The sequence below is a fragment of the Camelus bactrianus genome, chromosome 10 (genome assembly GCF_048773025.1).
Source record: "Camelus bactrianus isolate YW-2024 breed Bactrian camel chromosome 10, ASM4877302v1, whole genome shotgun sequence".
In the NCBI taxonomy this organism is placed as follows: Eukaryota; Metazoa; Chordata; class Mammalia; order Artiodactyla; family Camelidae; genus Camelus; species Camelus bactrianus.
The window spans coordinates 4,796,516-4,857,463 of NC_133548.1; the positions used below are offsets into that span (position 1 = coordinate 4,796,516).

At 42.8% G+C, this 60,948-nt stretch overlaps 1 protein-coding gene across 5 annotated transcripts; it reads left to right on the top strand.

Annotated features, from left to right (window-relative positions):
- Positions 1 to 1,797: 1,797 nt before the first annotated feature.
- KMT5B (lysine methyltransferase 5B) lies at positions 1,798 to 53,592 on the top strand. 5 transcript variants are annotated; one of them, XM_074371609.1, is made up of 11 exons: positions 1,799 to 2,095; positions 19,423 to 19,658; positions 25,752 to 25,899; positions 29,540 to 29,608; positions 34,095 to 34,260; positions 34,653 to 34,762; positions 36,127 to 36,293; positions 36,571 to 36,590; positions 36,672 to 36,808; positions 42,275 to 42,471; positions 49,283 to 53,592. In XM_074371609.1, the coding sequence occupies exons 2-11, from the start codon at positions 19,499 to 19,501 to the stop codon at positions 50,758 to 50,760; spliced, it is 2,652 nt and encodes an 883-aa protein (XP_074227710.1). In that variant the 5' UTR covers positions 1,799 to 2,095; positions 19,423 to 19,498; the 3' UTR covers positions 50,761 to 53,592. The 5 variants fall into 5 exon arrangements, with proteins under 5 accessions (XP_074227711.1, XP_074227710.1, XP_074227708.1 ...); XM_074371607.1 differs by having other exon boundaries at positions 1,800 to 2,203; XM_074371608.1 differs by lacking the exon at positions 1,799 to 2,095 and adding an exon at positions 2,283 to 2,481.
- The last annotated feature ends 7,356 nt before the right edge of the window (positions 53,593 to 60,948 follow it).

Sequence of the window (60,948 nt, forward strand, 5' to 3'; positions counted from 1 at the left end):
TGAAAAGCTTGGAGTGGGAGGACATTGACTTGTGGCCCAGGTGCTAAGACCCAGGAGGATTCACCCATGTCTGTGGTACCCACTGTGCTTGCCTCCCTTGGGCACCTAGTGAGGAAACTGGGAGGCAAAGGCAGTCTCAATGGGATGCAATTTGAGTGTCTGGAGCCAAGCACTATGAAAATCCTGGAAAGACAGCTCAGCGATAAGTCAGAAACTTAATAAAACCAAAGCCATCATTCGTTAGTTGTGCTCGTAAAGAGGAACACGGCAAGGCAACTTCTGACGTCACAGGTGACCCTGCGGCTCTTAGAGTGAAAGAGCAGACGGTGCGAGGCAAAATGCCTGGGTGTGTTTTACCTGAGGGTGGGGAGGCTCTGCACACAAGCCACCCCCCACCACCAAGTGGGCTTCCCCAGGAGGCAAGGTGACAGCAGTGGGAGAAGCCCTGGTTTTTAAAATCTAGACCCGCATCCACCTGTTAAGATACATGCCCTCAACAAATCACTGTTTCAGTTTCCCATCTGTGGAAGCAGATAATAAGCATCATGCCTGCCACCCAAGATCAAGGAGGAGGGAACATGAAGCAAGCACCTGTGTTGGTGTTCCCTGGACTACAGTCCGTATGGACATCCACAGTCTCCGCTGAGTCTCCTACTCTCTGCCAGGCCCTGGGGATGCAGCGGAATCCAGGGCAGACGTGGGGCTCTTCCAGGAACAGGTGTACCTGCCTGCCCTGCCTGCTTCCTCTCTGCGGGACCCACACTGGGCTCCCCTAAAGCCGCAGCCTCTTTACCTCCCCCATCCCTGCTCCAGGGCCTTTGCATTATTGGTCTCATTTTTTCCTAACCACTCCCTTTTCCTGACATAATTCACTCTTCGGGTCAGGGAAGACCTTCAGGCACTACCTCCGGGCATCTCCCACCAGTGGCAACTTCAACTTCTTGACGATTCAACACTATTCACCAGAGTACTGGATAAAGGATCTGGTCAAGCTCTCATCAGCTGTCTTAGAGGTCACCCAAACTCTCTGTGCCTCAGTTTCCCTACGTATGAACTCCACCTGGGGGTCGTTGTAAGGAATCAGTGAGATAGGGCACCAAAGCTTCAGAACGGTGCCTGGTACCCAGTAAAAGCTGCACACACGTTACTCCCGTTGTTATTTTGTAGTCAGTATTATCAATGGTAGGACCCAAACGGCGGGGCTTCGCACCACCCTCCCTGCAGCGCCGCACCTGGCGCGTGTAAGTCTCCCAGCAACTTCCCAACCATCCTAAGCTCCTTAAGGAGCTGCATCCTTGGTGCCGACACGGCCCAACTAGGAAAACCCGGCACACAGTAGGTGCTCAAGAAACGGCCAGGTGACACCAGGAAGCCAGTGGCCCAATTAATGCACGCTCACTCCCTCCTCCCTCCCACACTAGGCGGTGGAACGCTCAGGCTGCCCACATGGTCTTTAAGGGTGTATCTGCCTCCAACGACACCCATTCCCACAACAAAGAGGCTCGCCTCCGTGGAGCCGCCTCCCCTCGGCGCAACTGGGAGGCGCAGTGGGCGAGGAGCCTGCCCACTCCCCACGGCTGCCCCGTTCCCGACTCGGGAGCTGTTCTGGGTGGGTGCAGTTGTTTCAAAGACCCACGGTGGAGAGCAAGCCCGCGGGGCCCCGGGGTGCGCGATAAGCCCCAACCAGGGTGGCGCCCGAGGGGCGCACAGCGACGCCGCCTCCAGCCGCGATTTAAAGGGCAGCGAGGGGCGGAGGGATCTCTGCCGACTGCTCAACAAGGATCCCTCCGCCGCGAGCGAAGGCAAGCGAAGCAACGAGCTCACTCGTTCTTTTAAAATTCGCTTTTTGTTCCTCCGCCGCGGAGCACCCGGCGGGGGACTCATTTCTTCCTTGGGTTTCTCCGCCTCCCCCACACCCCCAGTCCCGTAAAAGCAACAGAGGAGACCGGGGCGGCGCGAGCCAGCGTGGTGTCCCTCCGCCCGGCCGAGGGCACTCCTTTTCGTGTCCTTCCACCGTTCCCGGACGGCGTCCGAGCGGCTCACCGGGGGCGGCGACGCGTCTGCGGCGCGGGCGGCGAGGCTCCGGGGCTATGAGGTGAGGGCGCTCAGGCACCGGAGGCGGCACGCGGGGCGCCAGGACCCAGGACGCGGAGCCTGCAGGCCAGCGGCTACCTTTGGGACCCCGAGGCCGCGCGAGAGGGAGGTGAGGCCCGGGGCGCGGGGGCGCTGTGGCGTGGAGCGGTGGGGGCGGGGGGCTCCGGCCGCGGCTGGGACTCATTTCCCGACAGCGGATGGAGCGGGCGGTGCTGCGGCAGGGGCCGCCATCTTGGATTTTACTCTCCATTTTTCTGGGGAATTATTTTTGGTGATTAATTTTCTTGGGGGACGGGGAAGTGTCACCGGGCAGCGCGGGCCCCCTAGCGCAGCGGCCGGCCAGCGGGGCCCCGACGCGCCCCGAGGAGGAGCGGGCAGCGCCCGGCGGTGAGCGGGGCCGGGCGCCGGCGCGGGCGTGCGGGGGGAGCCGGGGCGGCGGGCGCGGGCGGCGGGCGGCGGGCTGGGGGCGGGTCGGCGGGAGCGGGGGCGCCGGGCCGGGGCCGGGGCCCAGGCCGCGGCCGCGGGGGGGCGGCGGCCGGGTGAGGGGAGCGGCGCCGGCGGCGGCGGCGGCCGCGGGGCGCCGGCCCTGCAGTGGGCGCCGCCGCCGGAAGGGAGCGGTAGCGGCCGCCGGGCAGCTCCGGCCCGGCCCGCGGCCGCACGAGGGGAGCAGCCCTGCCGCTCGCGATTGGGGGACTCTGTTTTCCCTCTGCTCCAATGGGCAGCCGTGAACGGTCTCGCCCAATCTGCTACCTCTGCCGCGCTCAACTTTGGGTTGTTTTTGTTTGGGCTCGAGCCTCTTTTCAGATCTTCTCCCGGGCCGGTCCTCCACCCCACTCCGCCCCTCCTTGTAGCGCGGCTCCGGCGTCTGTCCCGGGCTTGCCTCCCTTGTCCCCGTCCCCTCTGCGCTTCAGCCCGTTCCCCCTCAGTCTGCCGGCGCCTCGGGTCCCGAGAAAACGCGTTGGTCCTCCCAGAGTGACTCGGTTCCTTCCACACATCCAAAGATGATGTACGAGCGTCACTCCTATTTATATGAGAGGGGGGAATGCAAGTTTCCAAGATGACAGCTCGACCCAACTTGCTGGCATGGCATAGAAGCACGTTGGACCCAGAGAAATTCCCTCCCTATTTGGGTTCATTTGACCCCGTTTGGGAACTTTTTCCTCCGAGCCATTGAGTGGGGGAAACTTTTGAGAATGCTGTGGAGGTGAACGTGTATTTGTTGAAGTTAATTTTTAAGAGCTTGCCAAATGAAATTCACTCTGGGGGAAAATTTTTATTTAGAATAGTAGGCAGAAGAATTGATTGGCTGTGATTCTTTTCTTCAGAATTTAAACTATTTTGATATAAAGTATAATTAAACATGGCTTTATGGGCCTTGAAGACTGCTATGGGATCATCAGAGGAAGCAGTTGCCAACTTGAAGGTTCTTCAGTCTTTCATACCAAGAACACGCCTTAACTTTTGATGTAGTAGTAAAAGCATACATATTTTGAAAAAGGAGGGTGAAACCATTTTTGCCTGAGATTATCACAGGTAATTTGTACCTACTGAAAAACTTAAAGAGTTACAGGTTGTTGGATACAAGTTTACTTTGTAGTCGAATGTTTAGCGCCTTCAGCCAGAGGTGTGGCCCTGTCTCTGTGGGGCTCCCTCCGTTCCAAGATTAAAGTCCACAAACGCTTTAATCCCAGCATGTGTGGAACCTCTTACACACACGAGTGCAGGGGCTGACCCATTCAGGAGAATGAACACTTCCTCTGTGTCCCCTGAGCAATGGTTACGTGTATTATATTTGGTCGTTTACCTGCCCACCCCCTCAGCTTTCTTCTGAGTTTGTGGATTATTATGTACCTCCTCTGCCCAGAGCAGGACCGTGTAGGTGCGCAGCAGACATTTGATGAAAACTGTTAATTTATTAATCTGTAAATTATGGAGCTTAATGATTTATATTTAGTTTTTCAGAACATGTTTGATCTGTTATTAAAAAAAATTGTTGTCGTTAACAAAACAACTTAGTTGGAGAGTGAAAGGAATAATATGGATGCTTATTTTTCAAGAGGCCTAATTTTTTACCCATAAACTTTGAAACCAGACTCAAAGTCACTTCCAAGTGATCTCTTGCCTGTGTTTTCATTTGTCTTCTGGTACACATTGAAGTGCTCATGCTTTGAACTCTGTGCCTAAATGAAATCCCAGTGGGCAGCATTGGGGTGGGGGCTCGGGGGTGGCGAATATGCCTGTGACGGAAATGGTAGCAGGTTGTTTGTGGGTCTTTGAGCTTAGAATTTTGTGGTGGGGCATGTTGGTTTATAAATTTTCCCTTGGGTCATTTATATTGGATTGACTCTGACTTCTCTTTACATGAGTATTAATTTGTGGGTTTATAGGAAATGAGTGTAGGGCCTGGTTATGTTGCATAGTCGTTTGTGTAGCATCTAAACAGCTCCCTGTCCACAGGAATGCCCTTCCCATGGCTTCTGAGAGCACATTCTTTCAGATAAATGTGTCAATTCCATTATTTTGTATTCTGGCCTGCCATACGTGAGCTTTATTTTCTCTCCACTCACAGAATCCTCCTCCTTTACAGCCAAGAGTTACAGGGCTGTGTCAGCCCTAGAATATTCTAATTGTTGAGTTTTCCACACAGTATTAAAGACAGGGACCTTGTGTCTTTGCTCCAACATGACACACTGTTGGTTCCATAGATACACTAAGTAAATGCAGGTAGAGAGCACGGGCAGTTGTATCTCAGACACAGCTGTATTCAGTAGAAGTAAGTTTTATGTGTAAGACATAACTTTTTTTTTTTTTAGTCTGTTGTTAACTTTTTATGTTAGACAGCAAACAAGCAAAACCCAGAAATGTATTTTACTGACATGTTTTGGTGTAGGAAATGGTTTTAATTGTAATAAAAAGGACAAGTTTAAATTTATTACAGGAGAAAACTAGCCAATGCACTTTAAAGTGCAAGCATTAGGGAATTCTAACCATTAGAACAGTGATTTGAAAAGTACTTTCTTTCTTGGATAAACTGTCAACTTTGAAATCGTAGCACATACTCTGTTTGAAGCTCTCAAGTGTGAAATGTGAATTGAACTCTGCAGTTTTAATGACTTAAACTCCATTGAGTGAGCTGTACAAGGAACAGTCCTGGTGAACAAATGGAGGACCCTGGGCTTAGGAAGCTTCACAGCTTTCTTTAAATTCTGTCCGCTCTGTGTTCTGCCCCCAACCCACAAGTCTGTTTTTCACTTTAATGCTTACTATAATCCCTTTTCTTCCCCATAATTTAGTGTTTCCTGGAAAATTTCAAGTGTTGGCTGAGAGAAGAGGTCTTACCTAACCAGTATCTGGCCCTGTGTTATCAGTCACTGGGTCCTAGTCAGGTTTTCACTTACAGATGTATCTGGTTTTGTTCAGTAGACATGTCCCCAGACTTTAGTCATGCACATTGCATTTTACATGCACTAGAGGATTTTAACTACTTTAAAGGTGTGGTGTAGAGAATTCATCTGTACGGGAGACACTCATCACTTTATTTTTGTAAATCCACATTAATGTCTAGCTTAAAAAAAAACAAATTTTCTTTTTATTCCCATGTCCCAATAACTTAAAGTGGACATATTATCTTTATATAGTTGGTGGTGGAACCAGAAACATTTGCATTAATGCTGAAATATTCTGACAAAAGGAAATAAAAGTCACTGATTTCCACAGTCATTGATGCTCTAAATTATGTTTTGCTTCATGACTTTCCTTCCATCCAGCTAAAGGGTTCCTAGGACACTGGACCACTTTGGTCACTCACTGCCTCTGGCTGTCACGTCTGCCAGCCAGAGCTGGGGCTGGCTGGTATCTGTGTGAGACAGACTCAAACACTGCACAGTCTAGCAGGGTTGTATATAATTATGGTTGCATGCACATGTAATTCTGGGGCTGGGTGAAGGATCGTTGGAGTAAGAATCAATACCTGTGTTCCGTCTGCTGCATCTTATGTAACACATCAATGGGGCCAAGCCTCAGTTTCTTCATCTGTAAAATAACTAAACACTGAGATTACTTCCAATTCAAGTTATACTTTATCTTCTACACTTAATTGCCACACTATTTTCTCACTTCTAAGAACTAATTTAAGCATTTTGACATCTCCAGCTGGTTTACGTAGTTCCTGTGTATATTCTGTGTAGTTGTGCCTCCTCTTTTTTTTCTTGAGATGTTCTTAAATTGACGTGTAGGTTACAATCAGTTGGGTTTTAGAATTTGGAGGCTGGGGTCCCAAAAGCTTGATTCTTAAGGTCTGTGTGGTTCCTATGTCACTGTGGCTCCTTGCTTTTCAGTTGTGTTTTTGCAAGATGTCTTATTTTCTGTATTATAAAGGTACATACACAGAGGAAAGAGTAAATAGAGCTAGGGTGCATTCCCTAGTTAGTGATAAACCTCTTTGTTTCTGGGTGATGCATATGTGGCTCAAGTATTGGAGTAAACCCCAGACTTTGATCTTAACGCTAGATTTAGGCCCAGCGTTGCTACTTGAAGCAGTTTGACTTCAGGAAGGCAACTTCATTTCTGAGCTTTAGCCGTCTCATTTGTAGTGACAATACCTGTCTCACCTGCCTCATAGGATTGCCAAGCCGGTGAATCCTCAGTCATGTGTGTTAGGGTGAATCAAACACCTGTACTCTAACTTGCACATCTTTATAGGAACACCGGGTCAGCAGGCCTCTGATGGCACTATGATTGCCTGTCAGGTCTTAGGCAAGAGATCCCTTTGGTGAAGGTCATTCTGCTTCCTGTTCTGTACCCTTTTGCTCTGTTCATCAGATACCTGGTTTTCTCATGTGTTCCTTTGGTTTTTCAAGGTCCTCCACTCCTTAGTAGCCCTGTGCAGATTTCCCTGAAAGCTGAAGCTCTCATGCTCCCTCTAGTGTTCCTGGACACAACCGATATTCCAGCACCACGAACAGTGCTCGGTGGCCCCCAGCAGGTTCTTGATAAATGTTGATTGAGTTGATTCTAGGTCTGCAGATTCATTTTGTCTGTCTGATCTTTATAACAGGGTTGAAATATCTGATACAGTTGGATGATCTCTGAGGAGTATCTTTATTTTCAGGGAAGTCCTTATGTTGCATGACGTGTAGGGATGTATATTTTTGGCGAGAAAACCAACCTACTGTTAGGAAGATGGATCCCACCCAGCTGAGAAGTAAAGGGGCCCTGATCCTTCAGCCAGTGAGTCAGTAGAACCTGGGGCTAGAGAGGCCCTAAGAAACCGGCTTCACCCTCCACCTTAAAAAAGAAAGAAAAGCAGACCTAACTTAGAGGAGGATTTAGACAAAGCCAGTTGCCGTAGAAAATATTTGTTTGTTGGATGTAAATAGGTGCCAGGAGTGTTTTTGACCCGCCCCCCCCCAAAAGCGATTGTTTCTATATTCATGCTTTTGATTTATTTTCCTTGATCATTCAATCGAAAGTTTGTTCATTATTCCCTCTCCTAACATCTTATTTTCTCTGTAGCTCTCACCAGAATTTACTGTTTCATACTTACTGGGTTGTCTCTCTTCCCATACTATATACTCTGAGCTCCTTGAAATCAGGAACCATGTCTATTTTGTCTATTTTGGGTCTTACTCTTCAAGTATGGGAGAAAGTATGTTTTAAAATGTATTTGAGTCAAGATTGTATTGCTTTCTCGTATGGTGTCGAGCATGTACAGTCTTTCACCCTGGCCTTGGCTAATTTTTTTTCTAATTCTCTAAGGCTTCCTCTCATTTGTAAAAAGGGGAGTGGTAATAATAGTATTGTATATGTTATTGTATATATTTAATGTTTTTATTATATAAGTTATATGTTGTATAATTTTTCACTATATGTTAATGAATATTTTAATAAATTGTATACATTAAAGGACTGTGATGTGGGTGACTGGTATGGTCTCTGTGAAGTTATCAGCACAGTTCTTGGATCATAATAAGAGCAATAGTGTGAAATGGTGCCCAGAAAACTAGCCCTAAGAGGTGTCCCTCTGTCAAGCCCAGGACTGCATATCACCCCTGCAGCACTCAGTTCTTCACCCACATCTCAAGCAGACATTTATTTAGCTGAGTGTTGGACACTGCTAGGCACTGAACAGCATGTATCCCCAACACATAAGTTGGGGTGCTCTTTTGCAAGACCTGTCTCTCAGAGGCCCAGTGTGTCTCTTGCCTATTTCTTTCTGCCTCCCCTTTTTTTTTCATTTAACTGCCCATGATAAAGCTCAAAAAAAGTTTTTTAGTTTCATTTATCGGTTGCACATGATCTTGTCAGAAGAAGTGAATTACTGTTGGCAAGTAATACGTCTCCCTGAGCCTGTTTCTTTTAATCTGAGACTTTTTGTGCCACAGTTCTGTGATTCTTTGAATTAAGATACTGTTGAAATGCTTGGTGAACTCTGAAGACCTCTGTTCATGTTTCTCTCTTCACAGTCCCCACTTCTCTCCTGAGTTTAAAGTCTTAGGACAGCTTCCCCTGGGTAGTGCTGCTCTCCTCAGATGTAGCACACCAAACTCCTGTCATCTTTCCTGCAAACGTGTTCCTTCTGTAGTCTCTGACTCAGTTAGTGGCAATCTTCTAGTCTCCACAACTGAAACTTCTGTCCCAACTAGAGATTTCTGGCTCATCTTGAAGTCCTTCCTGTCTCTCACCTGTATCTGATTTGTTACTAAGTCTTGCCAAGCTTGTATTTGAAATATCACACTTTTCCTCTCTCTTCTCATCTGCTGCTACTGTTTGTCAAATTTTATTTTCTAACCAGTCTCTCTGCCTCGAATCGCATGCTTTTCCATTAGTGGAATCCTTTTTAGAGTACAGTTGAGCAAATTTTCCAATCTTTCATCTGTATAAGTAGGCGGGAAAGTGCCTACTTTACAGGGCATGAGAATTAGATGATAAAGTGAATATAGGAAGCGCTAAATGAATGGAGGGGCTATTATTGTTCTTAAAAATGGAGTTACAATAAGAAAAAAGAATGTTTTATGAGATACCCAACAAAGTATATTCCACTGTAACAAAATCTGTAGTCCCTCTGAGTATTGACATGTGAGGTGTAGTTTGCTATGGTTGTTAATTATATATTGTTGCCAGAAGTCACATCCTTTTCTTCAGGAGCAGTAGGAAAAGCCAAGCTGATCTCAACTCTGTAGCATTAATTAGCACCCCTGGTCCTTTTTTATTCTCTTGAAAAATTGTACTCTTGTAATGGAAGAGGTGATGGGATTTTTTTCTTGGGGAAGTTATGGGTAGGATGAGGAATGAGGGGAAACTTCTACTTGATTGTTTATAAAGTTTTGCGAGTAATGCATCAACATGTCTGGCCTGTTTCCGCCTAAGCTACATGAAAAGAGGAGGTACTCGGAGACCTTTATTGTATTAGCAGTTTCTGCTCATTTATCTTTGTGCTGAACCTTTTTTCATTTTACTCATGAGGCATTAGCGGGGTTAAATGACTTGTCCACAGTCACGCTGCTGGAGAGCAGTGAATGGAGCCAGAGTGGCACCAGAACACTGACTATCCCGTGCCTCACCCCGAACTACGGTGTGCGCTGCCCCCTGCAGTTTATCACCTGGCAGACCCAGGCTGGGCTGCCTAAGACCCAGCCCAAGAATCACCTTTTGAAAGTTTTTTCTCACACTTGTCTTTTTGCCCAGTAAGAATTGATGTTTCTTTGTTCTAACTTACCTCACAGCTTCTGAGGAACCGTGGGCTGAACTTACAGACCCTTGACACTAGGTGGCATCTGTTTATAGAAAAGTAAGATGCTGTTTGGGTCTCAGAGAAAATGGTAACAGGAAGCATTCTTGATTTTAATTTATAGGCACTGCTAGGTAAGCAGATGGGTCACGTACGGAGAGATGGGGAAGCATGTTTTTTGGGGGGACTGGGAGGCAGAATTTCTCTCATCAGTTAAAGCCTTTATTTAGAAATACCTACTGAGACGATTGGAGACACGATTCTTATATAAAACCCTTTGTTGTGATATATATTGGCATACATATGGTGTACATAAATAAAGAACTATAAAGCAGTATTTTCTGCAGTGGGGAGCATTACATGCCCAACTGAAGATCAGGGGCTGAATAAGTGTAAGTGTTGTAAACATCTGATCGTAGACTGAGCAGTGGTGGATATTCTGCTGTTTAAAATGGTCTGCTAAGTGAAAATTTTTCATCTTTTATTGTAAATTTTTATATAAAAATGTTCAATGTAGTAATTCTAAAGAAGGCCTTGGTTAACTGGGCTTAAGCTCAGTGTATGAGTAATTAGGTATGTAACTGAGACTCCAGCTTTATCTTCAAAATCCTTATAGCTCTCTATGCAGCCGTGTTTCCTACATGCAGATGAAGAGGGGATGACTTTAAAAGTGTATGTGAAACAGCTTAAAATCTTTTTTCCTGTGACACGTTGGAATTTTATGTATTTCTGGAGTCAATCTAGAAAGCAATGTCACTTGGTTTACTTTTCATGGTCTCTGTGTTAGTTTCCTGTGAGTACCGTAAAAGTCATCACAAACTTGGTGGGTTAAGACAACAGATGTGTATTTTATCACAGTTCTAGAGGCCAGAAGAAACAGAAACTCAACAAGAGTTTCACCGGGCCGAAGTCAAGGTATGGGCGGGCTCCCTCTGGAGGCTGTAGGAGAAAAATCTCTTTGCCTTTTCCAGCTTCTGGTGACTGTGACATTCCTTTGCTTGTGGCCGCATCACTACAGTCTTTTTCTCTCCTTCTCAAGTGTGTATGGTGTCAAATCTCCCTCTTTTAAAAGGACACTTTAATGACAGGGCCCACCTGGATAATCTCTTTCATCTCAAAATCCATAATTTAACCGCATCTCCAAAGACCTTTTTCCTTATAAACTAACATTCACAGGTTCCAGATGAAGACCTACTATCTTTGGGGGCCATTTTGCAGCCTCCCACAGCCTCCTTTAGAGAAGTTACCGCAGCCAGTTTAGCATGATTAGTGATGCTGTGTCTCCCATCATTTTATCCTGAAAGGGATTGAGTGGAACATTGTTATGATTGGCGGGAAACTGCTTGCATCAGGCTCCAATCTCTTGCTAGTAGCTTTGCCACCTGATGCTGCTTGAAAAAACTGTTAAATTAGCTGAAGCAAAATGCAGGAGTTTGACTCTGCAAACGCTGGAAAAGGAAAGCAGAAATGATACTTTTAGTAAGAGCATGTCATTAGTAATTATTTTACAAGTGTAAATACCTATTCTTTGCTCTGGAGTTTGGTGCTATATAAAAGATTATCATTGAACTTGCAAGACAACGTCAGTCTTAAAGCAATAGTTCTGCCTTGGGTAAAGGCTTAATGGTGAATCCAGACAAACAAAAAACCCCAAGACTTTTCTTTCATAGCACTAGCTCTGATAGGTCATCTAAATTCTCAAAAGAGATTTATTTCTGACAGTATTTATAGGAGCCATGTTTAAGGTTACAGGTGTATCATAAATTCATGGTAATTTTCTAACAAATTGGCAACTAAGCAGTTACCCTGTCAGACTGTTAAGAGTATTACAGGTGCTCCCGATAGCTTTGCCGGCTTCTTCATTTGGCCTGATTGTGTGATTATCACTGTAGGTTCCACGGAACCTTGGGTGTATATTGGTTGCAGATGAATTTGGAATAGCCATTGATAAAGACTGACATGAAATTCTTTGGTATGTATATTTTAGAGTCCTTTTGTAATTTTAGGTTTGAATGGAAGAACTAATAACCACTTGGGCTTATATGTAGCAGTTAGATTTGAGACTAGAAAGGGGGATGTGATGTGAATGGACCTGTAGTATGTTCGACTTCGTGCTAGGTTCCCGTGATATGAAAGTGCACCTTAGCTAGTTGATTCTGCAGTGGGGAGGGCAAGAGCCATCAAGTAATTACATGAAGAAGTGAACGCAGTTGTAATAAGCACCATGAAGAAGAAACAGTAAAGCATATGTCAAGGCAGTCTACAGAATGGAGGACTGGAAGGTAGGGGACTGGTGGGCAGATTGGCAGTATTCTAAGTGCAAAGGCCCAGTAGTGGGAAGATGCCAAGCACACTGGAGGGATGTAAGCTAGGCTGTGTCTGGGTGTTAGCTGGAGCAAGGGGGGACACAGGCAGGGCTGGATCATGCAGAGCCTGGCATGGTGAGGTAAATTCTGGTAATCGAAGTTCTTAATAGTTCCAAAATACTTATATTTTTGCTATTGCATGTACTTTTCACTTGTGAGATAGGCTGCACATATGAGGCCCTAGAATGGGAGATTGGTTTTTCACTTAATTAGTGGGGTGTTGGAACTGACAGCAGTCCCAGTAGTCTCACTGCTGGTCTGCCCCGGGCTCTTTTGTCCTTTTGGGATGTGTGTGTTTGCTGTTTCCTCTTTGGACAGTACTTTCTCCCATTTCTATGCTTTCTATTTGTGTTTGTCTTCCTTGCGCTTATTTAAAATATAAAGCTCCTGGGAGTCTGAAATTGTGACACTTGAGTATCACAGAGTCCACCGCTAAAGGCATAGAGAACTTGTGGAAGTTTTCAGTGACGTTTTTCACTTTCCATCACCTTAGAAGTCTGATTTGTGAATTGCTGTGCTTAGGTTTAGAAGTTGACTTTAACTTACGTACGTATGGATGAGTCAGGGTTTTTGTGAAATGTTTTGTTTTCTTTTTTTTCTATATATCTTTGAAGTTTCTTAATTACAAAAGTAATATATGCTCATTTTGAAAAGCTGAACCTTTCGAAGACTATTATCATGTAATGGTGTAAACATTGCTTGTAATCTCTTTCTCCAGAGAAGATAGTTAACCATTTGGTGTGTTGAATTGTTTTATTAGCAACTGTAGCTGAATCACTTGAAAAATGTTTGTTCTGCTTTTTCTCCATAAAGATTTTCAAAAGTTGTCTAGCAAGCTAGAGCTTGCTTTTTTAAAATGTGTTAACATTTTCCTTTTCAACCACTTGGGGATTGTTTCCTTGCCACTGGATAATTTCTCTGAGATAAACTATCTGTGGACAAGTTCAATTTATGAACTGATTAGAAACTTCTTGGTAATATCACAGGAATTATGTTAAAATTCTTGATAGTCTTTCAGAATCAATATTTTCATTTTTATGACAGATTTTTTAAAATCCTGGTTTGGTTTAGGGTATTCAACAAAAACTCCTACAAAAGCTTCAAGTAAAAAAGGATTGAAACCAGAGTTCTCAATTAAGCAGCTGAACTCAAAAGCCGCTAGGCAGTTTATGATCCACATGTGTGCCCATAAAGGGACAGTGAGAGGCTGGAAGGGTGTTGACACTTGTTGAGGGTCCATCACTGGGAATAGAATGGGCACTTTACATAAACCAATCACCTTTTCTATGACACAACTCTGTGCTTTCTTTAGAAAATTTTTCAAGTATGGAAGGTTTTTGTTTTCCAATGATAAATAAATAGGCTCACTGTAAACATTTTGGAAAAGGACTGTTTATGATGTTAATCCCATTCCCCCAAAGATAGCCATTGCTGTTGGTGATTTGGAATGTATAGTGGGGTGTGTGTGCTTTACCTTAGGTATTAAAATGTGATTAGAAGTTTCCTCTTTAAATACAACTCTGAAGAATTCTTCAAATACTTTCCTCTTTAAGTGCAACTCTTATTTTGGCAGTTGTATCAGTATTATCATAAATTATGCATGCTTTTATTTACCTTTGATACTAGAAACTGAAGTACATGCTTCCTTCCCCACTTGTTGGTCCAGTGAAACCTTTCCTGTTGATTTCAGTGTCAGGTAAACTGCGGGGTGCGGGTGGGGCGGGGCTCCCATCTCGGAGCATAGTCACAGCTGCATTTCCTCAGAGCCTGGTTGCCTCATTTTGTGAACACTCATAAAACTAGAGGGAGCAAAGCCTTACACAGAGCCCTCAGGAATTCCGTCCGTCACCATACTCAGGTGATCTTTATTACTCTAGTCCAGAGAACTGATTAATCTGTATGAAGCCTTTTTTTTAAAACAAAGATTCCTATAAACTCTCTCTAGGCACACTGTTCTCAAATTAACTTGTTCCCACCGTCTCCCGCCCTCTGAATTTAATTTTTCATATATCTTTTCTGAAACATGAAATTTCGACTCTTTTCTATAGAAACAAATGACAAGAATTTAGTACTATTTATTTGTTATTCTTATAGTCCCTTCTGCCATCTAATTCTCTTCTCCCCAAACCCACGTTTGGAGACATTATGTCCATTTCTGAAGTTCTCTGTTGTTTCTGAGGGAGGCTTGCAGATTGATGTTGTCTCATCTGTCCCTGAGTTTTGACTCTCACAGGTTGGCCTTATGAGGACTGTAGCCGGTGCCCAGGTTGGTCACGCCTTCCTCTTTTTTTTTTTTTTTTTTTTTTAATTTAAGTATAGTTGGTTTACAGTGTTGTGTTAATTTCTGGTGTAGCATAGTGATTCATTTTAATATATACATTCCTTTTCATATTCTTTTTCATTATAAGCTATTACAAGGTATTGCATATAGTTCTCTGTGCTGTATAGTAGGACCTCTGTTTATCCTTTTTTTCTTTTTGTCACTTCTTCCTGAAGCGCTCGTCCCTGATTTGCTCTTCCTTCGCCTCCTTCCTCACTAGTTGCTCCTTTCAGTATCCTTAGCTGCTGTTCCCTCATCTTGATCTCTAAATATTTGGGTGTCCCTTCAATCCTTAGATTTCCTTCAGCTATACTCACTCCCTAGGTAACTTCATCTTGTCCCATGGCTTGAAATCCATGGAGTTAGTACCCTGACTCCAGATTTATGTATCCAGCCTGGACTTATGCCCCAGGCCCTTGTATCCAGCACCTGAACATCTCTGCTTGGTCTCTAATGGGCACCTCAGACATGAGCAAAACCAAACTCCTGCACTGGGATTTCTGCCAAAACCTGACCTTCCTGTAGTCTTTGTCTCCTGCATAACTAAACAAAAATTCCATTTTCCATTTGGAAGCATATTTGAGTCCTCTTCCTTTCACACAGTCTGTTAGCAAATCCCGTCTATCAGCAAAACCTTCGGAAAGGATCCCCAAACCAACCACTTCTGCCCACCTCTGCTGCTGCAGGCCCCCAGCATCTCTCCTCTTATTGCTGTGGTCTCTTTTTTTTTAATGGAGGTACTGGGGGTTGAACCCAGGACCTCGTGCATGCTAAGCACATGCTCTACCACCTAGCTGTTACACACCTACCCACCCCCTGCCATGATCTCTTACCTGTGCTTTTTCTCTCATCCCCCCCAAATTGTTAGTCGCTTTACTAGGACTGCTTTTTCAAAAAAGCATTCACTTGTGAACTCTCCTCACATAGCAAGCAGCTGGCTGGATCTTTAACGTTGTATAACTTGAATCTGTCACTCCTGAGCTTTCCATCTCACTGAGAGTCAGCAGGGGCTTGGAGGCCCTCTATTAATGTTGTTTCTTCTAGCAGCCTCTCTGGCCCCTCTTACCCCCTTACTCTGCTCCAGCCACATGGGGCTCTGTACTGGTCCTCAGACACACCGCCTGCTCCTCTCCCTCAGCTGTGGCCCTTTGCCTGGTGCACTGTCCCCAGTGCTGCCTGGCTTTTCCCCATCATGCCCCCCTCCTCCACCTGAAACACTCCCTGCCACTAGAAACTGCTTTATTTTCTCCAGGGTGCTGGCATTTATTTAATTTGGTTTTCCCCCCAGAGCTCTTCACTAGAATATAAGCACACATGAGGGCAGAAACTTTGTTCTTTGCTGTATCCTCAGTGCCTGGAAGAGTGTCTGGAATATAGCAATTGTCTAATGATTTTCGTATTTTTATACTGGGAAATAAGAAAAGAGACAGATTTGTAGTTACCATGCCATTTAAGGAGTAGCCAGCACATCTTTCTTGAAATTTTTTTCTACCAATTTTGGGATAAATTTGAGGTAATTTTAACCTCTAAATATAGTCAGTGGCCAGTTAGCTCTGATACTGTCAGCCAAGCCAAACCATGGTGTATGTCCATGTGAGCCAGCTGGGTTCCAGGCCAGAGAGACTGCACTGAGCTCAGTTGGGAGGAGGACCTCTGTGGGAGTCATCCAATGTCTTCAACTCCTATTTCTCCACAGCCTACTAAATATCCACTTTGGTTAGGTTTTGAAATTCCATCTCCACCTTTAATATGTAAATATTCTTCCAGCTCATAGTCTTATGGGAATGATCATGCTAACAAGACAGATTCTGCACTTAAGAAGGTAGAACAAATGATGACCTGATAATTAGCAGTTTATATTGATTTTGAGCTAAAAATTTATAAACAGCCCCCAAATTTCTGATAGCTTTATTAGAACTGCTTCTGCAAAATATTAATTTGTGAGCTTAAGTCTTTTGCCTTAATGATAGCTGCTGTTATCTGGACAAGTGGGGAGTATTGGAGCCTCTGCTAGTGTGTTCATGCAAGTGAAATTCAGCCAGTCTGTGATTGACAGGGTGCTTATTGCACTAAGGTACCTTAAGTACAAACAAAATAATATCACTAACTGCAATATATCTGAGACCCGTGGTTATGAATTTGTTCCAATATGGGTCATTAACCCACATTTAATTGAAATTATGTATAAGAGTGGATCTCAGTCTGTGTTCCATGAATTGAGCTGAAGTGTACTACTAAAGTGTTTACTGGTGAACTTTTCCTAATTCTCAGAAAAAAATAGGTTGATAGGTATAATTTCCTCAAATTAAAAAGTTTTAGTCTGTAATTTTCCCTAGAATTTTGACATCTGTTCTTTGCCCTAATAGGTGATCAAATGAATGATCATTCTTACACTTATTCATTTGGTCATCTTTAGGGCAAGTAACTTACAACAATGGTTCTGACACTGGGGCTTGCATCAGAATCACCTGGAGGGCTTATTAAAACAGGTTGCTGGGCTTCATCCCAGGTTTTCTGCTTTTTATCTCTGAGTGGGAAGCTTGCTTGGGACTTAAGGATTCTCTGTGCAGAGATGACTTGCTCTTTCTTTTGTCTCTTAATTCTATCCAAAGCCATATTGCTCTTTTCTATTCCATGTAGTTACATTTTATGTCTTATCATTGAGGAATATTAGGACTCCTAAGAGTCTTAAAAACACATTTTCTTTGATCATTTTCTGTGAGTTGTGTGTTATATGTGGGCATTCTTGAGATGGATTTCCTAAAGGACCCAAAGCACTTTACCACTTTCTTGTTCTCTTTCTCTAGAGGTGCAGAGTTAAGGGGTGAAACAGAAAGCATATGACAGGTGGGAGGGAAGTTTGCTGGCGGTGGTGGCTGTGATTCCCACCATGTCTGTTGCCTGCGCCAGAGCTGCCCCTGCCGCCTGTAACAGCACAGGCATCTTGAAAAGGGAGAGAATTTGAAGAGATCAAAGTATAATTTATAGTTGTAAAAAATACATAAGTGGCAGTTTCTGTTAGGTGGTTAAGACCACAACCTAATTTGTTTATTCTTTCTTCAATTGAATGCCTTTGATCTACTTTGTGCTGTGCTAGAGAAAAGAAAAATAAACTCTTGACCTCAGGAACTCTCAGTCAGTTAAGAAGGCAGACAGGCCATCACTATATGGTGGCATAAGTGCCTTCACCCAGTTTTTTAGTAGGAATGTCTACCTGGATTTGTAAGTAGGAGCAAGGAAGACTTCCTGGAACACGAAGGAATCACGTAGACAGAAAGAGTCGTCATGTTCTAGGCAGCAGAGAAAGTGCGCATGGGCACGGCCTTTTTCTCAAGCTTTCTTTGCCTTTATGCTTCAGAAGTATACTGCTCTTGAGTTCCGTGCTGTTTCCTCTGAGTTTAAATATAAGATAATTGATCATCAGTAAGAGGTCTTCTGTTTAATTTGATATAATGTATTAATTGAAAAATTAGCTTATAACTGATGTATGTATAGTTTTACTTGCCCTTTCCTATTATTTGAGCAGCAGCATTTTTCTGGTTTTAGTGAGGCCTGTAAGAATCAAAAGAAAAGCACAATAAAAGTTGAATACTAATTGAATTTAAATAGTGAAGGAGCCAGGAGAAAAATATATGTTAGAGAACAATTGTAAAAGTATCCCTAATGTGGATCAGTTGTTTTCACCTTTTTCCCTAAGCCTGCTGCTCACACATTTTCCTGCACTGTGAATTCACACAAAATTCTGTAACATGAAAGATAACGGAGGTCAAATAAAAATAAATATTTTGTATTTATGTTCGTTATCATTAAAGGCATCGCCAGGTATACATTTCTGGGAGTGCTTTGAAGTAATTTGTCATTTGTATTTTCTGTGTGTTTGGAAAAAGTAAGGGAATTGACCATTGTCTGGTGTAGTGAGAGCCCCTTGGGCAGCAGTGCCTAGGATCTCCTCATGCTGCTGCTGCAGGCTGACTGTGGCATTGGGCATGCTCCCTCAGTCTCTCTGGCCTCAGTTCCATCTGCAAATTGAAGGAGTTGTATTAGGATCTTAAAGTCCCTTTAGCTCTAAAGTTCTCTTTTGCACTTTTAATCCTAGAGCCTTTTTAGACTGACTTACACCAAAGCATAATTCCATAATGAGTTGATGTCACAGACATCCTTTTTCTCATTCCATGATCAACAAATGTAATCTATCATACCTTCACTTCCAAAGATCCTTATAAATTACAAGCAACCCTCACCTATCCAAGTCATTTCATCCCCAAATTCAGCTAATTAAAATTCAGATAGTGAGGGATACTGCTGTACTAGCAACTGTAATAATCTCTATTTTTGTTGCCATTGTGAAGGAATGCTAAGGCAGGTATTTCATGATGGGCAATACTTTGATATTTGAATGTTGGTCCCTTAAATACCTTGAATGCTGATTTTGAACAAACAGCAACAAAAAAATGTGACAAAGCTGTTGTGGACCAAGCTTAACTTAGTTGCCTTTCTTCAGCTCCTCAGAACAGAAGCAGCAGCTTCCTTATAGTTTACTCACAGAGTAAACAGAATGTTACTAAAACGTGTAATTTGAGCAGGTTATTGAGCTGTACCTAGACAGCAGGTTAGTAAGCAGCAAAGATGATTCTTACTGGCAACTGAAAGATAAGTATCTATTGAGCACTTACTAGTTACCAGTTGCTGTTTGAAACACAAGCAATGAGCAAGACAGAATGAGTGAGTCCCTCTTCAGTCTGGGGGCACTGTAGACCTCAGCATGACTCTGGGATGGCGGGGGAGCCGAGATTGTCATTAAAGAGTGGAAACAAACATTCATTGCTGAAGCTTTCTAAAGGGTCTGTGTGGCATAGTCTTTTATGTATTGACCTCCCCGTTTTGTTTTGTTTTTCATATTTTGTTTCTGTTAGGAGAGAACATTGACATTATTCTCTAAGCTATTTGAAGAGAGTGACTAAATGCACCTGGGTCAGGCTGTCTGTGGGTATGAAGTGGTTGGGAGAATCCAAGAACATGGTGGTGAATGGCAGGAGAAATGGAGGCAAGTTGTCTAATGACCATCAGCAGAATCAATCAAAATTACAGCACACGGGAAAGGACACCGTGAAGGCTGGCAAAAACGCAGGCGAGAGGAGGTCAAGCAGATGTATGTACCCACTTCAACTGTCACTCTTTTGATTGTGATATGGGGCAGTAATTCTTTCCAGTTTGTAATGTGTGTTCTGTCTGTTTTCAAAATTTGTTTATGTTCTCATAGTTAACAATATAGTTTTTTTACTTTTTCAAAATGATACCAATTTTTATTCTCATCAAACATTGTATACAACTCAAATTTAATTTTTAATGTAATATAATGCTTTTATACCCATGGCTTTATATTTTATAGAGTTTATACCTGAATGGCTAATTTGTTTTATTAAAAAAAATTTAAGTACTGCTACTGAATTTCTTACAAGTTCAAACTGTATTTTTTTGTATTTGATGTAAGTGTAAGTATTTCTTTGAAAACTTTAAGTAGAGTAATGTGAATAATAAAGTCTACTCTAGTTTACATGATAAGTGAAAGAGCAGCTTTTCAAATTGTTGCCGTTTCTTCTGTTAAATTTCTTTAGGGTGAACAGTTTATCCTGACAGAAGCACTATTGACATTGAGTTACATTTTAACTCTATACCTCTTGGTGATAATGAGGCTACTTGTAGAGAGTTCAAGAAAGGGTAGATTTGATACATGTTTTATCGTTCTTTTAAAAGTAGTAAGATGCCCCAGGATTAGTATAAACCTAAGTCTGCAGCTATATGAATATTGTCCAAAAGTGTATGGCCATGTTAAGGACAACTTTTTCTGTTTCTTGCTTTTCCTAAGGTTAATGTAGCCACATTTGAATAGTCTTGGTTTGTGTTGGAATTGGCCTACTCCCAGTAGATTTGGATTGATTAGCCTGAGTTTTGCTAAAGTTTCAGATAGATTGCTCCAGTTCTGATTTCATTTCCTTCTCACCTTTTACGGGTTTATGCTATTCATTGGATGCAGACTGCCCTTAACTTTTCCATATCAAATGACATCACTGTTTCTGTACAAAAAAAAAAAAAAAAAAAAGACAAAAACAAAAAAACCCAAAGCAGAAATCCTTGCTTGGGATAGGAGTAGGGAGAGAATCTAAGACTACATGGATTCTCCTCTGCATGGACACCTCCTCACCCACTTCACACATAATGGGAACCTTAAGGAATTAAGAAACGTAGCAACTGTAGCAGTGGTGTTTGGCTCTCATCAGTAAATTAGGCACCTCTTAAAAATTTGTTTTTCAGATTGCCGTTGGCCTCCTTTTGTGCATCAGTACAAAAAGGTTTAATTAGTTTAGTTGTTGGAGGTACATAAGAGTTTAGAAAATGATGATTATATGGGCTCCACTTTGCCAAGTATAGACAGATTTGGAGGGAAAAACCCAGAGAGTATGAAGGTGAACAACATCACATTGAATGTTACTGGGCAAGAATAGAGTCAGTGATGAAGAGAAGCAAAGCAATGCACCATCTTAGATAAACTGCAGTGACTTCACCTAACATCAGAGCCACAAAATACATGAAGCAAAAAACTCACAAAACTGAAGGGAGAAATAGACAGTTCAGCAATAACTTGGAGACTTCAGTTACCCACTTTCAAAAATGAATAGAAGAGCTAAGAAGATCAACAAGGAACAAAGACTTAAATAATACTCTAAATCAACTCTTCCCTACAGACATCTGTAGAACACTCTACCCAACAGCAGCAGAATACACATTCTTTTCAAGTGCACATAGGACATTCTTTAAAACAGACTAAAGACGTGGCCATACTCCAAGACTCAATACATTTAAAAGGATTGAAATCATACAATATGTGTTCTCTGACCACAGTGGAGTAAAATTAGAAAGAAAGAACAGGAATTTAGGGAATTCACAAATAATGTGGAAATTAGCTTCTAAATAAAACACAAAACCAAAAGGGAAATGAGAAAATACTTTGAGATGATTGAAAATGAAGATACAGCCTACCAAAACTTTGGGGATGCAGCTAAAGTAGTGCCTGGAAGGAAATTTATAGTTGTGGTGTTAAAAAAGAAGAAAGATCTCAATCAGTAACCTAACCTTTGACCTTAGAACACCAGAAGAAAAAAGAGCAAAATTAAACCCAAAACAAGCAGAAAGAAGGAAATAACAGAGGAGAAATTAACAAAATATAGAGTAGAAAGAGAATAGAGAAAATCAACAAAGCTAAAAAGTTGGTTCTTTGAAAAGATTAACAAGACTGGCAAATCTTTAAACAAGACTGATTAAGAAAGAGAGAAGACTCGAGTCAGCAACAAAAGAGGGGGCATTACTACTGCCTTATAGAAACAAACAGAATTCTAACAATACTGTAAACAACTATATACCAAGAAATTAAATAGATTAAGTGAACAGATTCCTAGAAAGTGACAAATTACTGAAACTGATTTAAGAAGAAATACAAAATGTGAATAAACTGTAGCGAGCAAAGAAGATTGAATCAGTAATTTTAAAAACAAAATGAAAACAAAAACACTACCTCCAAAGAAAAGACCAGTATTATCCTGCTACCAAAACAAAAGACATTATAAGAAAAGAAGACTACAGACCAGTGTCAGTAATAAATATGGATGTAGAAACTCTCAATAAAATACCAGCCAACCAAATCCAGCAACAGATGAAAAAGATTCTACAACATGACCAAGTGGGATTTATCCCAGGAATGCAAGTTTGGTTTAACATGTGAGGATTGGTTGATGTAATACACCATATCAATAGAATGAAGGACAAAAACCATACTGTCATCCCAATAGATGCAGAAAAAGCATTTGACAAAATCCAGCACCCTTTCAGGATAAAAACACTCAGCAAACTAGGAATAGAATAGAATTCTTCAGCCTGATAAAGACATGTTAAAAAAAAAAAAAAACCCACAGCTAATATATTTAATGGTGACTGGTTCTCCCTAAGATCAGGAACAAGACAAATACATCTCTTCTCACCACTTCTATCCAGCATTGTACTAGAAGTTCTAACTACAGCAGTAGAGAAGAAAGTGAACTAAAAGGCATACAGATTGGAAAGGAAGAATTAAAACAGTCTCTCTTTGCAGATGACATGATTGTGAATATAGAAAATCCTAAGGAACCCACTGAAAAGTTATTAGAACTAATAAATGAGTTCAGTAAGGTTGCAGGATACAAGATAAGTCTACAAAAATCAATTGTATTTCTCTACACTCTCAATAAACAATCCAAAAATAAAGTTAAAAATTTCATTTACGGGGTCGGGGGGTATAGATCAAGTGTAGAGTGCATGCTTAGCATGCATGAGGTCCTGAGTTTAATCCCCAGTACTTCCTCTAACAATAAGTAAATGAGTAAACCTAATTACCTTCCCCCACCAAAAAAAAAAAAAAAAAAAATTTCATTTATAGTGGCATCCAAAAGAAAAAATAGTTAGCAGTAAATTTAACAATAAAGTGTAAAACTTATACTCTGAAAACTACAAAACATTGTTGAAAGAAATTAAAGAAGATCTAAATAAATGGAAAGGCATCCATCCCATGTTAATTGATTACATGACTTAATATTGTTAAGATGGCAGTACTCCCCAAATGATTGAATGCAGTCCCTATCAAAATCTCAACTGACTTCTTTGTGGAAACTGACAGGCTGATCCTGAAATTCAGGGGATCCAAAATAGCTAAAACAGTCTTGAACAAAGTTGAACGATTCATACTTCTTGGTTTCAAAACTTACTATCAAACTACAAATAATATCATATTATACTGGCATGTGGATAGACATGGAATAGAATTGAAAATCCAGAAATAAACCCTCTTGTTTACAATCAATTGATTCTTGAGAAAAGTGCAATAAAATTAAATGAGGAAGGAATTGTCTTTTCAACAAATGGTGCTGGCAAACTGTATATACATATGCAGAAGAATGAAGTTGGATCTGGCCTCACACTCTATGTGAAAAATTAACTCAAAGTAGATCAAAGATCTAAATTAAAAGCTTAAACTATAAAACTTTGAGGAGAAAACAGGCATAAATTTTCATGACTTTGATTAGGCAGTGGTTTCTTAGATCTGATACTGAAAGCACAGGGAACAAAAGAAAAAAGGTTAAGTGAAATCCATGAAAGTTGCAAACAGTGCTTTAAGGGATACCATAGATACCATCAAGAACATGCAAAGACAGCTCTCAGAATGGGAGAAAACATTTTCAAGTCACATATCCAATAAATGACTAGTACTCAGAATAAATAAAGAACTCTTAACAAGTCAATGATAAAAGACACACTCTGATTTTCAAATGGGCAGGGGATCTGAATAGACAGACATTTCTCCAAAGATATACAAATGGCCAATACATGAAAAGATAAAGGTGCTAAAAGTCATTAGGCATCAGGGGAATGCAAATCAAAACCACAAGATACCATTTCACAATCACTCGGATTTCTGAAATCAAAAGGACAAATAGTAACAAGTGTTGGCGATGATATGGAGAATTTAGATCCCTCATACACCGTTTTTTGGGAACGTGAAATGGTGCACCCACTTTAGAAAAAAGTCTGGCAGTTTCCCAAAATGTTAAACATCAAGTTTCCACACGACCCAGCAGTTCCACTCCTAGATATGTGCCTAAGAAGTTGAAACATGTACACACAAAAATTTTTTCTTGAATGTTCATAGAAACATTCATAATAGCCAAAAAACGGAAACAGCCCAAGTATCCATAGACTGATGAATGAATAAACAAAATGTGGTATATCCATACAATGGAATATTATTTGGTCATAATAAGGAATGAAGTACTGTTGCATGTTACAGCATGAGTGAACCTTGAAAACATTATGCTGATTAAAAAAGCCAGTCACAAAAGACCACATATTGTGTAATTCCATCTATATGAAATTTTCAGACTAGGCGGATCCATAGAGACAGAAAAAGTAGATAGTGGTTGCCAGGGGCTGTGTGGGAGGGAGAAATGGGTAATAACTGCTAGTAGGTATTGGTGTTTTGGGGGTGCTGAAAATGTTCCCAAATTGATTGTGATGATGGTTACACAATTTTGTGACTATGTTTAAAGCCACTGAATTGTACACTTTATAAATGGGTGAATTGTATGGTATGTGAATTAAATTTTAATAAAGCTGTTAGAGAAAATGTAACAACTTTGATAGCTGGTCACATACCTACATGCAAATAATTTGATTGCAAAACATATACGGACTGACCCTTTGGCAGGGACTTAACATGTAAGTGTTTACTTATTTATTTTTGGAAAAAGTGGATGAAAAGAAGTTTACACCTCTCTGTCTCTCATTCTTCCACCTCTTAATTTTGAGAGGCTTAAAATTATACTGCTGGTATCCTCTGTGTTGCATGTGCTGACTCCATGAAGACTCAGTGACGTGTGCATAGAACTTAAATCAGCACTGATGGAACTTCATCCATACACATTTGTCCTTCCTTTCCTCTCTTTACATTGTTTTTCTTCCACAGTTAAACCTAGTTACTTCAGTTATATGTTTCAGTCACGTCCCTATTTTTATCCATTTGTTAAAATCTATTTCAAACAGGTCAGTTAGAAATAAGCCTGTCAGTCTGTCTGTACTTCTTTCCCGTCCTCTACTGCCTAGCTCTGCACTCACAGGCAAGTTTCTTAACCTCTGGGCCTCAGTTTCCAGCGAAGTGGGGAGAGTAGTCACTCATCTGCCCAAAAGCAGGATGCAGAAGTTAATGCCTTGGGATTCCTTTGGTACTTGAGATCCACCCTTGTGGCACTTAGCACAGAGGGTATCTTGTGTTCCTCATGTTTCCTTCTCACCCCAGCCCTGTCTGTAGGGGCCCTTTATGCTGTCTTGCTGCAGTAGTGAACATCTGCCCACCCCATTTCTCAGCTCTTCCTTGTTAAGGGCAAATGAGGCATCTGAGCCAAAGAGTCTCACAACCATCCAGACCCTGTTCTTGGGAAAGCTGATAATAGTATCTGCTAACCAAAATATTCTCAATAGTTGGGTTAGTTTGCTGCAGTTGGTTTTCTGTTTATACAAATGGTACTCAATTAGTAAAACTGATTGAAATAAGTAATTTCAGTTCTTAATTTCTAGCTTGAGTGAGCAGTGAAGCTCAAGGTTTTTAAGGTAGCTTTAAGTAGTGTTAAGTGGGAGTTACTTTACTTTCTTTTTTTTTTCACAGGTAATGGCAATTCTGGATTTGAAGGACAGAGTCGATATGTACCATCTTCTGGAATGTCTGCCAAGGAACTCTGCGAGAACGATGACCTAGCAACCAGTTTGGTTCTTGATCCCTATTTAGGTTTTCAGACACACAAAATGAATACTAGGTAATTTTAAGTCTTTATCCTGAGTGGAACAGATGATGTAATTGAATTTAAGAAAATAGGTAGCTAATACTAGTTTCAATCGAAATGTAGAATGACATTAAAGGAATGTTTTCACTACAGGAGGATTTTCCATGTGTGAGCCAAGAAAAGCTTCCAAGAGTTGTCAGTTTTAATTTTGTGTTCTTATTTTATCTCAGGGTATTTCTATTAAAATATAAAGCTGGAGGAACATCTTCATATTCTATTTTAAATGTTGTTGAGAATTAGATAGAAGAAAAATCTTACACATCCTGTAAAACCTTGAAAATGTGTATGGTTTTTCTGTACTTAGGTTGCAGCAGTTTTTTTTTTTTATGATTTTACTACAAAGTTTTCTTCTATTAAATAATTACCTGTGTATATGAGGAATTTTACCATTATATTTAATCTTTAAGAGTCAGCTAATAATTATAAGTTAGAGTGAATATTTTAAAGACATGCTTATATTCAGTGTACAGATAAGAAAATACCTGTATAACTGATTTTTGAGTATCAGATGCCATCTGTATAAAATATTATATAGCTCTTGAAATCTGTCATCCTTTAAGTTTTTTATTCTCGTTCTCTTGAACATCATATCTCCCCTCAGATAGGCCGTTAGATAACTTTCTAATCGACTACTGCCAAATGCTAAGTCAGAGCTTTACAACTTTATCTTTTTTTTTATTTTTATTTATTTATTTATTTATTTATTTATTTATATTATTGGGGGGGGTAGTAATTAGGTTTATGTTTAGAGGTGGTACTGGGGACCAAACCCAGCACCTCATGCATGCTACTGTGCTCTACCACTTGAGCTGTACCCTTCCCCTCTACAACTTTCTCTCTTAATTTCCATGACAAAGGGTTTCCAAGTCTGGTGGAAAAGTCGAAGAGCAGGAATTTAGAATGTAGAGAAGTTCTGGGCCACTGTTCACTCCACCTCCCTCGCACTAGCACTGGTGTTTTGTAGCTCCAATGTCAGTGACTCCCCTAGAGGGACTTAATCACCAGATGGACAGTCACCAGTAATTGTTTGAGGGGAGGTGATGAGAGGAAAATCTTGTGTCCATTTTTTTCCTCATTTAATTCTGTCTCTTGCTAGAATTAAAACAAGATACTGTATAGTTCATTTATCAATTATATTCTATTCCCAAAAGAAGAAATTCAGGTTAAAATGTGCTTTTGGCATTTTTATGTAATTTCCTGTCATCATATGTCTTTACTTATTACTAAAGTGAAGTGGAAGTTGGAATGAACTTGAGAGATGATTTAAATAGTTCCTACTGTCAGAGGGGCACATCCTTCAGTTTTCTCCATGGGTAAATGGATGGCTGTTCTCTGGGAAATCAGGATTGGATGCCCTAAGTGTCCAACTAAAATCTAGTTTGCATTATTTTAAGCTTATATCCTTTTTTCCAGTGAACATAATTCTCCTTCTAGAAGGTCCTAATGATATTGATTAGCCTCCTCCCCACACCCTCCCCCCCAAGTTAAGAACTGTGAATCACTGTTCCACATAACAGTCCAGTGGCATTCAGGGTATCACCACAAAGGCCCATAATTATGGCCTGGAGTCAAGAAAGAGTCAGATTGTGTCCATTACGCCTCATATATTGAAATACGGAACCATGTAAACCATTTTAGAAAGTTTTCCATAAAAATTACAATGGCTTAGGCAAGAACTCCATGTATTCAGAAGCCCCTGTATTTTGACTGTTCCAGAGGATGAAGAGTTATGTGTTACTGGGTTCTGCAGTAGGAAGTAACTCATGTTTTCTATAGAAGTCGTCCTTGACAGCTGCTTGTCATAATTGTTTACATATGACTGGCTTGAGGAATCTTATTAATAAGATGCAGGTTCCGATTCAGTAGCTATAGGTGGAGCCTGAGAGTCTCCAATTCTAACAGTCTTCAAGTACACTTGGAACGCAAGGTCCTAAACCATCTGGCCCACTGAGCCTTGTTGTGATGTGATAAATGGGTAGAAAACTCCTTATCAGTAGTTTTCTAGGGTTCCCTTCTACGTGTTTCTAAAATGTAAAAGTTCAGGGTTACCACACAAGTATTATTAAAACTTAAGACCCTTACTATATTCAGGTACCCTTAAATTAAAGTGCATTCAGTACATAACATTTTTTATGAATAGCAACTGAAGGATCTAAAATTAAAACTGGTTAAACCAAGTTAAACATGCAAACGAAAATATTCATATTTTAAGTTTTACTCAAACAGTTCCTAAAGTAGCCTTTGATGGCGTAGACAATACTGCTGGCTGTTCCCTGGTTAGACCTTGTTGATTTGTAGCAGTGTGGGCACTTTGGGCCAGTTTGGTTAAGCAGTTGACGTCACTGTGTCATAGCAAGGCATGCTCTCCATCTCTCCTCAGAGGCATTTATTTTAAAGGTATTTTAACAGACTCTTTAAGCTGGCATTTGAAGAATATGCAGAATTTTTATTAACGAAGCTTGTTAATCTTAGTAAAAGGTATATACATTTTCATTTAATCTTAGTGGACTTGTTTGAAAACAAACTGTCATTCTAGTTCTTTATCTTTTGAGCAAGAACTTATCAGAATGTCACCTACACCATTTTCAAAGGTATTTTATAGAAAAGAAGAAAAATCTGTAGTGCTTTGTTTGAGTGACCATAAATATTTCTTAAATTATTAGCTTCTCTTTCTTTGTGGTGCAAAAAAAGTGACTGGAAGATGTGATTGGGGCTTGGATTTTAATTCTCCAAGCTATTAGTTTCTTTTTTTATGCCCTTTTCCTCCCTTCTACTCATTTCAGTTGTGCCATCAGGAACACTGTTCAAAAACAGATGTTTAATGATCTGAGAATTTCCCAAACTGGCTATAGTATGAATTACTTATGTTTTAATCTTAATATATCCCTGTATTTACTAACAAGCGATCAGAGTTGTGGCATGAATGCCTAGAAATAGCATAAACAAAACAGTAATTTCAGTTTATTGGGAAATATTTAAATTTAGTTGACTTCTGTCAGTTGTAAACTTATATTCTTCCGTTGAACCAGAGAATAGAGTTGTTAGTAATACTTTAAGTTTTTTTAGAAAGTAGTGTGGAGATGAGTATAGTGAAGCAGGAATGGATGCTTTCAGCAGTGCCTCCTTGTTTAGGCTGGGCGACCAGGGGTCTCACAGCATCCTGAGGAGCCGGGGGAACACCACCTTGTAAAGAAATGACAAGAGTCGTCTCAGCACAGACTTCAGCCTGCACAGTCCTTGCTCATCCTCCCACTACTGCAGCCGTCTAATTTTTATTTTACTTATTTATACATTTGATTATTCATATCCATTGTTGAATATGAGTGTATAAATCACTTTAAATGTCACTTTAAATTATGTGCTTGATTAGAAAGCATAAAGAAATTTTTCGGCCTTCTAACTTAATATAATCAAGGTGAAATGATGTTAAATGGGAATTTCACATCCTAGCCTTTGTTATCATGCTGAGCCTACCCATGACTTCATAAAGGTCTTAAATACCACAGCATTTTAGGGATTTCTGCTACAACTAGTACTGTAAGTCTGTTTAGAAATTACGATTATAAGTTATACAAATAGTTTTTCATTGTTGTTTGTTTTTGCATTTATATAGCGCCTTTCCTTCGAGGAGCTCAAGGCATTTTTCAAAATCTGACAGTTTTCCTCACAACAACCCTGTGAGGTAGGTAGAGAGCATTACAAACAATAAGATACCGACTAACCTGTTTCAGCCTTTATAATGTTCTTTTATGTTACTTAATTGGAGGTGTCAGCGTAAACACAATTTTAGAACATTTTGCAAACCTTTTTGAAATAGTTTGGTCTTAGTAATAGTAATAGTAATAGTATTTAAAAAAACCGCTTGTACTCCATAACAGGGTAATTTTAAGAGAAATCATTCATCCAAAGATCAGGAGTCACTCCATGGAATTAGCTGAGCACTGATTGCAGGACTCAGCCAGGTATGTTTCTGGTTGTTTATTTTCAGGTCAAGAAGGAATGAAGAGCTGTGGCTCTAGCATGACTCCTCTCAGCACCTACAAACTGTCAGTTTGCAGTTAAACTTTCTTCAAAGGGGGAAATGTATTCACGGTGTTGCCTCGTGGTTTTATATCTTAAATATTTGAGCATTTTTCTCTCTCTTCCTCTCTCCTTCCCTTGATCCCTTTTTTCTGTCCCCTCCTTTTTCCCCTGCCTCCAGTCAGCTCTTGGTTGTACATGCTGATGGAAGGGCACGTAGCACAGCTAATACAAAGCTACAGCTTCATTGCCACAGTGGTCTCTTGGGTTTGGAAACAGAAAAACCAAATAGCAAGAAAACCTGGGAAGTCAGTCTCTGGAAAGAGTGGGGAACAGGTGTGTGGGAGTGTGAATTCATATGTTTTTTCCCTGCCCTTTTTAATGATAAACAATTATAAATGACATATTTTTAAATTTATTATACCAGCCATTGATCAGAGAGGTGTAGGAAGAGAAAAATAAATGTTCGGTTTATTTAAAGTTGCAAATTTTGTATTAAGAAGAGGGAGGAGGAGGGGCATATTGGTTTGGAAATGCCAAATACCTGTTTCTCTTGCCTCCCTGGCCACCTCATCCCCAAGTACTCAGTTCTAAAGTATATGTTTGTGTCCCCCTTTCACAGTGTTGTTAGTGTACCAGCCAGCGCTGTCTCCGGCTGGGCTCAGTGCTGGTACTCAGTGGGAAACAAGTCAAATCCTGTTCTGGTCATGAAGAGACACAAGAGGGCCCTCACAGTCCAGATAAGAGAGCAGGGCTGAGGAGGCTTGTGTGGCAGTCCCAGGCCTTCCATTAGTTAGCCCTTGTGAGGCCTTAACTTTCCTTATTTATGGAACAAGAGGGTTGTTTAAGATAATCTAAATTTTCTTCTAGCTTTAAGAGCCATGGTGTAAGGATAGCTTTGTGCAGTTTGTAAGGGAGAAGAACGATTGTGGTTAAGGGGAGAGGACAGAGTGTATTTTTCTATTTAATAATAGAAAATAAATTTTTATAAGGTCCTCAGTGCCTTTTGCTCTGGCCCAAGAGTTATAACAATTTCATGTTATCAAATAATTTCTATTTTCCCTAAGTTTTTGTTGTAATGGGATTTGACTTGAACTGTCAGCCAGGTGGTTTTGATGTTCTGTGGGGTTATGGAAGACAGCTGTCTCTTCCCCTTCCTTTCTGCACCCAGAACCATTTTCTTCCTCCTTTTCCTCACTATCGTTTCACACCTATGGCAGCCATCTGTGACAGTTAAGTTTTGACAGTAAATTACATTTTAAGTGAAGTGGAGATTCTTGCTAGCGGGTGGCAAGGGGCAGTTTCGGGGGCTTTGTGTTTGAGGCATTAGTAGTCAGGAAAGTAGAAACAATTCCCAGGAAACTTGGAAGGCATAATATTATTAAATCAAGAGTTGATTATTTTGTGTTCGTTTTAGTATATAAATTGTTCGGCATTATGAACAGAGACTAAACAAAAAGATAGCTGAAAGCCATTTTAGATAGGAACAAGTTTCAGGAAGCAGAGAACACACATAAAACCTATCAAGACTAGCCAGTGTCTAGGGAGAAGAAATCTGACTCCACACTAGATCTGTTCCTTTTTTAAAAAAAGAAGAAGAAGAGGAAGAAAAGAATTTCCAATGTCCATTCCAGGTCTGTGACTTATTTTCTATCATGTTCTCAAGATCTTCAGGTGAATTTAATGCTGACTCTTGCTTTCTAATGTGTCAAGCTCTGTAGTTATTTTAGAAGAGTGTCACCATTGGTCGGTCCCACACTGCACATGTGAAGATTGCTTGGTCTTTCTGTCATTTGTAGCCCTGCCACTTAACATCATGGATTATCCATCATATTTACTCAAAGTGAGCTATTGCTTTTCTGTTTACTGTGTGAAACACAAAACAGATTTGTTTCCCGTCATTTCACATTGCCTGGAGTGGTGTGCCTTTGCCAGCAGCTGCTTTGGTTGTCCTGTCTGTCCTTCATCCGTATATAACCCCATAGTACAGAGTTGTAGCAGGAGGCTTTAGACTGGGCTTCTTAGAGAAATCCAAAACCCAGTCTTCAGAGAATCACTTGCGGTGGCTACAAGTAAGTAGTTTAATACTATGACTGATGGAAGCTTGAATACTTTCACAATTCTACAAGTGTAGATTATTTTTGGGGTAATTCTCTGATACCACATTCTGACAGCCTAGTTAAAGACATTCTGAATTGTTAAAAAGAATTTCTCGCAATAGAATGGGAGAAGTAAATCCTAAATTACAGTAATTTATTTCCAAAAATTTTTTTAACCAAAAATCAAAATTAAAAAAAAATAAAATTATAAGCTTGCTCAAAGGAAAAAAAAGACTTTCCCTCATCTGTCTGGGAGGGCCAGTGTGCTAACTGATTGAAATGGAAAATAAAATAGAGCATTTTCCATTTCTTCATATGGCACCTCTAGGGTGTGTTTGAACTCCATTACGTTGTTCTGCTTAGCAGTCGTGAGAGCTTCCTGACACTAGCGCCTGTAGCTAGTGAGGGCTCTAGAGATCCCGTACAGTGAACAGTGTCATGCCTGTTCTGTTCCTCACATCTTTCCCTTCCTTGTTTTAGTGCTTTCCTTTACCTGTTGCTAGCCAGCCAACTCCCTCAGCCTCTACTAAGAATTTCTCTCACTTTGCTTGCCTTCCTTCTTTTGAGTCTTTCCTGCCTATAATAATATTGTTTTTCCTTTAGAAATCTGAATTCACTACTTTCCTCATTGCCCATATCAATGTCAAATCCTAACCCTCCCTTCCCAAACGAATCTTACACCTTAGTTATAATTTCCGTACTTTAAAGTGCTGTACCAGTGTTGTTTGTACCATATTAACGTGTATTTGCGTATTATTGCCTTGTTTATCTGTTTGATGCACGTATTTGTCTTTCAGTCCCGACAAAATTTTCCATCCAAGAACAGTAGCCATATCTTCTATCTTGTATTTTTTATCATAACACCTGTGTACACAGCACATAATAAATAATCCTTGGTGAAATATTGTGGCTTACAAATCTTACTGAAATATTATGAGTACATTTTGTGATAGCTTATCTAGAAAAAAAAATACTGCTTGAATGTTTCCTTTGCTGGAGTTTATGCTGAATCTTCTTGGTTTTAGCATTTTCAGATTTCTGAGGTTTGTATTTTTAAATGTTAAAGTAAGACACATAGTTCAAATATTTTTTCTCCTGAGACACTAACATTTTTTCTTAATGTATTTTTATTTGACTAGCAGTCCATAATTCCTTTTTTTGTTGGATGTTAATTTTTTTTAAAAAGCACTTTATTTTGGAAAATAAACCTAATGAAATTGACATGAGAAAAAATTTTGAAATTAAGATCCAAGTACCTTTAATTATAGTACACATTTTTTTTGAGAACACAGGTTTAAAATGAGGGGCTTACAGACTGAAGTTTTACTTGGACTATGATTGTATCACGCGTTAAAATGTGCATAGCAGTGTAATATTCTGAAGTCATTATAGCTGATTTTACAGTAGAAGCCTTTTAAAATTCTACCCTGATGGTTTTTCCATCCATCGCCAACACAGTATCACTGTTGGAGTTGTACTTCTGCACTCTTTTTGTTCTTTGAATGCAGTTGTCAAAGATTAATTTGACATGAATACTGGAACACCAAGGTGTGTTTCAGGACCTGTTGGGATATTTAGTTTGGGGTTTTTCTAACTGTGTACATAGAGAGTGTTTTTGTTCATGGCATGATTTTGTTTGCTTCATCATTTCTTCTGAAGTTCATTGCCTTGCACAATTCTGGCTTGATTCTGCATGTTTTTAAAAATTCTTGTCTTTCTGACTCAATTAGGCAAGCTCTGTTCTAGGTCTGTCATTTTGTACCTCCCCAAGCAAATGACCAGTTATAAGCCTGAATCAGACAGCTTTCATTTGAATCACCTGGTCACCTCTCAGTTATCAAGATAACAGTGAGATAAGAATATTAAAATACAGTTTGAAGAAAGAGAAGTTGTATTTCCTGGTGATCAATATTACTTTAGTAATAACTATCAAGATTAATCATTGTTCTCTTTTGCTAGGTCTGTTGTTTTTAGGTTATTTTTTTCTCAAGCTCTCATAGTGGCCCAAGGATGATGAAAGATAACTAAAGTTATTTTAACTTCTTTCAGATTTCGGCCTATTAAAGGAAGGCAGGAAGAACTAAAGGAAGTAATTGAACGTTTTAAGAAAGATGAGCACTTGGAGAAAGCTTTCAAATGTTTGACTTCAGGCGAATGGGCTCGGCACTATTTTCTCAACAAGAACAAAATGCAGGAGAAATTATTCAAGGAGCATGTAGGTTTATTAATAAAATTAATACTGTTTATCTGTTTGGATAAGAGTAAAAGAAACTAAAACCTAAATTTTAGTGAACACTGTAACTTTAAATCAAAAATTTTCATAAAAATTAATATGAATAAAGCTCTAATAACACATAAGATCATTTATATGATTATCCAAAGAGGAAATTCTGTCACCTAGAAGTGAAATTTATTGTGAACTTTTAGAGTACCATAGTGAAGAAACCAGGTACACAAATACGTCAAATTTTGAAATAACCACGAAATTTGTTACTTAATGATCTTAAATTTTTTACATTGTTGGTGATTTGTTTTTATAATTCTGAGGAAGTCTAGCAGAATAAATAACTCAATATAAAGTTACTATCAATTTTTTTTTTGTTTTAGGTATTTATTTACTTGCGAATGTTTGCAACTGACAGTGGATTTGAAATATTGCCTTGTAATAGATACTCATCAGAACAAAATGGAGCCAAAATAGTTGCAACAAAAGAGTGGTAACTATTATACTAGTATAAACCCATGAAGTAATTTTATTGAAGTTCTCTCTTAAATTACCATTCACGTGCTGAGAAAGCCATGGGGAGGAATGAAGCCAGAGTTTACCCAAAGGAGCCAGTGCCGTGCCAGTGCCTCAACCCAGTGACAATGAAATCAGAAGTCCTGAGTTGAACCAGATCCTGTCTCTAAGTCAAAGTGCTTTGTGCTTTCCCTTGTTTGGGGTCTGGATGCTGCTCAAGGACTGCAGTTAGATTCGGGATGCTGGGTTTGGATAACCTGGCTTCCAGAGTCAGTCTTTTCCTGGCATATAGGAAAGGTTGAGTATGAAGTTTTAATGATCCTAGGAATTTGATGGGTGGAAATTTCCTAGCACATTGCCTGCTTAAAAATACATATATAATGTGCAAGCTTAAGTTAAAGTAGTAAAGTTGAGCCCAGCTAGGAGGGATAAAAGCCATACGTGAAAGAATATTTTTTATAGTAGAGATTTTAGGGTCAGGTACCTGAAAATGGACTGTGCAGGGGCAGTGCTTCCAGATCTTGGGTGTGGGTGTGTACGTGAGTGTGTGGTGTTCGCCTTGGGATGGTATCCAGCCTGCTGACTGGCTCCTGTGGCTCCTTGTATTGGAGATGGGTGTGGAGGTGTGAGATCTTGGGTTCTAGGTCTGCACTGTCCAGTGCAGTAGCCACCAGCTGTGTGTGGCAGTTGAGCCCTTGGAATATGGTTAGTCTGAATTAAGTGCTATAAATGTGATATACGTGCCAGATTTTAAATTAAAATATATTTCTCCTTAATATTTTACAATGATTACCAGCTTAATTAGTATTTGGGTTATATTGGGTTAAAATATATTGCTAAAAGTACTTTCAACTGTTTTCTCTTTACTTTCTTAATGTGGCTACTAGAACACTGAAGAGTCCGTGTTTGGCTTGCATTATGTTACTGTTGGATGGTGCTACCCTGGGGTGGCATCCCACTTCTGGGTTCTCCTAACCCTTTACTGCTGCTTATCTCTGTCTCCTTCTTCCAGTGTCCACAAGTTGAATTCAGTGCAGTGGGTATTCGAGTCCTTTCTGCCTGCAAAACACTGTGCTGGGCGCTGCTGGGGATTCAGAGACATAGGTAGCACACCTCCTGTCCTGGAGGCCTTCCCAATCTTGTGGGATAAGGCTGCTACACAGGGCTGTGGGGCTTCCAGGAGGGAGACGTGATATGCAGGTGGGGATCCAAGTGAGTCCACTAAGATGCACACAGCGAGGCCTCTTAATTCCTGGTATCTATTGGACAGGCTTATTTTATTAAAAGAAGCCTTACTATTTATAATTACTAGTAATTTTTAACATCGCATATTTTAAATAGGAAACGAAATGACAAAATAGAATTACTGGTGGGTTGTATTGCCGAACTTTCAGAAATTGAGGAGAACATGCTACTTAGACATGGAGAAAACGACTTCAGTGTCATGTATTCCACAAGGAAAAACTGTGCTCAGCTCTGGCTTGGTCCTGCTGCGTTTATAAACCATGGTAAGCTCTATTTCTAAGGTGTTAGCACTAGTGTTGGGTAGCACTACTAAAACTTAGAATAACCTTATCTTCCTTTAAAGGAGGACTGGAAATAGAAAAATTTTTTTTTTGCACACACTTATTAAAATAAATATTCCTGTAGTTAATAGCTTGAGACCTAGAACTTCTGTCAAAAGCTGGTAAAATTATGTGAAAAGCTTATTTCAGATTTCTGTAATTGTTCGTGTTTCAGATCTTATCTACAGTTAATTGACTTTATCTTTTGGACATTTTTCAGATTGCAGACCTAACTGTAAGGTAAGCATTAAAATTTTTTTATCTCAAGTATTTTGTTTCTGCTTCAGGTATGAGTTTCTTAATGAGTTAATTTTATTTCAGTTTGTGTCAACTGGTCGAGATACAGCATGTGTGAAGGCTCTAAGAGATATTGAACCTGGAGAAGAAATTTCTTGTTATTATGGAGATGGGTTTTTTGGAGAAAATAATGAGTTCTGCGAGTGTTACACTTGTGAAAGGTAAAGTATTAAGTAAGATGTTTGGCCTTTATGTTCTTTTAACCACCTGATAATTTTGGGCATGAAGTCATATTATCTTCTCATCATTTGGATGATAGGGGATAGTCTTTTATGTTCTATAGCATTACACTCAGTGCAGCGTACATAAACAAAGTCAAAGAATAGGGATGGGGGTATAGCTCAGGGGTAGAGTGTGTGCTTAGCGTGCACAAGGTCCTGGGTTCAATCCTCAGTACCTCCATTAAAATAAACTTAACCCCTCCCCCCCAAAAAAGACAACTATTAAGGGACACCAGCACTTGGCCCTATAAAATCTTATTACCAGCTGCACCTTACATACACACATGTGCACACGCACACACACACACACACACAGTGCCAGGGTGGGGTTGCTCCAGAAGTGGCAAGTGAAGTTCACCACTGATAATCATGGGAAAACCCTGAGGTGGTTTTGTGTATTACCAAGCTGTGTCTTTTGGAAGTTTTGTTTTGATGCACATGCTCTTAGTAATTCCTAAATTCTGTTACTTGGTGAGGAACTTCTTTCTGTGACCCATCAAGATTCTCGGGTCCTTGTAGGAATCCCCAGTCTGACTCAGCAGGCCTCCTTGTCCACACTGCTTATGGTGGTAGCTTCTGCATACAAGAACTCATAGAGGCAGCGTCACCAGCTTGGCTGGCCAGTGCTGCAGGAAGGCCCTGTGATGAGGTGGTGCAAACTTGTATAGGCCACACAGGGAGCAGCCCGGGGTTCGCTGAGCCTGTTTTATGGGCTTTGTACTGTACTGGGTGATTTGCTCACCTTGACTCACTCGGTCCTCACAGCCATCCAGGAGCGAGAACTGGCAGTGTGGCCACACTGCAAGTGCAGAAACCCAGGCCAGCTTGACCGTAGAGCCCCGTTCTTCCCACCTCATAGGCATTTTCACATAGAAGCAAGAATATATGGTAGTGCTACTTCTCCCACTGAGAACACCCAGCCAGCAGCCCACCAGCCAGCCTCGGGAGAAATGGTGATGCCCCAGAGCCCTCCTTTCTCTTCTCTCTGGGTAGTCAGACATTTCCCCTGTGTCATGAGCGAGCAGAGGCATGGAGTCGTGGTACTGCCTGAGCTGTTTTCCAGCACTGGGGCCTGCCAGGAAGGCACCACACAAAACCTGTTCCTGATGCTGCTGAATTTTTGCACCTTTTTGGGGGGTAGGGCAATGTAGGGGTTAAAATTTATCTTTTTCTACGTAAAATAGTAGTTCAAGCATTGGTTAAATCTTAGACCAGTCCACAAAAGACCCTTTAATCCATGAAGTAGTTTAATTACAGGTGAATAATGCTTTAAAACCACTTTATAGAAACAACATAGTGTAGCAGTTACATGCCTAAGATCTGGAGTCAGACTGCCTGAGTTGGAATCCTGGCTACATTTTATTAGCTATGCAGTCTTGGGCAACTTAGCTGCTTTTGTACCTTAATTGCCCCCATCTGTAAAATGAGGATAGCATTAGAAGCTCTCTCATAGGGTTGCTGTGAAGATTAAATTTATCTCACGAAAAGCATGTAAAACAGCACACAGTTAATACTCGGGATGTTAGGTATAAACTTACTGTGTGATTTCTGGTTATTTTCCCATTAGAAAATAAGCTCCATGAAGGCAGAAATTTTTTTCTTTTAAATTTACTGCTATATTCCCAGCATCTGGAACAGTGTCTGACACAGAGTAGGTGCTTGATTTATTGAATGGGTGAATGAATGAAGCAAATGATACACTAAATAAGTTTATGGAGGCTATCCTGAAAAACATAACCATGTGCACAGGATTCCAGACAAACCCTGAAACAGCTCTTTTTCTAGGTTAGGACTGCACATAGTCTCATTGCTTGGGCACATTAATCTCTTCCATGAGACTCAGTTTTCTCACTGGTCAGATGGGGTAATCCCTGTATACTCCTCAGGGTTAGTGTGAGGAATAAATAGAAACGTGCAAATCCTTTTTAAATAGGCCGAATACAGAACAGTAGGCATGGCTATTGTCAGACTATTTGAGGAGTTAAATTTGAAGGTTGGCTGGGAATTTTCTTGAAATTCTCAGAAACACCAGATTGTTTCTGCCTTTCCAGAAATTAGGTTAGAGGATGAGGCTAGTCAAAGGAATTCATTCGATTCCTCATCATATACTAACTGAATAGTTATTTTATGTTAGGCCCGGTACAGGCAGGGTCAGCAGGACTTGCACAGTGCCAGCTGTGAGGGCAGTGCCGTGAAAAGGACACACACAGTGTGCAGTGTGCTAGCTGCTGAGGGCTGAGGAGAGGTGGCCCAGTGAAGGATGAGTGGACAGAGTGTTTCCAGAGGTGCTGACGTCATGGGGACAGTATCCAGGATACATTTGATGTGTGTTTCTGGGCAGTAACCATCCTGACACAATAGTAGTTTTAATACTTTTGTGAGTAAGTGCTGCAGATTTCACTTCAGAAAATTTGAGGAATAAAATCTAAAAAAGGGCCAAAGAGTATGAAGGACTAAATTATTGTAAAGCTTATATGAAAGTCTTATGACAGCCAAGAAAAAAACTTCTCAAATATAGTTAGGGAAGATTTGCCTTAACAGATATTAAAAATTCCTGTGAAACAGTTGTGATCAAGACTTGTTGATATTGGCCCAGATATGGACAGATAGATAAGAGGATATGAACAGAGTCCTGAAATGGAGCCAACTGTATGTGAGATCTTAATACCATGAATGGGGAAGAGGTGATTTCTTTAATACATGAGGTTCATTGTGCATCTGGAAGAAACCAAGCTAAACCCTCATCTCACACCTTTTATAAGATGAATTCCAGATGGATTAAAAATTTAAATTAAAAAATATAATGTGAAACTATTAGAAAAAAATTTAGGAGACTACATATGCCTATCCTTGGAGTAGTGGAAATCTGAAAGTAAGACAAGCAATGATAAATACAGAAAATTTTGAATAGTCGAAAGTGACATTCAGACAAATGATAAACTGAAGGGGAAAAAAGTACACATTTCCCAAAAAGGGCAAAAGGCTCCTGTAAGCTTATAAATAAGCCAGGCTTCCAGTAGAGAAAAGAAAGGTGAGGAAGATGCTGCACAGAAAATGATGGCCATAAACAAAGAAAATGGAATGGTAATTCGGTATTCATTTTCACTATCAAATTGACAAAATTTAAAGGTATACTCTATGCTGCCAATGATGATGTAGAGAAGCAGGCACTTATATAGCGTTAGTATGGCTGTAAATTGCTAAAACCTTTGGGAAAGTAATCTGGCAATATTTGTTCAAGATAATCACACCCTTTATCTGGCATTCAGTCCCATATGGCAGAATCTATCCTATGGAAATAGGAGCGCTAGTTAGTAAGGCTTTCGTTTCCAGAGCAATAGAGCAGCAGTTTTCGTGGTGCAAGCAGAAACAGACTTAGGAGTTTCAGTAGTCACCAGTGGAGTGCTTGAATAAATTATGAAATGTTTAGTCCATTAAAAGATACAGCTTTCAAAACGTACGTTCAGTTCAGGTTTATTTGTGCATGATGTAATGATAAGGAAAGCTGGTTACTGAGTAAAACGTATGATATTATCCTATTTTGGTTTTGTTCGCTTAAAAAGAAGCAGCAGTAGGTGTAACCAGGTGTATGTGTAGCCCGTGGCAAAGGAGTGGAAGATGAGGTGCTGGCACTGGCGCCTGGGGGCTTTGGTGGGGAGTGTGCTTGGGAAGCACTGTTAACTTTCACTTTAGGGATACGTATCCTAAGGTGGTTTCACTTGTTGCGGCAAACAAGCATGTATTACTTTAATAAGTTACACAAAAAAGATGTGGAAAGTAGAGAAGCAGATGGTAGTTTTACTTTTGAAAACTGGTTTCCAGATAAAATAATTCCACTGTGATCATTTATTTTATATTTAAATATGATTCATCTTTCCAGAAACGAACCAAAAGTTATGGTGAAAGGGCATAGAAGATCTGAAAATAATTTATGAACTTCTTAATCCATATGAAATGAAACAGCCTGCAGGATTAATGCATTTACCTTCTGAATACACTTTAGGGTGGAGTGGACTGTAACTGTGAAGATTACCTAGAGGTTTTTACAGTAATTTCTAATGCAACTTTTGAAAAAAGAATTGAGGCAGTCCCACAATAAGTTTGTTGTTGTTTTACAAAAGCATTCATAAAAAATAGAATCAGATCCATTCTAGGGAGATGACGAAAGCAGTAATGCTCACCTTACTAACCAAAAGTAGTCTGTATCAGGAGTAGGTCTGTGTGCCCTAGCATTAAGTGGTTTAGGAGGATAGGGAGAGAAAATGAATTTTTTCTTCTCTCAGCAAAAGGTGAACACTCAGATTCCTTGAGGGAGAAAATTATTTTCTCTTCATCTAAATCCTGGAGCGAATAAATCACTTGGGATCTTACAGAGAGCAATATTGCTTGCATAATGGAGGGTGTTCACAATTTTGCCACAAGTTCAGAGGCTGTCATATGGTTCTTCAGTAAGCTAAGGCCAAAAAAGGGCAAGTCAGTGAAGAAGGCACTTTTGGCCAAAGAGATTTCTCATTTTTTAAATGCAGTATTTAGTGCTTTATTTTTTTAACCTCATTAATTTATACTTTACTTATTCTTTTGAATAGAGCCAAGTAGAAATTTACCTTTATCCATTGAATAAAGCAAAGATTTGCAAAGCTAAATTGATTAAGGAAGCTTAGGAGGACTTATTAGGCACCCACTTCAGAATCATTTATACAGACAATTAAAGCAGGTCACAAATCATTATTAGCCAGTGGTAAAAGCACGTCTTTTAATGTCTTTTATTTAGTAACATTTTGTTAATTGTGTTCATTCATATTTATTTCAGTAAGGGTTTAAAGGTTGAATTTAACAGTTTTTGTTGTTTCAGAAGTCAGATTTTCACTAACATAGTCTAGTCTTATACAGAATTTCAGTTAGGATTTGTTTGTATCTAACATTAAATTCTAAGTAATGACTTTATTTAGGGAAATTCTCTGATTTCTTTTTTAATTTGTTAATTCTTGATGTTCAGTAACATAGTGTTAAATAGTGCAGAACAAAGCTGGGATATATTTAACAGGTGGGTTATTTACACTACAGGTTTAGACCTAAGTATTGTACCATCTAGTTTTGAAATTGAAAAATTAATTATTTTTACCTACACTTGATAGTCTATGGAGTCCAGTAATTTCTCATTCGCAATTAATAACTGATTAACAAGAGTCATAACAAATTGTTTTTAAGCCTGCATCTTTTTTTGCATTAATTTTATATACATATTTAATTTATTTTAAGAGTTCTACACTTGGCAGATTTCTAGTAATGATTCAGGCCTCATCAGTTCAAGACATCTGTTGACCTAATGTGGCCCAGTGCCCTCAGCAACCAGGCTTATTGTCAGTAAGTATGCTGTTTGTTTAACCTGTGCTGTTTCTCTTTCAGACGGGGAACTGGTGCTTTTAAATCCAGAGTGGGACTGCCTGCGCCTGCTCCTCTTATCAATAGCAAATATGGACTCAGAGAAACAGATAAACGTTTAAATAGGCTTAAAAAGTTAGGTGACAGCAGCAAAAATTCAGACAGTCAATCTGTCAGCTCTAACACTGATGCAGATACCACTCAGGAAAAAAACAATGCAAGTAAGTAAGGGAGATTTGATAAGCATATTTTTTTTAAGTATTTTTACACAGTTTGCTTTCTAAAGCATGCTTTAATAGTTTTGATCTTTTAAATATTGAGAGAAACTCTGGGATTCATGCGCTTCATCAGCACTGCAAGGTTCCAAAAGCAGTCTGTATCCTGCTTCCAGATTTAATGTGGTACTCTAGACTGTGCTTTCTTGACTACTTGGTAACTGGACATTAAATTCTTCATCATGTGTTCCAGGGTCATCATATGTTTGAGAGAAGCATTTTCAAAGTGTTAGTCTCTCTGTAATGATCTTGTTAGGTCCTACAAGAAGACAGAGGATGGGGTGGAATCACCCAGGCACACACGTGGTCTGAGTCTAGCCAGTCTGTTAGGATGGGTGATGGACTTGGGGGGGTTCATAGCTTCTGGCCTCAAGGCTTCCACCTTTTCACTACTTGCTTGCCTTTTTCAAAATGAACTGACCCCATTCACCAAACCACCAGTTACCAGACTCAGAATTGTGAGAGAGGAGCTGTTTGAATGTCGCTATACCGTGATGTGTTGTAATAGCCACTCCTGAGAGTAGCAAGAGAGACAAAAAGGAGAAAGAAGCAAGCTTTAAGATACCAGTTGTGTGGGGGCAAAACCTGCTGGAAACTGGAAAAAGAGAACGAAGAATAAAGAGAAAAGAGAGAGAAGAAAGCCTAAATGAGCCCAGGAAAACCCGTCACGTTGGTGGAGCTTTGAAGTCCTGGAACCACTCTGATCACTGCTGTTCTTCATCTGGGTAACACCCGTTTTCTCTGGTTGCCACGAAGCAGTAGGCTCTCTAGTCCAGCCTGTCTCCAATAGGAATAAAGTTTAAAAGTTTTAACTTGGTGATCCCACAGTAGGCCTGTTTTGGCAGGATAAATGTCCATAAATACTTCCCAGCGCTTAAGTTCCCTCTGAGATCTGATTATTCTAGGCTATTCTCCCTGTCTTCATGTGTTTTCAGCCCAACACCAGGTGCTCCTCTCCCCTACAAAAAATTCCAAAGGGAAGGGAAAATATCTCCCACGATGGTGAATGTCACTGCTATGAATTCCTGAATCTACCTGCTGCTGGGAGTCAGAGGCCAGGGGTAGCCTCTGTAGTACAGAAGCAATACTGTGTTCCTATTCTAGTCTTTAATGTCCAAGGTGAACGAAAAAGAGCAGTTAGTTCGTCATTCACTGTTGACTGTTGGTTTTAATAATAAATGCAGCATATAATCAACATTTTGTTTTCTGAGTCTGGTTCCTTGGTGAAACTGGAGACCTGTGAAACCCATTTTATGAATGTATCCATGAAGACACTTAGCTGCTGCCATCCGTACCTGGAGATGGCCCCCACACTGTCCACACGGCTCTGCGATATTCGTGGGGGGTTGTGTTTTTGTGTGCTAACTATATTACTAATGTATAGATACTGAGCTCAGTACACCACTTAGTTTAAAAGATCAAAATACAAATATTTTTTAGAAGGTGTTGAGTAGTCTACTCTGTGACCATCTAGGGAATATTTATTAATAAACCAAATACGTGGTCAAAGCCTGCTAGTTGTTGAAGGAATACAAAAAGGTGTGAGACTTGAGCCCCTCCCTCAAGGAGTTTATGCCTTAGCTCCCGGACAGGACAAGTGCACAAGTAACTGTGCAGAGCAGACAATAAATGCCACTTCCTAAAGGTTAGAGGAGACAGGTTAATTCCTCTGAGCTGTCGCCTCCGCGTTACAGAAAAGAAATACAGCACTTTACAGTAACTGCTTACATGAGGGTGCTTACTTTATTCAAATTACCTTTCTGCAGAATGATTGTCTTAGGTAATTCGAGAGTTGGTATAACTAACTGTGTGGGTCGTGTGGCCGTTGCTAGATGTGCTTGGTGTTCTGAAGGAGCTAGAGGCTTTCCCCAGTCATCTCAGAGAGCGGGGTGCACTAAACGATGTTCCCGGCAGTATTTTCTCAGGTTCTTACATGTATTCTTTTAGGCTGTATTTCTTTTTGCGTTTGTGTTTCCACCATACCCTTATAACTGTTTGAAAGACTTTTTGAGACTACAGCTGGTAGCAAAGCCAGAGCTGCCCAAGCCCCTCCCCCAAGGGGAGTGGGCACGCATCACGTGTGTAGACTGAGTACCCATCTTACCCTGCGGTTGGTTTAGAATTTAGCAACTGATGAAAAAAGAGGAACTGCTTTCTTTGAACAGCATGTATGGTCTTTTTAAAGAAACATTTCTGCCTGGTTGGAAGAAAAATTATTTCTTCCTTCCACACAGAGCCTTTTTTGAAAGGTGTCTCAAGAACCACAACTTGGCCGTTTGCATTCACACCCAGGGAGAAGACAAGAACTCCATTTTCATAAATTGAGTCCACAAACCTGACTGATAATGCCATTACTGGAAGATTCTGGGTTTTAGGCCTCTTATGCCTCAGTGCCTGGGCCACCCACCTAGTGCTCATGTTGTGGATGCAAGTCACTGAAAGTGCACAGTTTGGTGTGAGACCCAGAAGACCTGGCCAGTGGAATGAGCTTATCTCACATAAGGACCGCTCTTCTAGAGACAGCGGGCTGGGTCACCCCCCTCACTCTCGCCTACCGCAGGCATCACTGACCAATCTGAACACTTCTGCTAAGCCTGCAGGCTGCTTCAGAGTCCTTGCCAGCACCTGTTACAGGCAGTTGTTGCCTGTGTTAGTTGCAAAAGGTGGAGGCTACCTGTTAACGCCTGATAAACTCCCTGAACTGAAGTCTTTACAGTCCTGATGAGAGTTTTTCAGATCCTCACGTTCTGAAGGTGCCAGGCTGTGAGTGGCCCCTGTATTACCTCGGTTCACGCTGACTGCATTTCTGGGGCTTGTCCAGCACAGAGCGTGGATGCAGCCTAAGCACTCAGGAGCTTTGACGTCGTTCTGCTGCTCTTGTATCTGGCTGTGATTCTTGACGCCCACACAGAGCTAGCTGCCTTACGATTTTGAGGACACCCTGAAGTAACTGGCAGCCATGCCATGGGCCCTTTACCCATGAGTTGGGACTGGCCCCATGTTAACTCTGTGGTATGCCTTTGAGGCTGTGTAATAGTGCTGAGAACCTTGAGATCTGGAGCCACAGACCTCAGTTTAGATCCCATCTCTGCCACGTACCAGATGGACAAGCTTAGGCTCGCTAGTCCGCAGGAACTTGGTTTTCACATAAGTGTAGTAGCTCTTACTTCAAAGAATGCTGGTTAGGACTGAGATCATACTAATTTGACCATTTTGCACAGTACCTAGTATATACTAATTGCTAAGCATGTGTATTTCCACCTAAAATTACTGTCTAGGTTTATGCATTTGGGATTTGCCTCAGCCACAAGGGAAGAGCGCCACACGTGGTGTATTAGTGACGAAGCAGGGTGGCCGCAGACGTCTTATTACCTCCACTGTGTCAGGATCTCCTTCTGTTGATAGGCTTTTATTTGTTTGCCATTGTGACACTGTCTTCCTCCTTGAGCCTACTGTCACTGGCACTCTCAAACCCCCAGGGTACTGGGGTGACCCCACCTTTGTGGGACAGTGAAGAGCCCTAGGCAGCTACTCGACTCTCCTCTTAGTGACATTGCTCACATTTCTGTTACCCAGCCTGTCTACGTCTTTTCTGCCCTTTGACGTGATGAGCACACCTTTTATCTGGGCTTTTGATGAGATAATGAGAAAATGAGAATTCACTGGTAAATACATAGATATATAAGTGAAATCTCTTTTGAAATAATATGTAACATCAAATACAGTCTCTTGTGCTTTTGAGGACACAAACACACTGAAGTGCTTTGTCAGTGGTTCACTGCAGCCAGCTAACAATGAATGTCTTGGAAGAGGCAGAGCCCAGATTCAGAGTTACTGTAAAGTAAGATCCATCTAATGGATTTTGAATAAGTGCCAGAGTGAGGAGAATCTCAGGTGCTATGAGAATTCATGGGGAGGGTGACAGCACGTGTAGAAAGTCATGAAAGGCTCCCTGAGAGAAGTGTTTCCTAAGCTGAGTCTTAGAAGGGGATGAGAAGTTGGCCAAGTGAAACATCCGCAAAGCAGAGGGAATTTCACAAATGAAGACGGGAACAGGTGTAGGGTTTGAGTAAGTTCATCAAGGCTGGAGTAGAAGGTGGAAGGAGGGATGTGACCGTAATTTTCAATTTTGGGCTCTAAGAGTATTAGGTCATTGGAAAGTTCAAAGCCCAGAAGGGACGTGGTATACTAGGAAAGTTGTCCAGGCTGCGTGGTGGAGGACGGGATGTTGGGGGAGCTATGCCATTGTTAAGGCAGGAGGTAGTGGCATCGGGAACGGGGAGAAGCGGATGGTTCCAGGGACATTGCAGGAGTGGACTCCGCAAGACATGGTGGCTAATTGGTTGGAGCAGTCGGGGAGCACGTGTCAGGGATGACCTGGTTTCTGCTTGGGCAGCTGTGTGGATGGTATTACTGACCAAGACAGAGAACTTAGAAAAAGATGTAGCTGTGAGGATTGATGCTGAGCTGACCTTGGGCATGTTGACTTGTGAGGGCCTCAGAGAAGATCAAGATCCCAATGGACATTGGGTGATACGGACGTGTAACTTAGGAGAGAATCAGGCCAGAGAAAGTGGTTTGGGACCTGCTAGATGTCGATGTTGACCGCCAGGGAGGGGTGGATGCTTATCACCCAGAGGCCCTGAGTGGAGTTTCCAGAGGGCCTAGGACAGCAGAGGCCTGAGCATCGCAGTCCATGGGGTAGACAGAGGAAGAGTGCTGGGACATGGAGGGAAAGCGGACTGTGGTCATGAACAGCCAAGGGCAGAGGGTTTTCACAAAAAATAATGGTTAGCAGTGTCACATTCTGCAGAGAAAAAAAGTTAAAGGGCTGAAAAGTGTTCACTGGATTTCCTGATGAGGTTGTCAGAGGGATTGGCAAAGGCTATCTCTTTAGAGGGACAGGTTGGATCCAACTTGTAGAGGGGGTGCTGTCAAGGATACAAGATATAAATGACCAATTACAGAAGGGTGATTGCAGGTATGAAATGAAGATGGGCAAGAAAAAGGAAAAACAAGGTTCAGAAGCACTAAGCCTGGTCACAGAACTGTCCTTGAAGAGCCGCAGACTGAGCAAAGGATCAGTGTAGCCCCGTTTGAGAAAGCCAGGCACCCTTGTGTCTGCATCAGTATGCACCTCTGCTCAGTCACCTTGTGGAAAGCCTTGTAAGCGTAAAGAAATCCTTTAGCAAAAGGATTCTCTGAATATCCTTATATTTTAAAAATAACTTCTGGCAAGTTCTGTATATTCCAGCTCATAATACGTCAGTTGTTCTCAAATTGAGTGACACCCCAACTTTACTACTCCTACTGTTCTAAAAATAAGTTGCCTCCTTGGTAGCAGCCCACACGGATAAGCATGTTCTTGGTTCAGTCAGTGGATCTCGTTCCTGGGAATTCTGGTTTGGATATCCCAAAGCTGTTTACGAGCCAGTCTTCCTGAGTACAGAGACTTCTGTCCTTGGTGGTTTGATATTTTTGGAATGCTTGTTACGCATTCTTGCTTCCCTGTCTCAGTAAAAACTAACTAATGGTAACTTGCTCAGCCATGCGGAAAGAAGAGCAGTTGCCCTGGCGACCCTGGGTCTTTGTCGGGCAGCGTGCTGGGCTTACCCTCGTTCGTTGGTCTCTTATTTTCCCTGGTTTCTGGTGAGAGGTGGTGATTATTAGTTTGATCATCTCAATTTCCCTAGTGAATAAAGGGGTATTTTGATGGGAAGAGGTTTTCAGGTTGGGAATGGGGGAACTAAGTAATCAAGAAATTGACTCTTGCAAAACTGTAAATATAAGTCCAAAATGTTAAATGTAGAGAAAAACAGAAAAATGGTGGAAAGTCAATGGGAAGGTCAGAGGTTCACCATACGGTCAGCGTACACTTGAGTCACATATGAGCCTTTTGAGAAGCCATTCAGCTGTCACGTCAGCTCTCAGGTTGTCATTGCTAGTGGGATCATCGCAGGCTTTCTGCATCCTTGTCTGGAGGAAAGGAGTTGGGTCCGCCTTTGTCCCCAGAGTTGTAATTCTAGCAGCGTGCCTCTCCCCTCTCTCAGTTTGGTTGTTGGCAGCAGACAGTCACTGGCGGGATTGGGCCAAGTAAGTCCCGCAGCCCTTTAGAGTCTCTGCTGGTCTTCACAGCGCTGAAGGGAACAGCTCAGATGGTGTGGTTCTTTGGGGATAATTGTCTGTTGGGAGTAATAATAATATACGGTTCTCAGGGTCTCTTTGTCTTATTTGAAAGCACTGTGGTACAATTTGTCTCCTGGAGCCCATTAGTAATATATTTCTGGTCTATATTACTGGGCAAGTAATATACTTTGAGTCACTGAATAATGGATTTTAGAAACATTTAAAATAGTGATTTTAAGAAGAATTTATGAAAGGAAACATACTTCAAATATTTTATGTGGTAAAAATACTAAATCAGGAAAAGAAATATTCTGTGTGGACCAGTGTTGTGATGCATTAAGGACAAGCTTAGAGCGAAATCTGGGTCCTTGCTGTGCTGAGAGCTCTTTAACCCTATAATTACTTACCTGGAAAGTGAATAGATGCTCCTTAAATTAGGGGCAGAAATTAGAGAACAAAGGAAACCTGTAGGGAGTGCTTATGTGCTGGCGGAAACTGAGCTGGGTCTGTCTGCCACGTATTTGTGTAGTCTAAGCGTTTCACAGCTAATAGTCTGGGTGTTGGCATTGTTTTGTTTAACATTACTGTGTTACCAAGACTGTTTTTATCCTCTTATTTTTTTCTTCTGCAGCTTCTAACCGAAAATCTTCAGTTGGTGTGAAAAAGAACAGCAAGAGCAGAACTGTAACAAGGCAGTCTGTGTCAAGAATTCCAGCTTCTTCCAACTCTACCTCATCTCAGCTAACTCCTATAAGTAATTCCAGGGTACCAAAGAAACTGAAAAAGCCTGCAAAGCCTTTACTTTCAAAGATAAAATTAAGAAATCATTGCAAACGGCTGGAGCAAAAGAGTGCTTCGAGAAAACTCGAAATGGGAAACTTAGTGCTTAAAGAGCCTAAGGTAGTTCTGTACAAAAATTTGCCCCTTAAAAAAGATAAGGAGCCAGAGGGACCAGTCCCAGCCGCAGTGGCTGGTGGGTGCTTAACTAGACACGCAGCAAGAGAGCACAGACAGAACTCGGGGCGAGGTGCTGCCCTGCACGCGGAGGGCGCTGCCTGCACGTACACCACCAGGCGGTCGGTGAGGGCGAGGACGAATGTGAAGGAGCCCCCCGACGTCAAGCTGGAACCAGATTCGCTGGAGGGCTGTAGAGGCATCTTGACGGACCCCTGCGCAGACGGCGGGGAGCAGCCAGCCCCTGCGGCACAGGAAGAAGACCTGGCTCGTGAAGCTGCACTAAAGGGGGATGCCAAGTGTCCTAAGAGTGACAGCAGCATGTCAAAGAAGAAGTCACGGCAAGGAAAACTGGTGAGACAGCTGGCCAAAGCAGAGGAGGCTACTCCGGGGCACGAGTCCCCCGGGAGAGCAGGCGCGGGGCTGGACGCGGTGGGGTGCCCCCTGGGCCAAGGCGAGCACAGCAGCGCAGAGGGCGTCCCCGGGAGCTACACGGACTGGGCCCCCTCGCCTGTTGGTGGTTCAGTGGTGACGTCAGACAGCTTAAAAACAAAAGACAGCTTCCGAACTGCAAAAAGTAAAAAGAAGAGGCGGATCACAAGGTATGATGCACAGTTAATCCTGGAGAATAACTCCGGGATTCCCAAATTGACACTTCGTAGGCGTCACGACAGCAGCAGCAAGACAAATGACCAAGAGAATGATGGGATGAATTCTTCGAAAATAAGCATCAAGTTAAGTAAAGACCATGAAAATGACAATAATCTCTATGTAGCAAAGCTTAACAATGGATTTAACTCAGGATCAGGCAGTAGTTCTACAAAATTAAAAATCCAGCTAAAACGGGACGAGGAGAGTCGGGGCTCATACACAGAGGGGCTTCATGAAAACGGGGTGTGCTGTGGCGATCCTCTTTCTCTCCTGGAGTCTCGAATGGAGGTGGATGACTACAGTCAGTACGAGGAGGAAAGTACAGATGCTTCCTCCTCTTCAGAGGGAGACGAAGAGGAGGATGACTATGATGATGACTTTGAAGATGATTTTATTCCTCTTCCTCCGGCTAAGCGGCTGAGGCTCATCGTTGGGAAAGACTCTATAGATATTGACATTTCTTCCAGGAGAAGAGAAGATCAGTCTCTGAGGCTCAACGCATAATAAGCTCTTGGTCTTAATTTGACCCGGGATAACTACTTTAAAGAAATAAAAATTCCAGTCAATTATTCCTCAGCTGAAGACGTTTTAGTGGCAGCACTTACGTTGTCTCTTACTTATCAGCATAATACTGTAGAAAGTGTACAGCGTGCTGACTCTTCTTAAAAGTCTGATTTGTGCACATTTTTATTGTACTTTTTAAATAGCCTTCTTATGTGCAATTCTGAGTTAGAGGTAAAGCCCTGTTGTAAAATAAAGGCTCAAACAAAATCGTACAGTGATAGCAACTTTCCGCACAGGACGCTGGAAACAATAATGTGGCTACACAATTTTCTTTTTTTAACTTTAAGAGCATCAACTGGCTCTTTAATATATGACTAAACAATAATTTAAAACAAATCATAGTAGCAGCATATTAAGGTTTTCTACTATATGCTAATATCACCAGCAATGACCTTTGGCTTTTTGATTTATTTGCTAGATGTTTCCCCCTTGGAGTTTTGTCAGTTTCACACTGTTTGCTAGCCCAGGTATACTGTTTGTGGCCTTGGCTAAATAGCAGACCATCAGGTGGGAGTCAAATTGGTTTCTTTAAAAAAAAAAAAAAAAAGTACAGTTACATGCGTGTCAGCTGACTTTTCAGTACATTATATGTACGAGGGTAGCAGTGTGCAGGATGAGTTTCGATACAGCGTATTTATTGCTTGTCGTGTAAATTAAAGACCTTGTATTTAACACTTTTCAATCCTTTTAGATAAAATTGTTCTTTGCAAGAATGATTGGTGCTTATTTTTTCAAAAATTTGCTGTGAACAATGTGATGACAACAAGCAACATTTATCTAATGAACTACAGCTATCTTAATTTGGGTCTTCAAGTTTTCTGTTGCACTTGTAAAATGCTACAAGGAATATTAAAAACTCTATTCACTTTAACTTATAATAGTTTATGAAATAAAACATGAGTCACAGCTTTTGTTCTGTGGTAACCTATGAAAATGTTCGTCTTTGAAATTCAATGTAAAGAACTGACAACAATGTACATGTTGTAAATATTTGTGTGTTGTGAGAAATTTTTGTCATAAGAAATTAAAAGAACTTACCAGGAAGGTTTTTAAGTTTAGAAATTTTCATGCCAATAAAATAGGAAATTATAAATATATAGTTTTAAGCACTGCATCAGTGGGAGTTCTTGGCTTATGTTAGTTTATGTATGAAAATATCAAAGATTTTTTTGACTATATTATCAGTTAAACAAAAAGAGGAGTCAGATTTAATTTGTTTTTGAAGCACTTTGAGAAGAGAAATTAATTTTAAGTAACTTAATGAGCATAATTTTGATTACTACTTTATGTTCGATACCAATCTTTCATTTCTCTGGACTATTTTCATTGGACAGAGAATTGGGGAATATAAATCTGTAGCAGGTGTTTGACACCAGTGGGTCTTTTTATTTCTGGGCAATGTGTACATGTACTTTCAGATATACAGTGTTCCTGAGTAAAATCAACTTAGGGGATTTGTGTTGTGTCTGTAGAGAAGTAGCCCATGTCTTAAAGCTAAAAGGAATCTGCAGGTAAATGAGAAGTCCGGTGGAGAAAACCTCAGCGCTCACTGTTACAACTTACTGATTCCTACCAGTTTCCAGGTTCTGGGGACATTATTCAAATTAAGTTCTTTAAAACGATGGCTAGCAGGTTCCAAATAGAAATTAACAATTTTCATAAAAGTTGTTTGAACTTAGTTTTTCTCCTGTGTTCTTCAAGGAATCACTTCTGTAGTCCCCTGTCGTCTGGTTGTCGTTTGTTGTGGTGCCGTGTCACCCCTCAGGAATTCATGTGGGAGCAGGTGGCAGCCATCCTTGCTCGCGCGCTCACACCCTCCTCCTTGGCTCGCGCCGTCTAGAATCCTTCACCTGGTGGAGCAGGGCAGCCCCTCCAGCTCCATCCCGAGGCACTTGGAGCACTTTGCCACCACACCCGGGCCGCCCGGTGTCTGTGTGGAAATGTGACACTCATGCCACTAAGGAAGGCCACGCTTAGACCCCATGTCTGGAAAGTACCAGAGAGCAATGGGGCACCTCTTTCATTCCCACCTTAGTTTGGAGTGTTTCAAAGAGGTTCAGAGACTAAATTTTGAACTGTTTCTTGGAATACCAACAATAGCCATTGCAAGAATTTCCATCTTAAGGAAAAAGTAACAATACCACATTTCCCACTTTTCTCCATTTTTAAGCTTAATTCTAGTAACTTATTTATGATGTTTGCTTTAACTTTATTGCGGCCTCGTCTTTCGTGGCTGACCTTCCCGTGGGTCTGAGTGGTGACGTTGGGTGGCGTTCACCGCTTCAGGAGTCGGGGCGCACCAGCGCTCGGCTGCCACTGCCGACGCCGTCCAGGGAAAGCCGATCTCTGTCTTCACGGTCCAGGGCCTCGGAGCTGGTCCAGCTCTGCTGTAGGGCTGCACTGTGTGACGGCAGGGTCCGCACACTGGTGACCACTCGGAAGAGGTTGCATTCAGTAAAACTTCTAGCTTGAGCTTATGCAATGATTGGTAAAGATTTTGGCATTGTAAGAATTAGGAAATGATGGTAGAAATATATGTAAAGTATTCAATTTTCAATCATTTTTCAAATTACTGTTTTAAATTGTTTCACTGAGTTGTAATACTTTTGAGATACAATGTATTCCTTGTACTGAAAGAATGAAAAAAAGGACTTTTTCAGCATTTGAGGTAAGTTCTTTAACGTTTCATTAAGAACATTTTTTACAAATATTTTGTACATGCACTTGCAGTATTGAGGTTAATCATTTTAATAAATTCGGAAATTAAAACAATCTGGCCAGTGTTCACTGTATCTGAGAAGGAATGATCAAAGTTGTGGCTTCGTCCACACGGTTTCACTTAAAGTCATATATTTGTAAAATCAAACTTTCTTTTTTCTTTTTTTTTTAAATCAAACTTTCTAAAGCTTTTCAGTATCCTTAGTGTCGAGTTCTCCAAGCCCTGGTCTCCTTTTGCTTATGGTGCCATTGGCATAAGTCGTTGGGAGCACTCAGTCGTCTCTCAGGAGAAGACTACTTTTAAACTACACACCCTCCCAGCCTTTGAACCCAAGAAGGTTTTTGCAACCCGGTTATTAATGGTTTCTGATCACTTGGACTTCTTCCCTCCTTGAATTGCGCAGAACTGGCATATTCAGAACAGGCAAAGGTCCTTTTTCTCCCAGTTACTACAGCAAAACCTAGGTGAGAGGAAACAACTGGCTTCGGAGTCAGGAAAGCAGAGTTTGTCCAGCGCTGCAACATATGAGTGACCCCCAGCAAGCCGTCATCCCTGGTCTTGCTAGCACCTGTAAGTCAGTGTGGTCACCTGGTCCGTCAATGGTTAAGCCTCGGGAGCTGCATCCACTCTCACAAGGGCAGTTGGGGTGAGCGGTGCCAGCCGGACTGGACAGACTTGCTGTTAATTGAAATAGCCTTGCAAACTTGGGTTCCCCATACGAAAAAAGGCTAAAAGGTGGCACACCTGGTCAACACGCAGGCCTCTTTAAGGGGCTCAGACTTGCTCTCTTCTCTGATGTGAGCTACTCCTTTCCCACACTCAGCTTGTAGGGCGCTGCCCAGAGCCCCTGTCTGTTTCTCAAATACCGACCCTGTCGTTAACGTGGGCCCCGTGATGTTTGCTGCAGAAGCCAGTGGCACTGGGCAAGGTGCAAGCAAGCTGCTGACCTCAGGGGCACATCAGTAGCCAGGGTTATGTTAAGTGTGACCCTATCTTGCAAGGGAGGGTGCAGAGGCCACCAGCCTTCTCCATCCCCCATGTCCTAAGAGCTTGGGTATTTCTTGTGTTTGCTAGTGATAGGCCCAGAGGAAAAGTAGATTTTGATTGTTCAGGAAGGGACAGGGTATGTGAACTGGTGGGATTGGGAAGAGGGTCTCCCAGAAGTCAGACTCCCTCCACCCCTCTTCCTGCACCCCTGCCACTCGCACTCCCCCAGGGCATTAAGCAGTTGGAAAAACACTAGTCCCGAGGACAGGAGGTGGCCTGCCATCTCACAGTGATGCCTTTGGTAACATTCTTCTAAAAAAAGTCTGTTACCAGATCCTGTATTCTTGTCAGATTTGTGAGTTTTTCTGCTAAGCTGCAGTAGACAATGGCTTCTATCTTTTGAGGGGAACCCACCCTGTAGGGCCTGCCCTGAGGAGGGGACGCAGAGCTTCCTGGGGCTGCTCAGGTGCCCCAGAGTTCGCAGGAGGTTTCCCCAGTCTGAGACCCTGGGCAGGCAGTATGCAGACTGGCAGCAGTAAAGTTGCATTTCTTTAATATTTGTTGAGCAACTATTATGTTAGGTGGTGCTGGGAGTGAGGAGGCAAGATCTGTGCTCTTCAGTGCAGGGTGTAATTAAAGCCCTGGGAGCAGGTGAGATAACTGAGGGAGATGACAAACAGCCCAAAGGCCTCCGACGCAGGGACGGGCAGATGCCCATCCTTTGGTCCTCCTGACCTGGGGGAGTGCAGTCTGGGGCAGCCCTTCCAGGAGGAGCCAGATCACTTGAGAGAGCAGGCGGAGAGGAAGTTTGCGTGTGAAAGTGGAAATGATGAAGCTGGAAGGGGAGGTGGAGTTGAGGAGGTGGTCCTTGTTATTAACAAAGCACAAGCAGGTCTACCCTTGAGATGGAAAGCTCCCATGGGGCGGGGAGGGGTGTTCTTGGGATTATAGGTCGGTCTTTGGTAGCAAGAGGAAATGAGGTGGTGGGTGTGGTGGGGATCCAGTTCCAGCATGATGGTTACTATTTTGTCTAAAGTAGGAGGTGAGGTCGTCTGATTGTGAGATGAGGGGCCCAAAGCTTGCGGAGGATGAAGGAGATTTGAAATCCAGAAAGGGAAAGCAGGCTGACTCTGGAAACCTCATGCGATTCATGGCAGAAATCCTCTGGGTAGCAGTCTGTGTCCTCGGCACCCGTGGGAGCCAAGACTGGCGCTGCACTTCTCAGCAGTGTGAGGCTCTCAGCCAGGTGGGACCGCAGAAGCAGGGCCAGGGGCTATCAGGTTCAGGTGGGCAGGAAAGGGCTTGAAAGAGAGGCCTGGAATGCTCGTGGAGAGCATTAGGGGAGAGAAGATGAGCCCCTGTCTAGAGTGTAGAGGTGCCCAAGGCCCAGAGGTGCTGCTGTGGTCAGAACAGCCAAGCAGCAGTCGGAAAAGCAAGCGGGGAGCACAGGGGGTTGAGATCAGAGGGCCGCTCTCGAAACTTTGAAACAGTTGCATTTTCAATGATGACAGGATGCCAGGAGGGGTTTCGGGGAGAGTCTCCTGGTTCCAAGACACCAGGACATTGGACAGAACTGAGATCACACAAGATGACAGCAGACAGCCTTCACTGTGAGCCCTGAGAACCAAGCACGCACAGCCATAGCCAGACAGACACCAAGTCTATAGGGGACAAACATGGCGAGACACCCTATTCAGGTGGTGGGAGCACCTTACTACCCTCCCCACCCTGGGAGGAGGGTAGTAAATGCCTGGTAACTACATTTCAGTGAAAAAGTGCATCAGCCAGCCTTGGGCCCCGTGGCTGGTGGCAGAGCCGAGCATCAGCCCCAGCTCTGGCCCCAGGGCCGCTTTTGGAGTCGCACCTGGAGTGGGCTGTGAGGATCACAGAGCCGTCATTCCAGAGGGTCACTCCAGCCCAAGTCATGAGGCCCACCTTCCCCAGAGTTAATTCTGGAAGTCTCTCTTTTGGAAGAATTCCCTGGGGTGACAAATAGCAATCACTGCTTTCACCCTCATTTCTGTGCAGTTATGTGGGGCCAGGAGAACTTTGTCCCAAGCTTATCCTGCTGACACGCAGGCGGCCCACTCCCACTTGTCAGAGGTGGGTGAGGTGCCACGTGCCTGCTGCGCCCCAGAGGGGTGTGGACTTGTCTTTAACCGAAAAAGCGAGTCAAACACGAGGGTGCCTCAAGACAGCAAAAGCAGAAGTCCCAGGTTTCCTCCAGCCTGGCAAGCTGCTGTTGTGAGAGTGACTTCACACAAATGTCCAGGTGCAAAGGAGGGACCGAATCTGGCCAGGAGGTTTCTTGGGTTATCCCCTGAAATACCTCAAATATGCCTGTCTTACCCTTGGGACGATTGTCCTCTCACAGGACAGACTTTGGAGCTGTAATGAGAGGCCTGGGAAGCAGGGTTCTGTCCCAGAACAGAAAGCTGGTTTCCATCTCGGAAGCACACCTATGAGGCAAGTTAGCCAGTTAGCCTGTGTTTGGCTCCCGGCGGGTCAGGCACTGATTTCTGTCTACCTCCTCCTTGGGGGTGGGAGCTGGAGGCTGGCGGGAGGTGACCAGGATCAAGCCCGCAGCTCTTACCTTCCCTCCCGGCTTCCAGCAGGTGGGAGGAAGCCCTTCACAGGGCAACCCTCCTGCAAACCAAACAGAACGGCATTTATTTCCTCCTCTTGCCAGTTAAACCACATTTCTCTTCTTGGAGTAAGAAAGTGAGGGAAGGACTGAGCCTGGCCGGCCTCCAAGTGGACCAGAGCTGGCCCTGGAAACTGCTCAGGCTGGTGTCCCAGCTGGCGGTTGGTGCCTGGCCCCAGGCTGCCCGGGGCTGGGCCCTGCCACCCCCACCTTCGGTCACTCTATCCTCTCCTGGCTATGTGGGCGTGGACAGGACACTTCCCCTCTCTAGTCCCAGTGTTTTCCCCCTAAAACAAGGTAAAACCAGCACTTAACTTTAGGATGGTTGGGGATGAGGGCGAGCACCGTCTGGGCCTTCCTGTGGGGCCTGGCACCCAAGTCCGCAGTTGGTGTCACCTGGCATCAGTATGTGCCACGGTCTGGATGGCACCCCGACACTCATGGGTCTTTCCTCCCTGCCTCTGCCCTCTGCCCTCGCCAGCTGACCCCTGCTCGAACGGCCTTAATCACAACCTCCTCCACCCACCCCGACCTCAGGACGTGGCTGCCAGCGCTGGTCTCCACAACTAACATGGTTGCAAAGTGATTCCGGTTCTTTGTTCCTCTGGCCAGCGCCTCCTCTGTTCACTGTTGCATCCCTGTTCCTCACCTGCATCCACGGGGTTCTCTCTGAATTCATCTGCTCGCTTGACGACCGTCCCTACTTGAGCACCGATTAGGTGCTGGACATTCAAAAAGCACCTGGGCTACAGGAGTGATTCCAACCACCCCTTTCCCTCACAAACAGCAGATACACGAATAACAAAGAAGTGTGATAAATGCTTGACTAGATGTGTGTGTGAAGCACTGACGGATCACAGGGGATGGCGCCCTCATTTCTGCTGGGGAATAAGGCAGGCTTCAAGGAGGACATGAGATTAAAAAGGGCCCTGAAGGATGAATAGGAGTTTATAAACACAAAGAGCAGAAAGGCCTAGGACCCTGCCCAGTTCTGGAGAGAAGAAAGGGCAGGATGTCCTCCAGGAAGGTGGTGAGAAGTTCCATGTGGCCCATCAAGAAGGTTTAGAAGGAAATAGGTGTGCCCAGCCTGCAGACCTGAGGAGACTGGGTGGGGGTGAGAGGGAAACAGAGCACCTCTGAGGTAGGGGCACCGGCTCTGGTCAGGCACCCTCAGGGCAAATTCTGACTCCTCCACTTCCTAATTTTGTAGCCTTTGTTTCCTGATCTGTAAAATGGAGATAATAGTCCTGTCCACCTCACTGAGGATTAAATAAAATAGCAGAAAGATGCATAATGAATGATCAGTAACTGTTAGCTGCTTTTATTTCCTGGAGTCTCAACTCCAAAAGCTGTGCTTTTTCTCTGGTTTCACCCAATCAGACCCAGGCCCAGCCCCCACTTCCCCTCCTCCGAGAGCCCCAGCCCCAACTGTGGCTGCACAGCCCAGGAGGCCAGAGAAGAGAGAGAAAGGGCCACTCATTGTACAGAGAGGAAAACTGACCCTCCGGGAGGGACAGTGCTTTGCCTGGGGTCACACAGCCGGTGGGAGGCAGGGGAGGCCGGGACTTGAACCCAGGGCAGTACTGGCGGCCTGAGCCCCCACACAGTGCCCAGGTGGGGCTGCTCTGCGCTCTGAGTCAGCGGGGCAGCCCGGCTGGCGAGACAGCTGCTGTTGACATGTGATAACATGTGTTTGTTCAGTTGAAGCCACTGGCCAAAGGGATTAATGTTCAACTCCCTCCAACCCTGGAGCTGCAGCAGGGAGCCAGGTAGTGAGACCCCGGCCAGGTCCACAGCCTGTCTGCCCTTCCTCCCCCAGACATGAGTCAGCCGTGCCTTGGAGAGTGCCTGGTGAAGCCTCGCAGGGTCTCTCTTGGGTCTTTGGGAAAGATCCAAGGAGGCGGCAGGTGGGAGTCCTCACTGCCGCTCTTGGGAGGCAGGGCCCGACTCTCCGAGAGGGACAGTTTCACAAGACCCCCAGGGCTCCACGACACTGGGCTGGGCTGGGGCCTGGGGACCCTGGGAGGCCCTGGTGGGTTTTGGCTTGCAGTAGGGATGGGCTGGGCCATCAGTGCCTGGGGGCTCCCTTGGGTCAGGAGGTCTTCGTTTGCTTTTCCTCGGCCAGGAGCCCCTCACTGCCATCCCCTTACCCGAGCAGCTCATTCTCACCTCTCAGGCCTCCACGCAGATGTCACATCCCAAATCCTCTCTGACCCCCACTCCCATCCCCATCCTCTCTGATCGGCCCTGATCCCTGGTGCCCTGTGTGGTCCCTGTGGCCCAACAGGTCTTGGCCTCAGGGAGGCCTGGGTGAGCCCGATGCAGGCTGATGGAGAAAGCAGCCCTCACGTCTCCTGCCTCCTGTCCTCATAGGCTGGCCGGACAGGGTTCAAACTGTCCACCAAAAGCCAAATCCTCAGGCTGCCACCAGCCATGGGACCCCCTGAACCCCACTCCCCTCCTCCCTCCCAGTGAAGCTGGAAACCGAGGGGCCACACTGGGCAAAGGGGCCAGACCAGACCTGTGCCCCACTTCACCCCACCCAGCAAGTCCCGAAGAGAGGGCCAGAGGCGGGAGCTGAGCTCTGGCTCTGTGCTGGGCCCGGGGCTGGCCTAATCGGGGATGCGGAGGGCTGATGGCCAAGGGGGGCGTGGGTGGGGGCTGCCTCTCTTGCTTGCTGCCTGTTGCTGCCACAGCCTATGAGCTGGGGGAGTGCGGGGGACGCGCAGGGAACGCACTGTCCTCTGGCCGGCCCTCTGGCTCACCTCCGGGCACAGAAACTGCGGCTTCTCAGAAATTCCCACGCAGCCCTGAGGGCTGGGCCCCACGAGCCCTGAACTCAAACCCTGAACGCAAACCCAGCCTCATCCAGCTTCAAGGAACCTTCCAGATCTGCCTGTGGACAGCCAGGACACACCAAGAGGGAAACAGTCCCCATGCTGGGCCCTGGGCACGTGCCGGGCAGGGGCAGAGCCAGCCCGAGGATCTAACCCCTCTCCTCCGGGCCGAGCGCCCTCCCTGTGGGAGAAGGGAGGCGAGTTCTGATGAAGGAGAGGACAGGACACGGCAGCTGCCACTGAGAGAAGGAATCAGACGGGGTGATGTTGTGGGGTGCCCCATGGGAGACAATGGGGTGCTCGAGCCCAGCACCACCCAGCACGTCCTGGACAGTGGGCACAGTGGGGCAGCTGGGCTGTCCTCTGGCCCTCGGTCAGTGAAGAAGCAGGCTGGGCTGCCCCGCGATGAGCCAGAGTGTGAGGCACCCCCCAGGCCAGGTGCATTCCCGACACTGGGTCAGACAGGCGGTGGCAGTGAGCCATCAGCCACGTAGCTTCCAAAGGCCTCAGTGTCAGCAGGGTTGAGAAGGGCCTGTTAATGTGGGCGCTGACCTTGGACTCCAGCCATCAGGCACTGCAGAGAACCCAGCTTTGGCCACCCACGGATGGAGGTACAGGAGGGCCCAGCTCCCAGGGGCCATCTGCAGGGCCCCACACCCATGATTTAATCTACTCCCTCCCTCCCTCATTCATTCACTCATGGGGTATTTGCTGAGCACCTGCTCTATACTGTGACTACCCTGAGCACACTGTGGGCACCAGAGGATCCTCTGTTCCTGCCTCTCCCAGTGCATTCCTTGTCCACACTCTGACAGACAGACAGACAGACACACACACACACACACACACACACACACACACACACACACACACTGCGGTTGGGGCTCTAATGAGGGCGGCCCAGGGAACAAGGTACACAAAGGAGGTGGTAAACAGAGCTG

Coding starts and splice junctions, on each gene's coding strand:
- KMT5B (XM_074371609.1), top strand. CDS start 19,499: ATGAAGTGGTTGGGAGAATCCAAGAACATGGTGGTGAATGGCAGGAGA. Junction 25,900..29,539: donor ACACACAAAATGAATACTAG/GTAATTTTAAGT, acceptor GCATTTATATAG/CGCCTTTCCTTCGAGGAGCT. Junction 29,609..34,094: donor CCTCACAACAACCCTGTGAG/GTAGGTAGAGAG, acceptor AACTTCTTTCAG/ATTTCGGCCTATTAAAGGAA.